Below are 61,234 nucleotides of genomic sequence, written 5' to 3'. Positions count from 1 at the left end.
GAGGAAACACCAATTTAATGACCATACACAAATGGAAATCAAAGATGCTGAAAACAAACCACAAAAGACAAAATATACCTTGCAGTTGGTAACGTTTTTGCAGCTTTTCAGGCCCTTCTTTACAAAAATGCACTGTAAGCCTATAAAAACAGGCATGGGCCAGTCAGATAAAAATTGCCACTTCATAATTACAAAATGTTATGATTTTAAGTATATGCAATTATTTCAACAGTGGTATCATAGTAGTATTGTACAATCCTTTCTGTATGAGTTATTTTTATGGGAGGCAATAATAACAACTAAAGGGAACAAGAAGGTTACAAATTTCCTGTGCAGCTATTAATGCCATATAATTACACTCTGCGTCATGCAGTTAAGTGTTACGCAAACAATAACATCAACAGAGAACAATTACAAAGCCAATGTAAACTTTACAGGAGGAAAGTACTCATACTGTAGGTTTGCTTCGGAGCCAAAAATAAGCAACATACCAAAAAAAAAAAAAGCAATTCAACATGAAAGCCAGTTCATTGACACCAAGGAAAAAAGAAGAACTAAAAAGGTCATATAAGCACAGCTTACAAAGATAATAAAAAGTACACCATGTATACAAGTAGAAAATGTTGAAAAAAAGAAATGTGTTGTACCTTGATAAAAAACACATAAAACCAAGACAATTTTAAAATTAGCTGTGCATGTAATATATTCAGCGCCATACATGCCAATGGCATGCTAACTTGCCTATCATCCATTCTTCGTAGCTCATGTTGTGAGAGCTACTTTCAAAATAGCTATCCACCAATAACTCAAATAAAAAGCCTTTTCCTCTTGACAAACTGAATTAGTATCCCAAGTATCCCACCCCACCACCTTGGTTTGGCTTGTTTATTTTAGGATTAACACTTGAAATACAAGTTGGCAAAAACATTAAGGCAAAGACAGCTCCTTTTGCTTAAACTGATCCACAGTTGAGGCACATTTTAACACTTTAGGCACGGTACCATTTAACCTTACAGTCTAACCCTAAATCAAGGAAATTAAAGCACCCTATTACTTCAGCATGGATCTCTTAGCTTAAGGATCTTAAAGCTTTTTTTCCACACAATACCTGATAGCATAAACAAATCTATGTGAAATGAGAATAGCTCAAAGGGAGATATTGACCTAGTTTCTACTTTGACTGAACTGAAAGAGCAAATAAAGGCACATGGCAGTCTCCTTCTGTTGTCTGATCTGCAGAGAATGCTACCAGCAGTCATTACTTTAACAGAACTATCTATTGTATGTGATTTACAGGGAGGATTGTCCTGCAGTATGGTTTCTTACGTGCAACATAGAGAAACTGCAGATTTTGCTGTATTACAGAGAAAGTAAGAGAGTGATTTATAAGCGTGACATAAAGTGAGGACATAGGATAGCTTGGGATTTCATTTTTGGTTTAGTGGTTTAGCTGACTGAATAAAACGTACAGTAAGAGCACATTCTGGTGATTTGGTGTTAACGCAAGTATGAAAGAGGTTTAAAATTGCCCTTTTTGCAGAAAGATCAAAAAGCTTGTTTGGGTTTCAACAAACCATGTCTGACAGAGTTGGACACAAGAGAGCTAAGAATTTAAATCCAAAAATGCAACATTTCAGAGCTGTGAAACAAACATTAAAGCTCAGTGAGGAATTAATGGTGACCCACTAGCACAGAAGGCAATTACAAAAAGTCCTAAATGAAGCAAAACCTGTGTACTTTGGGTACCTTCGTCACATTTAGTTGATTAACAAGAAACATTCCTAACGATGTGATGCATCAGCCTGAAACTTGCAAAACTGAGGACAGCAAATCACACTGACTGACTGATCAAACTGTATTTTCTCTTCATTAACAATGATTAAGTATCTCATCTGCAAAGAATAACCTTGACATTAAGAATGAGGATTATATCTAACTGAGTGTGGCTGAAGGTACACATTTTTGGTCCTTAGAAATGAGAAAAACAAAACAAACCAAAAAGCTTGCAATCCTCAGAGGATCTAATTTAGTACCTGTGGAAGGCGTACAAAAAAAATAGCTATTTTTCCAACACCTACATAGCAAATTACAGTTATGCAACCTCAAAAGCAATCCATATATAAATATAGTGGTGGACATACTGCAGAGGAATAGAGATGAATGAACTATGGATTATGTCTGTGCATCACTGTTCTCACAGTTGTGTCCGGCTTCACCACAGGTTGTGCAGTGAGATTGATACATAGTTGTTACAAAAAAAAATTATTCTTGAAATACTTTGGTGTATAGAGGTCATTACAATACAACTCACCAATATGACAACTGCGCCCTCGATTTAAAAGCATTTCTTACTCTTGACTGGTCCTGGAGTCACAGCACGCTCACACACAAAAACGTTGAAATTCCTTGATAGAAAAACTATATGGTTCACCTTCCAACAAATCCGTTTTAGTTTCTGTGAAATCCATTATAAGCTTTGACCATTTGTCTTTCCAAATGCTTATTTCACTACCTGCGGTGGCATAATGGCTGTCTTGTGCTGGGGTGTTTTACTTTCCGAAGTATCTAAAGCACCCTCCTTGCCTTTCTTCCTGGGTGGCTTTTTTATGGGAGTCTTCTTTGGCGTAGGATCCAACGTTGGGTCCCCTGCCCTTGAGCCGTTCAAGTCCTGCTTCTCCGGGCTCTTGGCTTCAGGGTTCCCAAGGTCGGTGGTGACGGGTGCCACCATCTTCTGGAGGCTGCTCGAAGTGGGCAGCAGGGGTTTGTTGGAGCCCTGCTGGCTCAATCCACTGGAGGGGGTCCTCTTGGCTTTCTGTGGAGGCGTGGGCTTCTCCCGGTTTCCCTTGGGTGTGGAGAGACCATTGGTTTTCGTCAGACCTGTCCCCTCATTCCTGTTGATGCTTTGGGTTTTCTCCTTAAGCTGAGCCGCCAGGAGCGTGGCAGCCTCAGAGTTCATATGAGGGTGGATGACCTTGGGGCTCTTGGGTGGCTCCTTGTGGGTCTCCTTTGGACTGTCAACACTCTTCTTTTCAGATGAGGAACTGTGGAAGCCACTTATCTTCTTCAGGGCATTCTGAACCACACCGTTGATGTGCTCCATGTGACTGGGACTGCTGTGCTCATCCCCAGACTTCTTAACCCGTATAGCTTTGTGTTTGCTGGGGGAGCCATTGACATCTGCCTCCTTCCCCTCCTGTTTCTTCTGTTGCTCACGGCTCTTCTCCTTCATTTTCTGCCGCTCCTCACTCTTGGCTGAGCCGTCGCTGGAGTTTCTCTTTTTCTCCTTTGGCACTGCGAGTGCCTTCATCCCCCCCCCTTGTCCCTGCTGCTCTGGCTGGGGGGACCCTGTAGTATTCCCGTGTATCCACGATACCTTGGGCTTAGTGGACGGGTCTGGTGGCCGTGGTTTGGGCTTGCCAGGTGAGGGTGGTGGCTTTCCATTGCGCTTGGCCTCTGATGTAGGGGTACCATCCCCATCCTTGCTGTTGCCATCATCCTCCTTGGACTGCTTGGAGAGGCGGGCGATGCGGGCATACAGGGCCGCAGTAGTGGACTCGGAGCCACTGGTGGAGCCTTCACTGTCAGAAGACTTGAGCAGCGGCTGCTCGCTGCCTTCTTGTTTCGTGACACTGGTGTCTTTAAGAGAGGTGTACTCCCCTGCATCCTCCTCATTAGGGATAGAGTCTAGCCTCTCTGTTGCTGGGCTGGGGCTGCGCTTCTCTCTGTTTTCGTTCACAGATTCTGTGGATCATTGGAGGATGGTATTAGTCAAGGACTATCTATCCAATTTTCTGATTTGAAGAACATTTTACTTTTTCAAACAAATATCAAGAAACTAAAATGTTGTATAATATTTTTAGAGAATATAAATATTTTTGTCAGTCAAAGCAACATATAACAGACTTGCAAATATAAAGTTGAATTCATAAGCAATAAATGTAAACCTCAAAATTGTGTAGACTACATGGCTTTTTAAATGTGAAACTTCACAAATGGAAGCATTTCAGTGTTTCCATTTTCTTCCCACCAGAAAAAACACATTTTATTTAAAGACTGATATCTGTACCACTTCATTCCCTAATTTGTATACACATACTTGAGACTGGAGCGACTCCAGAGCAACAGATCCTGTCGGTGTAACTCTAATTCAAAACCCTTTCATGATGGTTAAAGTAATTATTTTGTGCCTGGGGCTTTTTACTCAAAATCAATTGTTTCACACCCCTTAAACCATTCATGGGGAAAATGAAAACTAAACCAGACTACTAAGATAGCACTAAAAAAAACATCAATCACTCGACACACAAAAAAAAAAATCCCCCAAACAAAACCTGACTTGCACTGTCAGACTTTCAGAATAGAAACTGATGGAATGGGTGTTTTCCACCAAACTTCAAGGAGTTAGTCACTGTTTGGATTTGTGCCATATACTGACTTGACCATTCCATTTCCTGTTTATATTCTCCTTGTTCTGGAAGCAAAACCTGGACCTAGATGGCATATGATAAGGAAACTATCTCCATAATGAGATTTACAGAATCAGTTGAGTCATCGCATGATCACACAGGGGATTTTGACTTCTTCAGAAATGTGTGCGTGTGTATGTGAAAAAGCTCCTACATGCCAAAGACTCAATGATAGATTTATGTGCATCATTACAGATAACTAAACTGTTTGTTTATTCCTGCGATGACTCACCTTCATGGGGGACGCAGTAAACTGGCCCCTCGTCTCCGCTCTCAAAGGAGGAGAAAGACTCCTGGGACGACCAGGAGGAGAGGGGGGGCTGCTCGGTCGCCGAGGGGGGCTCGATGAAGCTGCAGTTGAAGGTGTTCTCTGGGTCGTGGTGGGCTACTGAGAACAGAAAACAAACGCAGAAGCCAAAAGGTCAGCCAGAGGGTATTGTACCACGTTACAAGAACAACAGTCTGTTCTCACTCACTTACAAGACATACGATATTCTCAGTCACCCCAAGACTACTGGCATTGGTTTGGGGGATCAAAAGATGACTCAAACACCTCGTGTTGTTGTTAAGTGAAGCAAAAGATAGTTATTCAGTATTTCTTAACCTCGCTTATAGCACGAATACTGAAAACAAGAAGAAACAGGTAGTGTGTATACCTGCTAGCCTGTAGAAAAGAAACTCAATTCCTAAAATGTCCATGAGCTGTTATAATTGAGCATCTGCATGGCAACACCAACGTAGTGTATAACTGATATACTAATTAAGTCTCAATCCTAAATTAAACAGTTGCAATGTTCGTCTTTTCTAGTATGTAGGTGCCAAACTTTGTTCATTCGTGGCTTCCACTGAATTCTCTCCCTGAACGATATGTAGGTCATGATTCCCTCTCTGTCTGCCTCTCTGTCTCTCAATCTTTCTCTTCCTTCCTCCCCTTCAGACATTGCAGCATTCTGCTGACCATTCAGTCTCAGGACAGCTGTGGTTTCTGAGGGATACTTGCGGTTGGTTATTCCCATCTGGCGTGAACAGCACAGTTCTGGGCGTTAACATTACCGACCACATCACATGCTCCTGTTTACATGCCTGATGACACATGGTTCCATCCGTTTGTTTAGACCTCAGATAAACGCTGTGTGGAAGAAATCCCCCAACTGTACCAGAAACCTGGCCAGGAACAAATCTTAGCTCCTTAGCTGTTGTTTGACCGTCATTTAAAATATGAGCTACTTTAAGAGATGTATGCAGACTTGGTGACTTGTAGAAGCGCTATCTGATAAAAGAAAAACACTCAGATTTCACACAGCTTTGTTAAAACTCTCACTGCACCTCCCGATGTTTGTGTCTGATATGCACGCACTTTGAAAATGCTACAAAGCAAAAGAATTAATAACACTGAAATACATGAGTAAACTAAACGTGTCTGGTTTATTTTACATCATAAATCTGTCTGATGTTTATTCTCTTGCTTCCTGTGTCCACCCGTCTGCCTCACACCATGTGACTTTCTGTTGTGCCTTTCTTGCTTTCAACATTTTCTCAAACAACAACTAGATTTAGTCACGGTCAGATCAGGAGTGAATCATAGAGGATGTGTGTGTGTGTGTGTGTGTGTGTGTGTGTGTGTGTACTGACATGTTTGTACAAAGCGATTCTCAAGGACCCCAATTAGTTCTTTCCTTGGGGCTGCTGAATTTAATCTAGTTTTAACATTATATATTTCAACTGGAAGTTACTACATCAGGTAGAAGATCTGTTTTAAAGTTTTGATGACATGCTAAGAAATAACCCTTATTTGGTTCATCTTTATCACTACACTGATCTATAACCACTGTTCCTTAAAAAGCATGCTCTACATCTATCCAAACCAAGTCATCTAAACCTCTGAACTTCATGTTTGAGTTTGGGAGTCTAATGTCTTTCTGTAACTCGTAGGGTGGATAATGTCAACACAGGTGCAACGTGTCTACAATAAGCAAGTACAGATGTGTGTAAAAGGGGGAAAAAAAGCCAAGAATAGCAAGTGTTTCGATATGCAGAGGGGACTTCCATCCAAGGGCACCCATTTATGTGATTATTTAAGGATATCCTGTTTACAAGAATAATGCCACTCTGCTCTTTCCACATGTATAGTTAATGTTGGACTGTTGTGGCTACAAAATGACTCTAAAGTCTAAGGCACTACTATACTGATTGGATTGACTGGTAAAAAGAAATTAGCTAAGTGTGGATGTGGTAGATTAATAACAAAAAATACTGTAAACAGAACCCAGCAAAATATTTATTCAGAGGTGTGGATGAAATTCACTGAAAGGAATAAATTAATTCATAAGAAAGGGTCTGTCTTCGCTTCTGTCCTTACTGTGCAGCTCATAGGCAGAGACTCTGAGTGACTATGGAATGTAGAGCAGCTAACCTATGCAAAGACTTCAGTTAAGTTAGTCAACAAGCTAACACATGGGAATTTTGCGACATTGCATGTATGCAGTGCTCAACAACTGCTGCCCTTGAAAGCTGCTCCCCCCAGACTGTGGGTCTAGTGGGGCGGATTGTTCTGCAGACTGGACGCCACTGTGATCCTTCCCTACATGGAGGCCAATGCACAACAGGCCATTATTGACACATCCCAGCTGCAGAGCTTCACCACCGCAGTTGCTGGGGGGGAATGCTCAGACCTGAGGCAGAGGTAGTTTAAAGGCTACAAAGCCGGGCTGGGACAAGAAGGTTGCTAGGTCAAATGCCTCGTCCAACTGTGGAAATCTGGGCATAGAATGGGGATTTTACTTTCCAATGATAAGAAGAAACAATATGTTTCAGCCTGAAATAGCTTTTGTATGGTTTATGGGATTGCATGCAGAGTATAAAACAAATACAGTACGCTGAGCGATGGCCAACTCAAAGCCTCATCAACCAATCATGGGTCACCACTATAGCAGAAGCACGTTGGTTCTCACTAGAATTAAAGCAGCCCTTTCCTCTGCTCTGTTTCAGGTTAATTAATGCACTTAAGAGTGACTTAAGGGTCTGAAAAGGTTCTCTTTGGGTAGCTCACAACCGCATGACTGTGGAGTTGAGTGGTGCTGCAAACACATTTGTAATCCCAGCCAACTTCCCCTTGATGAATAAAGATGAAAAAAGCAGGTGGTGTTACTCTCAGCCCTCACCGATGGGGAACCATTTGGACACAGAGGATGTAAGCAATGCTGGACAGACGTGTATCTGTGGGGCGTGGAGTAAATATGCGTAGAATGGAATGCCAAACTACAAGCAAACAGCCTTTGCTTTGCCAAGAGGCAAATAGGTGACAGTGTGTCCGTGTAGCTATTTCGACTAACTATGCTGACAGAGGGGTACATGTTGTCTTCCTTCCCTACTTCCCCCCGGTTTCTTTCTCATTTTGTCTTGCTGCATCTGTTGCCACTGACCCTGGTGTGGATAAATCACAGTTCTGACACGGACTGGGGTAAATTTGACCACTTCCTGTTTCCAGCCCCAATGGGCCCCCTCTGGAATGTGTGTGTGCAGGACTGTGTAGCCCCAGTCAGAGTTTGAGTTTCTAAATGTTGGCAGACCACACTTCTGTGGGTAGCCCAACAGAAAGCAGAGTGGCAACAATTTGGATAGGATGAACCAGGAAAGACAAAAGAGCGGTACTTGTAATAGGTATGTTTGGGGATGGAGGTCTATTCTCAGTTCATCCTCTGAAAATGTAGAAATCTTGACTGTAAAAGACTAGAAATAATTTTTTTTATTTCTTTGCTTGCAGTGTAAACACAAGCCAGTATCTTTATGTAAAAATGTGATATTACATTTGTTTAAAAAGATATTTGACTAGAGTGATGTCAGCTTTTATGGCTCTGGCACATGGCTTCACATGGTAAAGGTCTTCAAAAACAAGCATTTTAAAGTCCCACACTGTGGTGACAAAGGCAACTCTGTTCCAGTGATGTATTTTGATCAAGGCAGATTCTAGCTTAAATAATCAGCTGGATAACTGAGGAGGCACATGCTGCTCAGACTGGGAAAAGAAACCAGGTCATCATGTTTTAACCCCTTTCACAGCACACTGACTTCAGTAGAGCCCTTTTAAAGAAACAAATGACAGTGTTTTGTACATAGATGCGGTTTTGTAACGATGCTTAAGTTGAAGGACAGTTTGAAATCTGCAGATTCTAGATCTCAGCGTTCTGGATTCTGGATCTGCTAATGGGAGCGAGATGATTATCTGCTTATAAAATGCTTGAAGTTTAAAAGAAATTCTGACAGTAGAGTGTGTATTCTTTAAACTGTTAAATCTTTTTATGAACCCTGAATAAAAAACAGCCACGTTAAACTGTGTGTGCTGGGGTTTTAAAGATCAGCATATCTCCTCTGTCTACCATAAAAAAAAAAAGACTGGGGTCACAGACAGATCTGTCACAGGCCACGAGACCTCCGCATGGAGCAGCAGAGCTGCAGCGTCCACCCAAACAGTGCTGCCTTTGATAGCGCGTCACTCACCACCACCCGGGCCCCCCGACAACCACTGGCCTTCTTTTAATAACATGGCCTCCTCCTTAGCCCAAGAAAAATTTTCTTGGGGAAGAAGACGATGGAAATGAGTAAAGAAAATGGGAAGAAAAAAAGCCCCAGTTTAGGTTGTAATAATATGAACACATGGCATTTGAGGGTGCCAAGAATAATAAGGGGCTCTAAAACCAGTGCATTCCTTTCAAATGAAACCCCACACTCACCTGGCAGCCACCATACACTTTTCAACCCTATTCATCATCTAAGTAGTAGACTAAGGTAGCACTGAAGAAAAAAGTGCTCACTCCGACTGCCATTCATTGTCACCATTGTCTCTGCTGAAGACCTATAAAAGCACTAATAGCCAGTAAAACCGCAGTTTTCATGTTGTGTCACCACCATCATATGTCAAAATCTGAATACCATTTCTTAAATTCATGGCCTCCGCTAATTATGCATCTACAATTAATGAAGCTGACTTTAGCAGACTGTGTTGTCTAAGACCCAGAGAGAATGATTACATAAAATACAGCAGCTTCTGGCAGCATTGCAGCGGGATATGAGAAAGAGTTTTGGGGCTTACCGACTACTTTGGGCAGTTTCTGTCGCCTCAGTGGAATACGGGGAAGTTTAGTGCTGATTCGGCTAAATCGTCCACACAGGATCCGCTTGGCTTTTTTGCTGTTGGTAGAGTTGTCTTGGTTAGGATTGAAAAAGGATGACGCCACGGAAATCCAAATGAATCATTCAAAAGAGGCATATTAAACCTGGCCCTGTGCCTCTTTTGAGGGCTCAGGGGCTGCTCACATTGCTACTCCCACTGTAATGTCAATATATAAAAGCATTTAAAATACAATTTACATGCATTTATTCATTTAACAACCTGGTACCTGTGAGACAGAGTAAAAAGAAAATATTTTCCTCTATTTTCATAACCAAGGCAAGCCTCTTGCTAGGAACTTGAGCCCTCATCGTGGACCGTAAATGCGAAGACACCTATCTGTCACTCACTTGTGGTCGTCTTTGTGTCGACACAGGCAGCAGCAGCACAGCAGCGAGAGGAGGACAATCAGCAAAAAGGAGACCAGGGTTCCAGCCGCAATCACACCCATCCGCTGGTTGGGCTCTGAAAGACGAGATGCAGGGAATTCAGGGTGTGTCACATTGGCACAGCAGAACTCTGAATGCCAGTTTCAACAAATCTCTCTCTGTCATCACTAACAGTGGAGACCTTGACATATAGCAAATTATTATGATTTACTGTCCAAGTACATTCAAATGACTTGAAATGACTGTTTAGCTAGCTGTGTAAAATATTCATTAACGTGACCGGTAGCTATGATAATAATGATAGAGAACAATTGATTTGCAATCACAGCTTGACATGAAGCATCTCTGAGGAAATGAGATTGCAATTCACTCCACATTATTCACTAATAATCTTATCTCCCTGAAGACACGGGCTACTTACCCTTTCACTGCTTATTTCCTGCAAGCACTCTTCCTCCCCTAACCCCCTCTTTAGTGCACGCCCCTCACAATAACTCATCGATGATTTATTAGCACCCCTCCCTCTTCAAGTGGGATACACCCCAAAGATAATCAGCACTGTTATTGCATAAGTACTGTATGGACAGCATTTGGCACTTGCAAGGACAGATGACACCAGAAGAGAAGCAAACCATTAGTTCGGGGGTAAGTAGAGGTGGTCCTTGCACTGTCACATGAGGCTGAGATGGATTGTTGGACAGCTTGGGCATGACAGGTTGTCATTGCTCTGCCCTCACAGCTGGATAAAGAATGGAAAATGGTTTTGGAGGGGTGTAAGGTAGAAGTGACAAGGTCTTATGGTATCACTGACCAACCTGCCTCCACCCGTCATGTCTAATGGCCAAAATCCCCCCTACATTGCGTCCTTTACAACAACATTCTCCCTGCCTGCCTCCAATGATCTCCTCTTCCCAAACAGTCCACTTTGTCCTCTACTCTCCTTCCCTCTGACTCCCTTCCAAGTTCTCTTTTTTCTCTCATAATTTCTCCATCCCCCACTTTATTTCTTCCTTCCTCTCTCTCTTTCTCTCTTCCTCTCTCCTTCTCTCTCTCTCTCTCCGGCTGGACAGGAACAGAGCCAACAAACACAGCCATAAAAAGGACACCGGTCTGGGTCTGGAAACACTATCAAGGCCTCGCTACGTTAACTCTCCCACTACACACACTGACCTGAATAGACGTGTTTGTTGGTACTCCGTTTGTGCAGCCAACTATTAGACATTCAATACACAGGCAGCACTGGTGACATCTGGCTCTTTGGACAGTTCAGAGGGTTATATTTCTTTCTGTATGTGTAGTGCGAGTAGGAAATAACTGTTCTTTGTTGCTGAAAAGATGCAGCATATAGAAAAACTGGTGTTTCTGCTGTCCACAGAAAACCCCTTAAAAAGAGATTTTCTTACGGAGATAGCAAGCACCAGACACAGGATCACAGTTCTTGTCATGGCAAGAGCAGGTTTGGTTGCAGTTCACTCCGTACTGGCCAGGTTGACAGGTCATATTGCAGCTTGAGTGAAGACAGGAGAAAAAAACAACATCTGTTTAATGTTCATTCCAAGTGACAGATGCATAAAATAGCACACAGAAGGTGGATAAATGGGACCAGTTTTTTGTTCCAGGCAAACTTTTTCCTGTGATGGAAGTTTGTAGGAATTTCTTTTTTCTATTCCAAGACTGTTCTTTATCAGTATCTGTGAAAATATGCCTCGAAAAACAAGTCCACTCATTTAATTCCTAACAAATATAAGTTTGTGACACAAGTACTATGAAAGTAATATGAATGTCTGTGTACTTTAAAGCTGCCGAGAGCGTAAACATGAGTTTTTGGGGAAATGAGGTGTCTTATGACTTACTAGGTGCCATAAAACCCTGGGTCACACAGGCACTCTCCCGTGACAACATGACAGATGCCGTTAAAACAGTGACTGCAGTTGTTCTCACAGTTCTCGCCGTATGTGCCATTGGGGCAGCGCACCTCGCACCTATCACACACAAAAGGAATGCCAATGATTACAGTCATTATCAAGCTTGTGAGACATTATCGCAGTATGGAAAATTGTATGACAGTAGCTGCCATTATGTTTTTAACTTTGAAAATGATAAAGCTCTACTGGAAAGAAAGGCGTGACTGAACGACAAAATACAAACATGTTTTTTTTTGCATGTTTCTTTTGCACAGTGTATTCTTACCTGTCCCCAATCCAGCCAGGGTTGCAGTGAGAGCACTTGCCGTGAATGGGGTCGCAGTGGTGACCGTCTTTGCAAGTTGGACACACTTCCTGGCAGTTTTCGCCAAAGAAGCCTTTGGAGCAGAGCTGGTCACACCGTGTCCCATTCCAGCCTCTGTCGCAGGTGATGCAGCGTCCCTCCGTCACCTTACAGGGCTGCTGGCCCTTGCAGTGCCCACACCTGTGGGTCAGCCAAGGAAAACAGGAAAGGAAGTCTCATTTTTCTTGTTTACACACAAATTCTTCCATCTAATCTGATCTCATTGGATCATAAACATGATGAAAAGAAGATGTATTTTTCATGCTTTAAATTGTTGCTCTAATGATCATTTAAAGAGGGAGATAAACGACAATGAACTCTCACCGTGTTCTTTTTAGTTTATGGCAACTGTATCGTGTGAGAACGACACAGTCCATGGAAGGTAAAGCACTTAACCTGAATTGCTTTTACATGTTGGCTGATGATTGTGGGATAACGTGAATACCAACTCCCAAATCTCACTTTATTATTACACCATTAAGTAACATGGTCAGATATTTTAACGGTTATCAGCTGCAGCATATATTAAATCTTATTTCCTATCAAAACCACAAAACCGCACCATAATATGGATCAGACAAGGGAACTGAACATTAGACATCTGTAAAACTGCATGTTTCCTGAGTTGTTGAAATGGTACATTTGCTCTCGGCCAAGTTTTTTCCCCCACCTGTTCCTGCAGTTTTGACCATAGAACCCTGCAGGACACGGTTCCCTGCAGAACTTCCCACGGTACCCCGGTGTGCAAGTACACGAGCCGTCTGCCTGGTTGCACTTGCCGTGTACACACTGGCAGTATCGTTCACACCGTGGGCCCCACAGCCTCTCCCGACACTGGCAGCGTCCCGTGAACTGGTCGCATGGTGAATTATTACAGTTGCACTGGATTGCACAGTTCCTCCCTGTCCAGCCAGGATTGCACAGACATCGCCCTGTCATTGCATCGCAGACAGAGTTGATGCTGCAGTAGCAGTTGTTGTTGCACTGCGGCCCCCAAACGCCTGGGTGACATGTGCATTTGCCTGTCTCTTGGTCACACTTGCCCTTTTGGCATAAGCAAGCAGACTCGCAGTTAGGTCCCCAACGATTGTGGTTGCAGGTACACTCGCCGGTCAAGTCATCACATTGGCCGTTGGGGTAACAATTACATTTCCCCTTGCAGTCAGGGCCCCAGAACTGGGCAGGGCACTCTGTTAAAAAAACAGTGCAGTAATCAGGAAATGGGAATTCAAATATCAAATATCCTTAAACAAGAGTCTACAGCCATGGTACCAGCTATGTGAGGCTGTACTAAGGAACAATGGTGCTTTGAGCTAAATGCCAGCATGGTTACTCACACCAGCACTGTTAACATGCTGAGGTTTTTATGGTATAATGTTTACCATGGTCACCATCTTACTTCAGACATTCTGATTAGCACTAAACACAACATACAGCTACAGCTGTAAAAAAGCTGACCTGATAGTGGTGCACCTAAACGATTACAACTTATACTGAGGGGAGTATGAATGAATGTGCCAAATTTTACAGCAATTTCATTTATCTCAAAACTTCAAATGCCAGTTGGCTAACATCACTAGAGAGAAAGTCAGTGGATCACCAAAGTCATTGGGATTCGTCCTCTGATACTGATATCAGTAAAATATTTCATGGCAAAGTGGTGGACCAACATTCAAACCCCTACAGCCATGCCTCTGGCCTCTAACTAAAATGTGGTATTTTACACATGAAATATTTCTATGCATTTGACATTTAAACACTGCACACAAGAGGTGAAAAAATAAAGTGAAAATGAAAAATAACAAATCCCTTACTGGTGTCACAGCTTGCTCCAAAGTATCCATGCCGACAGCGACATTCATTGGGCCTGACGCACACCTCATTTTCCTTGCAGGTGAAGTTGCCTTCACAGAGAGCTTGGGTGAACAAGAATAGGCTGTATTACTCAACTGGCTTCCACAATGAGCTGTATGAAAAGTGCTGATAAATGTGGCCACTCTGTATGGTACATACGTGTCAGGCATTCATCTCCTAGCTGCCCCCATCCACTGCAGCACACGAATCCTGATGATCTGGAAAAGAAGTTATGGGATTCACAATGAGAGGGCAATGATGAAGAACCTGATTGAAATACAGTGAAACAAACACATATTGAGGCGGCAGCATCCACACCCAACTCATGCCCCTTTGATCTCACAGTTATTACTGATGTGGCTGATGTCAAGCGTATGCAGGGCATTGTACATAGCGCATACGCTTAGCACATGGTTGTTGAATAGGGGTCATTCCCATCTGTGTACAGAACATACGCTCAAAAGCACTAATTCCCTGGAGCTGCAAGGTTTCTTGGGCCCTTTAGGTTGACTACTGAATGCAAGTATTCAGAGACAATATTTTGCAGCCAAGTTTTAGGCCTGTCAGGAAAGGACGGATGCGTCTCCTCTTCCTCCCACGCCTGTGACCTCCGTGGGGCCCCTGCAACACGTCAGCTTCCTCTAAAGTGTTTGAAGATGGCAGTTTGCTTTCAGTCAATGAGCAGGGAGCAGTGCTGTTTTTTATCCTGCCAAAATAGGCGTGTGGTAGAGATCACAGGTCTGACCTCTGCATGCTTTCACTTGTTATGAATGGACAATGATTTTTAAATAAGAATTTTTACAATTTTACGTACATAATATGGCACGATGCTCAACTTTTTGTAACTCTGTTGATCCACATTTTGACAAAATCCAGTTAACATGTACTGACTTGACCCTTGTTGACCTTCAATACAGAACTTGTCCATGTCAGCACTCCACTGATGCACTATACTGTATTCACTATTGTGTAGAATTCATTTGGTGTTTTGAATTATAGCTGCACTCCTGTTTGCCTTTCATTATCACATGAAGAAAGAACCAACTGCCTCTTGCATTCAAGTCAGAAGAAATGAAAAGATAACAGGGAAAACAAGTGAGTTCACTGCAATGAATGTTGAATATTGGAGGGAGGGCAAAATGTCAAACTTGTAGTGCAATGGAGGCCACTGCTCTCTCTCTCTTTCTATAGATATATATATAAACTCTGCACTAAAATAAGCTGTATTTTTCAGCGAAAGAAAGATCTATGAAACAATGACACATCATCAGGTTTTCAGCTCTTGATTACTGAACATTTAATTATGGCTACACAGAAAAAATGCAGTGTGTGGCTTTTCAGTCATTTTTTAGTTTTGCTCCAAGAACTTTCTTTTATCTCTGTTTTTTTTTTTTGTAGTTTTCATTCTCATCTTTCCCAATGTCTGTAAAAGAAGTCAAGTTATGTCACAAGAAACAAAGAGATACTTCATCAAACTATAAGCATGTGATTTCTTATCACACGTCTTTTGTAGCGCAGTGGAGAATGATCCCTGGACTTCATTTGCTGTTTCTCGCCAACAACAATTTCAGAATCCATAGACATCAGTCCAACAAGCTTGGATGCTGCAGTCAGCAATTATGGACTTGTGAACCAGACATCCACGGGCTCAGCTACAATCCTAGAAGTCATCAAGAAATACTTTTTGGATACTTTAACCTTTGAGAAGGGGCTGTCTGGATTTTGAATGTGATTCTATGATTTTTCACATGATTAAGCATTATTCTGAAAGTCGATGAAAATACGTTTCTTTAAAATCTGCCTTTCCTCAAACTCTCCAAAGCTTGATTTTGTTCTATTTTTTTAAAAATGCAACATCAGGCAAAACGTGTAATCAAACGGTGCCACGAATGCTGTGGAGGCCAATGAGAGCGCCCCCTACAGAACATGGGGGGGGAAACACTCCTGTCCCAGATGCACACATCTGTATAGCTGCTTTCTTCAATGGACTCCTCCTCCTGCTACACAGCGGACTGAAACACGTTATATGAGGAAAAGAGAGAGGTCAACGTGAAATAATGTGTCGAATATATGATATATAAGATAATAAATGTTGATATGAAAGTAAAAGAAAAGTTTGGAGAATAAAGTCCCCGTAGAGTTTCAGTTTGCAGCGACTTCTTCGCTTTAGTGAGAACCGCTATTCGTGCATAAGGCAAACACTGCAGAAAATGTCAGCTTTATCAAGTTATTAATGTGTTGCGTTCTGTTTCAAACCCAGTTATTCTTCAGAAATGGAAAAAACGCTTGAAGAAAACACTCGACTTATTGTTAAGCAAGCCGCATCTTGAAGAAGAATGAGGCAAGAAATGTCAAGAGGAAAACTTCTAAACAAGCTGATTTGCATCAACAACCAGTTGAATAAGTCCTGTTTTCCTCTGCACTGATGCTTACCCGGGTGCTTTGCACACATTCCTGCCTTTAGGGTTGAGTTCTTGGCTGAAACTGGAGCAAAAGAAGAGACAAACCACCGCAGCAACAGCAAAAGAGTTCTTCACTTCCATTGTACAAGCAGCAGCATCCTTCTAGACGCCGTGTCTACTCCGCATTTCCCTTCTCCAAAAGTGTTGGTGACGGGGTTTCACTGGATTTTAAACTCTCCGATTTATTTCACACACGTAATCCGGATGAATTTGCATTATAAAATCTCAAATCCTTGTCCAGAAAGGCGATTTAAAAACCAGTACCAACACCTACGCCATGGAGGAACTCAGCAGCAAAAAAAAAAAAAAAAAGTGACCAGCAACAGCAATCCCAACAAAACAGCTGAAAAAAAAAAAAAAAAAAAAGTCATAAAATCAAAACTTGCAAACCACAGTATTCTCGATGAACGTTGTTCTCCTGCAGAGCGCCGTTTATTCCAGCAAAGTTTCTAAAAGAGGCCATCGTGCAAAGCTGATGGGTCCATAGTGGAATAAAAACAACTTTCTCCCCCCATCATAAAGTCCTCCGCGCGCCTGGAAACGTGTATATTGGTGGTAAATCTTGACAAAAGGTTGTGGCAAATTGGCTGCCTGTCGCTTTTCCCCTCTGAGGAGAAGCGCTTAATCCGTAACTTTTGTCCTCTCTTGCGCTCTCAGGAGTGGCAGGAGGGAAATTCCTGATTTGTTACTCTATCTTTGGCTTTGTGCGCCATGCGTGCGCCACCAAATTTACATAGGCCTGTGTGCAACAGGGTCTGTGTTAATGACCATGGGTACAAAAAAAAAACAATGGCGTGGGGCCTGATTTGTCATTTTAAACAGACAAAAAGTTAATGAGGGCGATTAGGACGAAACACGTTTTCTCTTTTATAGAAATGAATATAACCAATATTGTCAGTGTTATCATTAATAGCTACATGCTTCAAACATCTGCAAGCCATCATTCAGGATGTAGAATTATACATTTGTTCATATGATTTGTAGAACAGTAACCCACTTAAAACACTAATTTAAGGTAGTTTTTAATTGATGGTTGGGGAGAGTGTGCCTTTGTGTGTGTATGTCTGTGTGTGTGTGTGTGTGTGTGTGGGTGGGAGGGGGGTGGTGGTGGTGGGGGGGCGTTTGAAGGGGGCAGTGGAGTAATAACTACATGTTAGACAATGGCTCCCCCATCTGTTAACACGGACGAAGTAATTTTAGCATATGGCACCTCCTGCAATGAGCCCTAGCCCTTAACCACTGAAAGAGAAATGCCATGTTTTGTGCTCATTACACCACATGCATTATACCATCCAGTCCACTGCCTTTCTCTATCAGTGGATGCACAACACAGGTGCTTTTGGGTCTCACAACAGCACATCTCAAGGGATTGAGTTCTGGAGTTATTCATTTCTTTACATTAATCTTATAACATGTTTGTAATTCAACTCTTCTGGCGTCAGACTGACCCGCATGACAACAAAACCTGCTGCCAACATTCAAAACAGAGATTTGCTGTGACTCCAAATTGTTGAATGACGCTTCAGATTCAGAATATGTGACTGTAATTCATTAAAAATAAAAAATAAAGGTTTGTTGTTTAAATTGTGTAATTTGTGCGCACTATGAGTCTATTACTTAATTATTACTCAAGCATGAGATAATTTGTCTTGCAAATTACACTGAAAGGTAAAGTACCATGATGCTTATGTGGCTGCCATGTTATTTTCTGGTTAGTCATGTGGCTGACTTACATCTAAATCACATGAGCCAATCCCAAAGTGCTGAGGTGTTTTTCAGTGTAAGAAGGAAGTCTGACATTACTGTGTCGCACCAATCAGTGGTGTAAGAAGTATTAAGGTCCTTTGAGTAAAAGTAGCAATGCTACAGTGGATAAATCCTCAAAAAAAGTTTTACTCAAGTAAAAGTAAGTTACATACATGAAAACAGTTAAATATACTCAGTGCCCATCAAACAGTGTAAATTACATTACATTAATATTAGCACTCTTACTGTGACTGGATTATTAACCTGCTGTGTAAAACATATGTCTGTACTGTACATTATGTTATTGCTAGGCACACTGTACAGTGAATTCAGTCTTTACTCAGATAGTTATTCAATTACATATCAATCTAAGCTGATTGAGTATTCTGAATCTGCAAATAACTAGTAATTATAGCTGTTCAATAAACAGCCTACAGAATAGCAGTGCTAATATAAAGTAATAAAAAGTACCACATTTATTTATCTATTTATTCATTTATATTAAGTGAACAAATAAAAAAAAAACACACAACATCTCTCTAAGGACAGAATATTAGAATGATAAACCATAAAAATAAAAGTACTATATATTTGTACTGTAAAAGGCTGTAAAAGTTTGTCTAGAAGTGCAGCAGAGGTGTGTGCTGTGTTCCTGCTCAAGCGCGTCTGACGTGGGAAAAAGTTTGGAGATGATAAACAAAACTGTTGCGTCACAGGTTACCGACCAACCAGGTGATGCGCGTGTCGCCGTGTGGCTTCCTGAGAGTTCACAGTGCGCAGTAAACACCGACAGATGGTCTGCGTAACCTCACCGCTCCGCACACACCTTCCTCCTCCTCCACACTGATGTTTTATGTCAGAGCCGCGCCGGTCCTGACACGGACGGGGGCTGACATTCCCCTCAGACGGTTACTCTCCGGCCGAAGACTCCGGTCCACCGTCAGCTCCACCCCGGCGGACCAGGCGGAGCGGCGGGACGATGTCAGCAGCCGCGGCGGCGCTACACTTGACTCGGCACGGCCGGGGAGAGGGGAGAGAGACGGCACCACCACCACCACCACCACCGCCGCTGCTGCTGCTAATGAGATCTCCGTAGACTTCGACCAGACGCAGGAGGCTTACAGGAGCAAAGACTCATTAGAGCTGCTCAGAAGTTTGGTGGTTTTCAAACTCTGCTCCTATGACTTCCTGGTTGATAAGAATAAAGAGGTAATGAGGGGGCTGTCTGACCAAACCTGGCCATTAGCCATGAAGACTGTTTGTTAATGTGATGTTAGCTCAGGTCACACAGTGATGACAGTGTATTGAAAGGTTAGCATACTTGTTTACTCGTATGTGACATTTTGGAAAAGGGGGCTGTTACCATTAGCTACAGCAAGCACAGGTATGAGTACAAAAGGTAAAGAGGCCAGAGTGCTGTACACATGACGTGACTTGAAAGGCCTTAAGCTGTTTTCAAGCTAAACAAAATGTCAGTCAGCTGCAGTATGTGTCTAGTCTGAACCTCCAGGTCTAACCGCCTGCACCTCTGTGCAACACCCACTTCTTAAATTACAACCTGCTGCAAGAGAACGACTTTGCAGTCCATGTTTCCTAACCTTGGCTTGATGCCAGATGTCTCCATAATGTTAACGTTCACCCACGAATGTAAATATACAGTAGCCTATAGAATTGGACTGACTTGGGCTCATTAAAAGGAACTTTCTTACAGTAATGCGATAGACTCGCAGAGCAGCAGGTCTGTTCTTTCCACACTTATCACATCTTCATGTGATCAATGTAATCAATGGAAGGCTTGGCTGTGAATGTAAAGAAGTAGTCTAAAAAAATCAGAGTAATGCCAGATTACAGTGTAGCTGCAGTGTTTCATCATTTGTCCTTGTGCTAGTCTTACATGCCATATGTGGTTTATAGCTCGGGGGTTGAGAACATGATTTGAATTCCTTTGCTTATGAAAGATCAACCTGCTGCTTTTTGTCTTTTTTGTTTGTCAGTTAACAACCGTAGACACAACCTGGCTTTTCTGGGACGTTATGTTTCACTTAAAGTGGGCTAAATTACATAAAATACTTATGTATGGCTGTCAAAAATCAAAAACTGTTTATTGTGTCCTCTCCCTCTCTGCTCAGATAATGGATCTAGGTAAGAAGATCATGGGCCCGAAAGCCTTCAGCCAGTTCATGAAGATGACATTTTATGGCCAGTTTGTAGCTGGTGAGGACCACATGGCCATCAGGCCGCTGATCCAGAAGAATCAGGCCTTCGGCGTTGGCTCTGTCCTGGACTACAGTGTGGAAGAAGACATCAGCCAGGAGGAGGCCGAGCAGAAAGAGATGGAGTATGAAAGTTGTGGTATTACCATACATTTAAGCAGATGTTACATTTTAAAAATAATTTGATTTTTAGTATGTTTTTTAGTCAACATTGTCAATGTTTCAAGTGTTTTTTTTTAAAGATTTGTTGGGCAGACATTGACATGTTTAAACATTTTTTTTTAAACAGGGATCATTGGTGCATTGTGTATAAACCATGTAATGATATAAATCAGTTGAGTTACATTAGCTTCAAAATAGAGCTGCATAGATCTTGTCCTGTTTTAATACTCTACTGTAGACTGACCTCTGGACAGATTACATTACCTTGCTCAGTGTTTTGCTTGTGTTTGATGCCAAAAATGGTTTATTTTAGTCAGCCTCACAACCAGGAAGTAACCACTCCTTCCAACATGATTTGTTGACATTGGTCTCGTTGGCTGGAGAGAATCTCTCACTTGTTAGGAATCCTGTCACATGAGTAGGGAAAGGCAGAGGATATCTGATCTGTGTGCTAATGTAAACTGGATAACAGTGCAAACCTTATGCAAGCAGTCTCTCTAGGCAGCGGCAGCAGCAGTGGTACTTAAGTTGTAGATCTAGGCATTCATGCATTATGAGTAATTAGGACATCTCATAATCCAAAATAAAATGTGGAGTTTTTGGCCTATTTAGGAATTTCTTCACAGTCAGATCAGTGAATAAAAGCACTAAAGCAAATTGAAGTAAAAAAAGTCAAATGCACTTGTCAGAGTTACTTAGTATAAGTATAATACTCAGCCTGAAAAGACTGACCTTTTTTATCAGAGGGAACATGTCTAACTCTATAAAGGTCACACACACAGTGAATAAACAAGGCTGTTAGGCAGTTATTTATGTATCTGGTAAGATACAGATATAAGTCTGTTGATGTAGAGTGACAGCTGACTACAATGTCAACGTTTGCCAGACAGAATGTCCTCTATTATTGTTTTATTGTGTTATCACGTTCTGTAAGGTGATAAAGGTGCCAGGCAACAAGCCGGTCGCTGTGACTTTTTCGACCCTGCTTTTACATTAACTTAGAGTATGTCTTTTTCCATATCACTAGTAACAAGATACCACTGCACAGCTTTGATACACTACATCAAAAGGGGTATCAAACCTCAGCCTAGAAAGCTTTTGTTTGGAACATACACCTTCAAACCGTAAAGCAGGAGGACAAGGCGCATTAAGGCAGCTTGATCTCAGACAGCAGGTTTGACAGGCACTTCAGGGATCTGTCAAGATAGCAAAAACAACATTAGTCAGTTCCTTGCCACACAAAAAGAAGACATGAGGAAGAGAGGCAAGTACTGGTTTAATGTAGAGAGCATGATACCTTCAATACCAGGCTTCAGTCACGTACGTCATTTCAATTTTTAATATATATGCCCGATTTTACTGGCAAGATTTGATTAATGCAGGCTTTTTAGGACTGGCACTGACATTTTTGTAAGAAAGCTGCCAATAACCAATGAATTATGCCAGTAGTCAAATTCTATTAAAATATTCCCTTCCAATCCAAATGAATAACCAATAATCAGTACTTCTAACTAGAACCTGTATTGACCACAAGGGTCCTTACTCCATCTATTCAGTGCTATATAAAACTCTGCACTCAAGCTGAATTATTTTCATCAGAGATGAATCTGTCTGTTATTTTTACAATTAATTCAAGATTCATTTATTTGTCATTCTGCAACACAGTTGTAGCCTCCTTCATGCTCGACAAAACTAATATTTATGATGGTTTTGGAGGATGAATTAAGGAGTGTCGTAGCCTGAGCAAAGAAGCTGCTCTGTAGTTTGGTGGCTTGACAGCAGGTACTTCTGCATCGCTTGCCAGACGGCGGCAGGCTGATCCGGCTGTTGCTAGGGTAATTACTTGAACAACCCTAAAATATGTCAGGAACCAGTGAAAATGGCTATCACAAGTTCCTTGAGCCTAAGGTCACATCTTCTAGTGATGCTGTTTATCCAACCAATGGTCCAAGACCCCAGAACAATCAACCTACAATGATGTAAAAGCAGTAACAGCAACTCTTCACATTTTAAAAAGCATGTTTACTTGATTATCCGATTATCGAAATAGTCGAAAACTACTTTTCGGTTGATTGACTAATCAATTAATAAGTCAAAATCCAGATTTCTGCCATAGAAGTGCGCACCAAATGTCATGCATTGTTCAAAAACCTTTACTTTCAGGGCTTTTAATCCTATTGACATCCCTGATGTCCAGCACACTTCGTGTTTTGTCATCTGTTTGGTTACCCGAGCTCCCCAGCTCCCTGTGATGAGGGGGGAATAGGTCAACTGTGGTGTGATGCTACAACTGGCCTCTCTTGAGGGTCAGCAAGCTGACAGCAGGACAGTTCAGCATGTATGGGGTCACTAAACACAATGTCATTGCCACAAGGCCAAAATGTTTGAAAGAAAGAGTGCAAGTTCTGGAATTGAACCGAAAAATTCCAGACATTTGCTGTAATTCTGATGAAACTTGCGTGTTTAATGTTGCCCAAATACAGGGCAAATTAGCTTATTTTATCTTTTTGTGTTTCTTCTAATTTAGCTCATGTGTATCCGCTGCCGAGAAACAGAGCATAGGTAAGCTGCCTCGTTTTGTTCTCATTTGTGAATACATTATATGATGTAATTAGAAGTAATGGGCATGCAAATTTGTTTCCATCCTCAGGCGAGGACCACAGAGAGAAAAAATATAAAGCGCACAAACAGTTCGGGGACCGTCGTGGGGGAGTTACTGGAGCCCGCACCTATTTCTACGCTGATGAGGCCAAATGTGACCAACATATGGAGACCTTCATCAAATGCATCAAAGCATCTGGTAAGTAAACTGAATTCTAACTACATCAGTAATACAACATTACAGCACGCCTGTTTTTGTTAAAGTTCTAACTTAAAACTGTAAGTGTTGACTCATGTACTTTGATAGTTAATTTTTTATGTGGTCTGGTTCTGTAATCCACTCTAGTCATAACACGTAGCGTGCTTGCAGCCTTTCAGATGCATTTACCAGCATGTTAGTAGCTTTCCCTGTACATCATTTGATTTACTTTTAAACTAAGTACGTTCGACCACTAGGTGGGAGTTCAATGGACGGTTTCTCTGCCGTCAAAATGACCGCTCTAGGACGACCTCAGTTTCTGGTAGGCACTAAGGGGTGGCTAAAAGGTCGATGTGCAAACTTAGCCGATTCTGTTGCAGAAGGAGTGTGGTCGACTGATGTCACGCTGTTTTTTTAAGCTCCAGTTCTCAGAGGTCCTGGTGAAATGGCGGGGATTTTTCACGTTCCTGGCATCACAGCAGGGGAAAGATGGCTTGGAGGCCTTAGACCAGAAGCTGGAGCTTAAACAACTACAGGTGAAGTTTTTCCTCTTCTGTTCTCCTGTACACGTGTAATCTCTTCCAAACATTGCATCCATTATTGATCATCTTATCACTCCTATTTCATATTCAATATGAGGATATTACTGTGCCTTGCAGTACTTTGGATTTTTATGTCTTTCTAGGAATTCTTGACCAAACTGGGGGCTGAAGGTGACTTCTATGGCTGGTTTAGTGGAAGGAAAGAGGGATCTTGTGGGTAAGCATGAACACAGACTACTGAAATAGAAAGCAGATATCTCCAAAATATCTATAAAACAGTGTCTTTGCTGTAATCAGGGAAAGTATTTTAATTAATTAATTAACAATTTAGAGGAAAATAATAATTTAATCGAAAATGTATGATGAAAAGAACAAATAGTTTCTAATAGATTGCAGTGGCTGTTGCAGTGGTAATGCTTGACAAACTTTGGATTTCATTTAGTCACACCAGTAAATCACAAGGCAATAACCAATATTCCCCACTATGCAAAAAATTATTTTATCTTTATTAATTGAACACATGGACAGTGATGAACAAAACATTTGTTTGACTAATTATTTCTCATTTGGAAACATTTACTGTTGCAATTATTCAAATTATACAGTGACAATATACAGTGACATGGATTACAGTTTTTAAGTCAACTGTCTTGTGTTTTTATATTTTATATTACTACTATTTTAGAACAACTAAGTTCATCTTTAAGGGCATGCTTAGTTTCAGAGTGACTAAAATAATAATAAATAAAGACAAAGATACTTGTAATATTTCAGACTCACCAATATGCTGTTGCCAAAACACCGTACCTTTCCATCTTCTGTCTTGAACCAGAACCATTGACATGCTTGACTGGAACAGCCTAATAGATGACCGGACAAAGATATCTGACCTGCTGGTTGTCCCAAATGTAAAGGTGAGTAGCATAAAACAGAAAAAGTGAGAGAAATGCCCTGTAATGAAAAAGCAGGAAAAACACAATATCACAGAAGCATTAGATATAATTCCAGTGCCAAATTCACTGGATACAGTCATTGAGTCGCTATTTGCTTTTCCATATTTGAAGTGCATGCAATCTACAGCAGGCAGGATATTAAGTATTAGCAGCACCTGATCTGAACTGATTGTGAATTGTAAATGATTCATTCTCTGCAGACCCCTCACACCCCGCACATAAACTCTTCAAACTCCTCCCGTCTGGTAGGCTCATGTACTGGTTTTGTACCTAAATGTATTAATGTGTTAATGTGCTAGTTCCCTCTTATGTGAACAAACTTGTGACAAATGCAAAGACAAAGACTTCAGAAAAAACAAGCAGGAACTAAAAAGTTGAACATAATCTGACTGATCTAAAAGATTTTACTAATCGATTCCTTGCTGTCAAGCCAAAAAGCAAGTTTGAGCAAGTTGCCCTCGACATATCTGTTGACCTCGGACTAAAGACAGCTGAAGGGTGGGTAAAGTGAGAGGCGCTAATAGGTGTCATGCTGTGTGATATTCGGCTCATTAGCATCTCATGCACGCTCTCCTGGGTTGCTTGCCCAGTTAGGTAAGCTGGAGCCTCTGCTGGAGACGTTCACTAAAGAGGAGGAGAAGCAAATGAAGAGGATGCTGCAACGCATGGACGTCTTAGTCAAGGTAATCTCACATAAACTACAAAGACTGATCACTGTACGCAGATACACACACACACACACACACACACACACACACACACACACACACACACACACACACACACACACACACACACTCAGTAATAGTTGTTAAGCCCTTATTAACCAAATGTGGCATGTCTATCAACACAGTGACATGTTTATTGGTTAACGTGCCACAGCAGTGCAGTGGTAATTTATAGCAAGCTGTGCCGTCTTAGTTGCCATGACATTTTACTTGTGTAGCATGTTACATTTCTGCTTATACAGTTCACAGAGGAATAGATATTTTTCAGTCAGTACAAATGTGTTGCTAACCGTCGTGTAAAAGCATTCCATGGTGCCATTTTTAATATGACCAAGGCCACTGCAGTGCTGTTAACCACTGTGAGGATAAGCACAAAAACAAATCTAGGGTATTACTTGTATTCACAGCCACAAGTAATCACATTCATTTAGTTGAAGAACGTTTCATTATTTTTTAATTCAACTGTAGCATAATAAACACTGTGAGGCTATATTATATTATGTTTATTGCTTTTTATCTTATTATTCCAGCATGCCGTGGAGAATGGTGTTCGCTTGATGGTGGACGCAGAGCAAACCTACTTCCAGCCGGCTATCAGCAGACTGACATTAGAGATGCAGAGGCTCTACAACAGAGAAAAGCCTGTCATCTTTAACACCTACCAATGCTACCTCAAGGTCAGAATCCACAATTGGCCAAAGATGACGAGATGCAAGATCAAAAGTGTAGATTATGTATAAGCACTCAAAGCAGGCAGACAATACAGTTATAGTTAAAGCAAATAACGTGACGTGACAAATTGCATACCTCCAAAGTTCAACCTGTGAAGAGATTACTGTGAGTCAGCCGAGTTGAAGATGAAACAGCGATATGGCAAGAAGAGAGTGATATTGGAAGGTGCTAATATTTCAAATGAGAAGCTATTTAAGGTGTTTTTTTTCCCTGTTTAAAGGGACTTTCAGTGGGAGTGCTTCCTCATCAGAATCAAGGGTCTAAGGACAAAGGGGGTTGTACACTTTGCAGATTATCAAGTGATTTGTGATTTTGTGCTACAGTAAATGAATAAAATTTGACTTGGTTTGACTTGAATGACTGTTATAGATCTAACTAGAGCCCAAGGATGTTACAGCACAATACAGTCAGTAAAAATGGGAAATGCGATATTCTGCTGAGCTCAATATTCAAAGATTTTGCAAATTTATTTAAGCATTTGATTTTGATGATTCTTTGCTAAATTGTTAAATTTCTTTTCTGCAGGACGCTTATGACAACGTAACTATGGACGTAGAATTGTCTCGACGTGAGGGCTGGCATTTCGCTGCCAAGCTGGTGCGTGGGGCCTACATGTATCAGGAGAGAGAGAGGGCCGAAGAGCTTGGTTATGAGGACCCTATTAACCCAAATTATGAGTCTACCAATAGAATGTACCACAGGTAAGAGCCTTGGCTTGTTTCTTTGATTATGAACTGTTGATGCTCAAATCTGCACCTGCAGAAGTTTGATCGTTTTTTTTAGCTAAGCCAGGCTCTCACTTCCTCATATCCACATTGAGAGGATGACTGCTATTACTATAACCCAGGAAAAACCTCAGGAAATGACTTTTTTTTGCCACTCAAAATTTCCCATGAGGTTCAAAGATTTAAACTGGCCACCTTCTGGGCACAAATCCACTGCGATGGACAGCACAGGGAATTAATTTTTTGGGAAGTGGTTCTTCAATTGGAGTTTCTGGGTTCAACATCTTGTGTCAGCAGGCTTCCACCCTGTTGACTTGTGCAAGTTACAGGAGCTCCAGGGATGCTGTGTTGTAACAGTTTTCTGACATTCCTAGATTAAGGCGAGCTCAAAGAAATCACCCAGTTGAGATCAATATGTTTTGCACAAAACGAGGAAAGGCTACCCTCAAGCATTCGATTAGATTCTGTGGTAAACATCAACATAGGGCATACACAGTGTTTGGCTGATGGGCTGCAGCGCTGCAGGAGGTGAGGTTCAAAATATGCACATGGTGAGATACAGTACATGCATACTACCACAGCTATAATAGCAGGAAAGCAGGGTGAAAATGTCCCCCCTGAATGGACCTGTTCCGATTTCTGGTAAAAATGTTCTGTGTTTAGGGCCATTTTTACTGTTTAGGTGTGTAAAGATATTCCTACACCACACAATATATCTTACATGCTAATGAGAAAGAGTTGTTTGGATGAGTTATGCAACACTGTGAGCCACAATATGCATGGAATATATTACATATTATAGACTTTGATATTTTATAGTGAATCATTTAGTAGAAAACAATTGTGGTAATTCCCACTTCACAGGCAAATTGTACCAGACAATAACTTTCCTTCCTTGTGTGTGTGTGTATGTGTATGTGTCTGCATCTGTGTTAGGTGTTTGGACTATGTGCTAGATGAGATTGCCCTCAACCTAAATGCCAATGTAATGGTGGCTTCCCATAATGAGGACACAGTGAAATACACCTTAAGGAGGTCTGATTTCTCTTCAGTTCAAACGCACTATTGAAAACCTATGATTCTTTTTGCAGCTTTGCATCTGTTATTTATGTACGTCTTCCTCTCTCTCATTCAGAATGAATGAGCTGGGTCTCTTACCCACAGACAACAAGGTGTACTTCGGTCAGCTGCTGGGCATGTGCGATCAGATCAGCTTCCCATTGGGTGAGAAAAACACACATAAGCACTCTCGCTTACGCAACTAACACTCGGAGTGGGCACTGATCTTCGCGGCCCTACATAAGGATGATTTGACAGCTTAAGTTCAGCCTCTGCAGGATTCATATTCGACGCCCTCGCACACCACTTGGACGGCAGGAAATGCACACGTAGAAGTCAGTCTGCATCCCATAATGTGACATATGAACTGAGACACCTTGGTATTGACAAGCTGTCTTAACAAAGCGCCGCTGCTGGCTCTCACCACTTTGTTCGTCAGTCAAAGACAGACACAGTGGCGGCAGGCAGTTGTCTGTCAATGCAAGGCTGCAGTTGAAACCTTGACTGGTATTGATGCAAACAGACACGCAAGGCTAGAGCGGTGAGTGCTGTGTATTTGGATATTGAAACAATAGAGGAGTGTTTCATGAATTAAACCATATTGGGGTTGAGATCTTTACTGTCGGTCACTTACTGCAACCATTTTTTAAAAGGTGCTATATTTAGTTTTTGTCATTTTGTTTTCCAGTAAGCTGCGGCTCAGGATATTTTTTTCAGGACTTTGCTTTATCTTAGCATGTTTTGATATTTTGCTTGAAATTGTGGATTAGTTAAAATGACGTTTATTTAAACAAATTTGAAGTGTAAGCCCTGGAACAGTCACAGTACGTAAGCCTGACTGGCTGACAACAGCAGCTCTTTTAATTCAAATGCAGCAAATTGAGAGTGTCTGTTCAAATGTAGCAAAGCTGCCTGATTAGTGGGAATGTAGCAATCACTCAGTGAGGGAAGCCAGTCGAAATGACGTCCTGTTGTGATGTGTTCTCTGGAATTTGTCAAAAATAACCCGTTAAAATAAGGTTCTACTGAAATTGCACCAACTGAAATTATAGCTAGTCAATCAAAAATCACATTTTAGCAATGAAATTCTTTTGATGATATTTGAACATTGATAGAGAAATATTCTAATTCACCTACATTTTCCATCATCATCTATATCATGCTACAAAGCCCCCTTTGTCTTTTGTTTTCCCCCCATCCCATCCATTTCAACCCCAGGCCAGGCAGGCTTCCCCGTCTATAAGTACGTCCCCTATGGGCCGGTGGATGAGGTGATGCCCTACCTGTCTCGGAGAGCCCAGGAGAATCGAGGCTTCATGAGGGGTGCCCAAAAGGAGAGGGAGCTGCTATGGCAGGAGCTGAAACGTAGACTGGCCTCCGGGGAGCTTCTCTACAGACCAGTATACTGAAAACACAGAAAAAGATACAAAGAGGGGAGTGTGTCAACGTGTCAGGTGTCTTTTTTTAAAAATCTTTTCCTGCTTGACGCCTGCTGCTGTGCTTGTCTGCTTTGGCTCTCCCTCAGTACAGCCTTGAATGTACATCTCCTGTTCTTCCCTGTCCTGGAGTTGCTGATGGACTGTTTCGGTGTGCCACTCTTTTTTTCTCCGTTTCCACTGCTTTTCTTCATTCTGTTCCAAGCTGATGTAACCCACCTTCACCCCATCCTCTCTTTTGTGTCCCGCCCATGTTCTCTCTATTTCTTTTCCTTATCTGCCTCTGCATCCATAAGCATCCCTCATTTTGTCTTCTCGTTGTCTATAGAGCTCTGGTATCCATCAAGTAGGCATCTTTACTGCTCCAAAAGGACTCCCTAAAATGTCAACGATACTAGGGAGGGCGTCTCTTTTTATCGCCCTATTAATCTTGGAGAGGGACAACAATAATAAAAATAACAGGCTTGATTTAAATGGTAGTAAAGGAAACATCAATATTACCCTCCTATATTATGTTTTTTTTTACTCTTGGACAGCCACACAGTCCCCCGAGGAGGCCTCTCTGTACTGTATATTTGTGTGTGCTGTGTTTGAAGTTGTATTGCAGGTTTGAAAATGATGCCTGTTTATGAATCAATGAGAAAGTATAAACTGTTTCCTTGCAGCACATCCCTCTTCTTCTAAGAGTGCAGTGCTTTTGTTATTGTATTTACTGGGGGAAGCTATATTCTTGGTCACTGAGGTGTTACAAGAGAGCATACAGTGTTCAGTATTCAGTGGGTGAAGCTCCTTTTAATATAAATGCCTGCAAGTCTGGCAGGTTGTTTTTTTTGAATGACACAAGTGAATGTGCCCGGGAATAATAGGTTTGAGGGTTGCCTTTTGGTCTCATTGCATTTTGATGTATTAACACTTTGCAATGTGTATTTTTGACGGTGTAAATATGTTTGAAGCAGGTAATTTCATTTGTTGGTTTTACATGTCTCACTTTATGCCTTTATACCTGTGAAACTGCTCCTATAAATAAAAATGCACTGTACGAAGAGCAAAAGTCTGCTCCAACATTTTGTTAGAAGGACGACTGGATGTTATTGACTGCAGTATTGTAGCTGCGAGCTATTTGTAGAGCTTGGGCTGTTTTGGGTTTAAATTCTGTGACATCTTCCGCTTAGTTATTGATACACAATTAGTATTTGAGTCAGAGAGTAACCAAGCTTCATGATAATAATGGCCTTGTCATTTTACGAGAGCAGTCAGTGCTCTGTAGACCATCATTTAATTACCCATGATGCTACGCTCAATACAGATCACAGAAATTGGATGCATTAATCATTACTCAAAAGAAACTTTAGTGGCTGTTAAGTTTTACTGAGGCAAAGCGCCACAGAGCTGTCACTGCTGCTGTATTCTATCGGTTTAATTAAGAATCAAGTCTACTTTTGATGAAAGATGTGCCTTTGGGTATACATTTGCCAACAAATCCCTTTTCACAGGGCGCTGGAGCTTTCCTGGTTAGCTTCAGCTGCATAGATGATTTAGAGGACACATTATAGTGTGAAAAACTCTATACAAGTTCCAAGTCAGTCAAAACCAGCATGGGCTCAGTATATTCTTTGGGACTTATCAACACTTCTCCCTACAGTAAAGCACACGAGCATATAATAGAGTCAGCCAGGGCTAATTTACTTTACGTAATGAATGTTGACTTTGCATCATGCAGAATCTGAAAGATGGCATACGTAACCGATTTTTTTAGGTTCCTCGGCCATTGGTTCTACATGGTCTGGCGTCTTGGATTGTTAGGCTGTGCCCTTGGCTTTGTGATTTTAATGGGACCACACAGCTTTCCGATCCCTTTCAAAGCACAGCCACATATGCTGTGGCAGGCTCTGGTTTGAAAACTTACCGAGCATTGTTTTTCCAGGTTTAGAAATTTGAAAAGATTTGGTTTTTCTGCAGCACAATGGATGGATTGGCTTGCTGCTGCATTCCAGCAGGCATTTAATCTCTAATCAGAGTTTGTGCGCCAATAGATGAGCTGACAGTGAGGACTGTGATGGCTTTGAGCCGCCCAGGAGTATTGTGCATTTTTATCTTTTGACAACAAACTGAAAGATTACTGGCTCACAGCGTGCAAATCAGAAAAGTGGGCCCATGCACATTCATTTCAACAGCTGTAATCATACCCTCAGTAATGAGATGATGTTAAATGCATGATGTTTTGCAATGTACTGCAAAAGTACTGATTCATTTTCTTGCAAAAGTTGAAAGGGAGTTTTCATCCGTCAGCACAAAGTTATCTATGTAACCCCATCTCAACATTTACATCAATGATTTGATCTTCTTACATCACCAATATTTTAGTTGGAACCACACAGGAGTGTACTCCAAAATATGACTGTAGCCATGGAAGTAGTAGTCACTTAACAGCTGCCTACTGACTGGCCTTTGGCTGCAATTTCACTTCAACCACCAAAATCCAGCTTTTTCAGTTACTATGACTTCTGCAGTAGATTGTGCTTCCTGACACTGCATCATTATCACAACATCGTCTCCACATGGCCGGTCAGAATGGTACAACTCAGTGTATTGGCATCAGTGCGAATGCTGCAAGACATGTTGTAAATATTTGAGAACAATAACTGAGGCTTCCTTGGGTCAAATGCCTAACTAGGAAAAAGTTGTTACCCTTCAGCAAGACACTGACCTTTCCCTTATAAAATAGTTGTTAACACCTTAAGTCCACAGGAAATCCCAAGTAATTATCAAAGAACTTAGGCACTAGAAACTAAGTGCTAATTAATGAATATGCCACTTAATAGTGGGTGATTAATTAGAAATACTGTTGTCTATATTCTATAAAGAGTTAAGGAAAGTTAGCATTGCAAGACTCCAGGAAGAAGCAGTTCCCACCCTTTTTAAACAAAATAGCAACAGCTTTAGATCTATCCATTGCATTATTCCTCTAATGATATATTAAATGAGAACAGACCACTAGAGAGTAAGTGTAAATAATTTTGAAAAACAGAACAAAAGTTGTCAGCAATAAAATTTAAATTCAAGGCAGGCTGCAGGAATGGATGACACTACTACTACACTACACTAGTACTACCACACTGCAGACTAAGCAGGAACATTCAGTCACCCCTTCAAAAGGTTGTTTAAGCATTTAAGGAAGTCTAGAATAGTATTTGCTCATGTAGGTTAGTTTTATTTCAGTGTTTTTTGTGTAGAAGGGGTGTTGTCAGTGTTAGCTACTGTAGCCTGAAGCTGAAGACGCTCTGACTGCTTTGAAGAATGAAGAATGTGACCTTTGACCGAGGATTAGCTCTTTATTAATGATGTTTCAGGCTATTAAACTTGTAAAAGCAATTGATGTGTGATGATAATCTCGTAGAACACAATAAATGAGCATTATTAGTTTCCTGTGATCCAGAAATAGTGCAAGCAGTATTAAAAGAAAAATGGATGCAGGGATGGACAAATCATGCGCCTGTGGAAAACAGCTTTGACAACGAGCTAATTTCCAGTCTGGCATACATTAAAAACATCATGGTGGACAACTGTGGGTTTCAGCAGAGTTTTATTTGAATGTGAATGTCTCCAGCTGCTCATCTACATAATGTGAAACTATTGCAGGCTTGCTTCACATCACCACCTGTCCTTCCAAGTTTTATTCATGAACAAGCAACCACAAGCAAACTGACTTGTCAAACCGTGTCGGGTAAATCACTACTTGTTAGTTCTGGTTAATAGTGCAGTAGATCTACAGTTAGTGATGTACCATGACCTGACAGTCAGAAGCACAGTCAGAACTGGCTTTTTTTTTTTTTTTCTGCAGTTCTTTTGACTGTCACGTGGCTTTTTTTCCCCATCACTTAGCTTTTCATTATGATCAGAAATGAAGGGAATATGTGTTATTCATCACAGCTACTAAGTGACACATGTGATGAATCATTGAGCTAAGTTGACCCCAGAGCCTGGATCCAGTCGTGCACAGAAGGAATCCCCCTGGCCGCAGTAAGCTCTGATGTGAACCAGTGAGTAAACAAATGAGTCGTAAACACAACAGATGGGACAGGCGATGACTAATCTCATCAGCCCAAATAGAGTGACAGAACCTTACACAAATTATCAAAAGGCGGGAAGGGGAGTGTGTGTGTGTGTGTGTGGGGGGGGGCACTGTCAAGAGTGCATGACGAAAAACACTTTTATTCCACACCAAAAGCGACACATCGTGCTGCCTCCTTCGGTGTCATCAGTGTGCTACCAAACAAATCACTGGAATCAACTGCCAAATCTCTTAAGTGGATGTTTGTGGCAGAGCGTTGTCACTTTTCACAGTTTTTGTGACAGGGAGGGCTAAAATAAAATGCAAATGACATATCACACGGCTCACACGTCTGGGAAAATGATTGTGTTTTATGTTGCGTTATATTGTGTATCATGTTTTTTCTTCCAGTCAGTCTGTCATCACCAACAGGGTTTGTGTTTTTTTTGTAATCTCATTTGGAGGCGAGGTAAGCTGTCCAGGAAGAATTAAAAAGCACAATGGCCATGGCAGCGGTCTCCCAATCCTCCTCCTCAAAGTTACCAGTAAAGGTGGATGACACAAAATGAGTCTTGATTTCTTACTGTCTGCGGTTTCTTCCCCCAACACCTAAACCTTTTGTTCTGCGCCAATGAATGGCACCCATGTATTATAGATCATTAAACCGCTTTCATCTCCTCTCTTTGAGATGCATGCTGTTTTCCTTTTGAAAGCGATAAGCACTATGCAGCACGAATGAGCCACGACGGGATAAAAAGAAAAAAAACAGAGGACGGGAGATTTTTCTCTGTGTGTGCGTATATGTGTTGGGAGGGAAGGGGGGGGGGGGGGGGGGGGGGGGTGGATTGTTGAAGAGGAAACTGCTTAGAGAATGCCACCAGTGTGGAAAGGAGCAGAGCAAATGATCCGTCACAGCCGCCGGGCATACAACTGCATTACAATACTTACCCCAAAGGCCTAGATTTCCCACCTTTGCCCCCACACATTCGAACACCTGAAGGTGTCCATGCATGTGCACATGTGAACCTACAGGAGCGCCGTGGACGCATACATGCATACAGCCACAGATGCGTGCACTAATAGCATAGACTAGGTTCACATAAACGCACCTGCACCCACCCACACACACAGACACACACAAACACACCCACACGCATACACAGTCTTCCTCCCATCACTTCTCATATACATCAGTCTTGGGTGAGAGATGATTTGGAGCGGCTCAATGTTTTGATCATTAGTTTGGACTCATGGAGTGCTGCAGCGGTGAAAAATGAGACAGCTATCTCATGGCCACCTGTGCTTTTAATAAGAAAAAGAACAATTCCCCATCACAGGATGGATTGGCTACCTGATGCCTGAGGAAGAAAACCATGTTGGTGTGTGTGTGTGCTTGGTTGAGTGTTTATTTGTGCCTGCATGCGCATACATCTGAATTCAATTTTGCCCATATGTGTCTGTGGATATATTGTATGAACACAATAGAGCCGGATAAAGGTAACACATAAATCTTCTTGGAGCACAAAGATCATGCAGTAGATATGTGTGAATTTATCAAGCGCAAGCCTCTATTTCTTTTCCACACTTCTTCCAGGTGTTACAGCTGAGAAAACATTCTTACCCCTTGGTGAGAAATGTCTGATAATTGGCACAATGTTCCGCCTTAATTGTAATTCAGTGGCTGCAAGAAAGTCTTACATTTATCAATTCAGCATTCTTGCTTAGTCTAGCATGGAGAACAAAAGTGTGGCTGGTTGCCTGCTGGTTTATGAGAACACTGAATATAACTAAAGCGGTAATTCGTTCAGTTTTGCCAATAACAATTAAAACAAAAAACAAGGTGAATGGTGTGTCACAGATTAAATAGCCCAATCCTGATCATGAACAGAAATCAGTTTGTTAAAATCATGATACAAATACTCTTCCAATGAGTGTGAATCCAATTGGACAAATCAGCACCTTAAGATTTACAACCAAAGTGAAAGCTCAGGATGAGGGAATACTGGAATAAGCGTCTGTGATCCTTTATTAAGTGTTTTTGTTGAATAAACCTAATAATTTCTTAGCCATTGTTTTTTTTTTGCCATGTCACATATGACATTGTATCAAGTGCTTTTTTTTTTTTTTTTTTTTTCTTCAATGAATGTAAGCAGGATTTTGCATGATTAACATTATTGTATTACGATGGGGTGATGATGTCAAAGACTACTATCATCATGAGAGCAATCAATCCAATTATGTTAATCGACCTGGCAGTTGCAAAAAGACGGCATCTTTGTTTTTGGCCACATTACTGTATATTCATCATGATCAACTGACCTTATTTGCTAGAGAACAGTTACGTTGAGATTGTCCTTACCTGAAAAACAACACCACTGGTTTGTTCTAATGTTTAAAATGGCGCATGGTTATATCAGTGTGAGAATGTAACTCACAAACTCTCACAGAAACAAAGGCAGATGTTGGTTATTAATTGCCTAAACATAAATCAAGCCTGAACTAGAGAGATGGCAGGTCAGAAAACACTCACATGTCACTTCTGAGAACTGTTTACAAAGATCTTTCTAAAAATGACCCTTTTATGAAAAATGCCAATTCCTTATACTTTTTATACACACTGAAACCCCCACACACACACACTACGCATACTTGTGTGAGATTTGTCCATTTGCTTATGCCTACATGCGCGCCTGTGGCTTTCTGTTCATTTATTTGACTGTGTGTGACAGGATGTGTGTGTGTGTTCCTATAGAAAGCAGCATGCTACCAGGCAAACGCGGCATGGTGCTCCTTGGTTTGGGGATCCAATTGTCATGCTAGAACAGTAGGAGGAAAATTTAGCCGACCAGCGATGCTGAGATGAAAGCAGAGAGAGCAGAGCAGCCAGGCTGGTTTTCTTGCTGCTCCGCCCTGAACAGACAAATGGTGATCGACCAGATTGGTGTTTGGATTTGCGGGAGATATTTTTGAGGTGCATTTGTGAAGGCAGCGGAATAAAACCAAAATAAAGCATGTGAAACTGAACCTCGTGGTTCTGACCCACTTCCAAAATGTGCCTATTTGCCTCTCTTTTACTTTCTCTTGGCATTTATATCAGCTTCATATGCATTTTAGTCTTCAAATGCCTGAACCAGGCACATCACAAAGAAAAATATTATCTCACCAAACCTCAACAGACAACCGGCCTTGCGCATAGTTTTGTTTCCATTTGTCCAGGCATCAAGATAGCTTTTGTGATTTATTCCTCCACCCCGGCATGATTGAGGTTAATGGAATTCCATTTGTGCTTTTCAAACATCTGAATCAGGATCAGCTTTGTTTGCCAAATGTGTGTACACAGACAAGGGACTGGGCTGGTTTTTCCTCAGAAACAGACGTTCAGAAAAACAAGTCTGAACAAAGTTTACATAATTGTTATTCCAGCACCTTTGCACTTGCATTTGCACATAATGGTTGAATGTTTCTGCTTAAGTTTAATGTGTATGTTTACATCACATTATATACAGGAGATAGGCGGATAGAACAGGATGTATATAGTGCACACAGTGTGCTTCGATTTGTATTTGAAAATGATTGCATGATAAATTGTTAAAAAACTGCAAAAATAGTCTTTAGAATAAATAGGTACAGTTGAAGTTTGCTGTCACAGGGTTATTCTGACACTGTATGATAGAGTGAACATGCTCTATAATACACACAGTGCACAGTTAGGTGATAATTCTTAGTGAGTGTCAACTTTAACATGCAAGAAATCTATTGATTATAGACGCTTTAAGTTCAGTTTTCTTGGAATTCACACACTATTTTATAGATGACGAATACAAATTCTGAATCATTCCTGATCTGCTTTCTTTTCACATATTCTTGCATTTTTCCCTTCTCTTGTGACATATGGATGCTTAAATAGCTTTTAAAAGGAATTAAAACACACCTGTATTGAGCTCTTCTGTACAGAACACAATGAATAAATGAAATCAAACGGGTGTCTTGAATTAATGGAACAAATCTGACACGAGACTTCAATCACAGATATGCTTTCCCGTTGTGGAAAGAAGAGACATGCTGTAGATGATGTACAGTAGATACACTGAATGGAGTTGAGAAGAAGAGCAATTGGAGGTGAGCTGAGAGCCATGTCAGCAGTATTAACTCATTTGATCCCTCTCCAAACAGGATATGAATAATTGCTTGTTTTATTTCAGGATGATGAGTCAGAGAGCACCTCCCCGTTCTTACACAACCCGAGGGCTGCACGTGAGACGGCAGCCTATAAGAGCACAGATTTTTTTGGATAAGAGAGCCAAGTCTGGCACATCTTCATTGATTTCTGCCTCTCCCTTGTGCTTGTGTAGGCTCCGACTCTGAGAGCTACAGAAAGAGGGCGTGTGAAGGGGAAAGAAATGGACATCTCATCCGCTCTCCTTTAGCATTTTGGACACCCACATCTTCATTGAAGCTGCGATCACGGTGCCTATATGAGGAAACTGAGCCCACATGTTTTTGCCTCGCCAAATGCTTAGCAGAGGAGAGCCTCTGGATGAAAGCCCAAGTGGGTGAAAAAGCACGTTATCCCAGTGACAAACACCAGGGGGCAATAGTAGTCTTCATGGCCCCTCATTGAACCTCGACCCAGCTGTGTGTGTGTGTGTATGTGTGTGTATGTGTGTATGTGTGTGTGTGTGCGAGCGTGAGAGCAGCATCTTCTCCTCCACAATCCTCGGTCCTAAAAAGCCCTTTTAAAAGGCTGTATGAAAATTCATCGTGCTTTCAAACTGACCTATTTTGGGAGATTGGTTGCTTGGCTTCTCTGAATTTTTCTCCTATATTCTCTCTTATCGTGATGAGGATTTTGAGAAGACAGAAGAAATATTGGCAAGTTGCCGGGGCAGATTTAAACACATGGAAGGACCAGCAATCGTTTGAGACCATTGGTGCTAAAAATAGAACCATAATAACCAATACGTCTCTTATTTTCCATAAATTACCTAAAGAACATATGGCAGCTACGCACCCATACACACAGAGGAACACTTTCTTCCTCTTTCTTATTTTCCTTCATTTCTGCCATTTCATAAAGCTTCTTGGAAGTCCAAACATGCCACCATCGCTGGGTGAGAGCACTCCATTTCCAGAGACATGCACCGTAGTAAACACAGTAATCCCCTCCTCCATGTTTTAAGGATTAATATCATCTTTATTCATAAGCATAGCAGGAAGACTGCTGTCGCGCTTGTGAAGGGACAGGCTATGTACACACACACACACACACAAACACACAAACACTGGCATGCGCAAATAACCATTAAGTGTCATGCGGTCCAGCTCGAACACGCATGTCCCGGTCTTGTTTCGTGATGACATGATTTGTGGGTGGCAGATTGATTTGGTCCAGCGAGGGAGAGAAACAATCAGATCAAAGAGGACGAGGAAGTGAGAGAGAATAAGCAAGAGGCGGGGAGAGGGAGAGAGAGCTCTTCCACTTTGACTTGATGGATTTAACTCTCATTCAAAGGGACAGACTTATGACACATGGGAGAGAGATTCGCTTTTCCTTCCTTTTATCTACGGAAGTACTACAGTGTCTCTTCTCCACGTTCAAAACACCAAAACACAGTCACACACACACACACACACACACACACACACAGCATCACTCTCTATTGTCCTCTCTCTTTCTACTCTACACACACACACACACACACACACAAACACACACTCATCCGGCACTCATCTTTCCTCTCTCCTCTGCTCTCCCTCTATCTTCCCTTCTTTTCTTTCAGATATGGCTCCAGCTAACCAGCCCCGGGCTCGGGGGTTGCATTAGCGAGGTCCTTGGTCCACGGTCCCCATCACCGAGCTGGTGCAAGGGTTTCACAGCACCGCTATCTGTGTGATTGCCTGTGTGATAAACGAATAAAGCTGTTAGGAGAGGATGAGGAGGAGGGGAGAGTATCGTTATAACAGCCTTTAGGGGGGCCCAAGTTCGGCTCTTGAGGGCAAGATTGTGCACCTCTGATTTCCCTGCATACTCTGTACCCACACTGATAAGACACAGGCAAAGTGCAGGGGGCTTCTAGATGTGTGTTTGGGAGGTATCTTTGTGGCATTTTGTGCATGACTGTGTGCGGGCACGGTGCGCGTTTGTTAGTTTGTGTGTTTTTGCGTGGTCCCAGGCGAGGATTACCTTAGCACTCATTACCACTCATGGTGAAGATCATCATTACAGCCTTGCCTGCCCCACATGGCTCCTCCACCTTCCTCCAGTAACTCACTGCTAATACCCACACTGCTCTGAGACACACTCTAGGCTGCAGCGAGCAGCAAAGGATACATACTGCACACATAAACTGAGCCTGGCTAGCAGGGATGCTTTGCTACCATCAGGGGGGGAAAAAAAAAGCAAGATAACACAAAGTATTAGATGCAAGTGAAAAACATTCATCCACAGAAAGCACACGTCTCGAAAGCAGGCAGATGTATGCTGCTGTTGGTATTGTTTCGTCTGAGTGAAAGCTGCTTACAAGCTGCTCCAGCGGTTTACAAATCTGTCTCTGGAAAACAATTTCACTTTCAGACCTCCCTCATGCCCATTGTTCTCCGTCTTCTGTGTCCATGTGGGCATTACGGCCAGCTCACCCCTTGATCTCACTCTCTGCATCGAATGCATTGTTCCCCCATGGAAGCTTCACAGTAGATCTATCACTTTGTGATGTAAATGCTGCGTGCGCTAGATGGACTGCACGTGTATATTAATAATGGTAATGTGTATTCAGCTATGTTATTGTTTTTTTTATTCCATTTCTTGCAAGGTGGTAATGTAAACATTGCAGCAGATGATTCAAAGGTTTAAAGGCAAAACGTCAGATGAAGATATGTGTGTACAACTCCACTCTGCAGCAGTCCAAATGCATTAAAGCATGAGTGTTTTTCAGTGTTTATGAGGCTACAGTGTGCGTATCATCATCCAGTTTTGACAATGACTAATGCAACTGTTGAGATCTGCTTTTTGTTTTTATTTTGGGCCACGCTACGATTTCTAAGGCTCAAAAAAATATCCTTACTATTTACTTTTTGAAATTATGAATTATTTGCCACACATTGGCAAAGCACGGTTTTTGTCACATCAACAAAGTGAACCGTTTCCACCTTTTTTTTCACTATTTGTCAAAAAGTAATTTGAAAATGCTGAAAGCTGTCATCTTGTCCTTCTTGCACGTTAAAGCACAGTCTTTAAAAGTGCAACCACGTTATCATTGACGAGTCACACCAAAATCACATTTCACCTACATTGTAATGCTGACTGAGGAAAAGCGGTGGGATGTGGATAATGTCAAACAGTCGAAGTTCTGATTATCTTGCAGAGAAATACAAGACCCAGCTGCCCACACAAGCAAGACAGAGGAATACTACCAATGCTTTTCATGTGCTTTGAACATAATTTAATGAGAACATGAGCGGTTAAACATACTGTTCTTAAAGTCTGGCCCGTAGCCAATGAAACTTTTAGACCTCCTCATGCTGTAATGCACAGAATCTGATGGATGAACTTCAATCACTCAAACAATAACATCACATGCTCCAGGGTATACTTTCTTGGAGCTGATCCTGCTCTCCTTTTCAGTGCAGAAAAACAAAAAGAAAAAAAAGCCGTCTCGGGTCTTTAAATGCTGATTTGCTGTGCTATGTAGCACATAAGAATAGAAAAGAACCCAAAGGGCACAAAGAAGGCAGCAACAATGGTTATTATCTTAGTTCATTTGACAATGACATATAGAAACAATCGTAGAAGGAATGTGTTTAAGCACTGTTCTGGTTGTTCCCCCTCCCTCCCTCCCTTTTGTAGTTCACCATGACAAAGAATTTCTCCTGATGCTGGTGCAGCTCCGGTGGGAAGGAGCGATGAGGTGTGGCTGAGGTGTGCGAGTCTATTTCTAAATGTAAACACAGGCATTCACGACCACTGAGTCGTATCTGTCCCTCTGTGTGCGGATCTGCCTCGCTCTCTTTTCTTCCACACACAGCCCAAAAATATTCACCGCCACGCACGCTCACACATAAATTCATCTCGTTTCTCTATCCCATCATCCCAATTCACGCTCCCTTTCAGTTGTTTAATCACTGCAGAGGATTGTGGGACACAGAGCTGAAAAAAAAAATAAAAAAACAGATATTGAGAGAGCAGATATTGGCTGGGCAGTAGTCGACGCAGATTCCTGTCTCAGCAGTCACAACCCCTGCCGACCTTGAGGTGTTGTTAGAGGGAGATATAGAAAACTGTCTGCCTGTCTGCCTCAGCAAGTGTCCCCTTTACTCTCTTTTTTTATACACACACACACACACTTCCTCTCACCAACTTCTTTTTCAATTTCCCCGTTAGCTTACATAAAAGTATACAGTGTTTTCTTTGGTTTGACCACCTCTTATGTCGTCGCTCCCTCTCGCTCCTCCTGTCACACACTCGTAAACACACACTCGACTAATCTCATCAATTGTAACACCTAGCGGAAATGAGCCCCTCCCTGCCATTACCAGCTTCCAAATGTACCAGAATCTATTACATGCACATGTTTCTTGATTAGAAATTAGACACGTCTTTCGCTTCTCTCTATTGTCAGTTGATATACATAAATGTGATTCAACCTATGTCCATTTCAGGCAGGTAGTTCCTGCTCTGTTCACCTGGCGCCTGTTTCATGAAGCAGATGCATTAAGTTTTCTGATTAACTTTGGTCCAGATTTGACAGGGGTCCCTGGTTTTGCTGGGCATAAATAGTGTTTCAGGTTCAAGCCAGGAATTTTTTTTCAGACACCTCAATAAGCCTGCTTCTCGATACAAGCTCTGGTGTCTGACACGTCTGGATGTATAATTAGAAGTGGGTACTGAGGATGGATCTCATTTATTCCAATGACAGAGCGTATGCCCAGAAAGTGTTTCTCTGTTGTGCTTGCACAAAAGTATGGTGCTTCCATTAATTCACAGGTGTCACCATATTTAAAGGTTTCAATGGGACCTTTTGCATTTGCTTGTTGGTGCCTGTGAATATAGAGATGTTTCTTCCACAACTTACAGTTTAAGCTTTGTTTTGTTGCTAATTGCATAGGTGGGATTTAATGTTTAATGTTTTAGTAGCACTTCTACGACATCCTACACACAGCATGCTTTAAATTCACACATACGCTATCTTTATATTTTTAACTCCTTTTCATCCTCATACAGTACATTGCATGAAATTATATTAATTTCTTAAATTATGTTCACTCCAACTTCTTCATACTATATATATGTGGTGGTATATTTCTATGATTTTCTTTGATTTTCCTCATCCATACTTATTTTCTTTCTTTTAAGTGGAACACACTCAATAACACCTTTATCAAACATACATGTTCACATTTAAACTGTCAGTTTGCTTTTGAGTGTTTGAAAAAAAAGCAGAAGTTGATAATATCCAGTTTACCAGTGCCTCGGTTTCAGGCACTAGAGCTAGAATATTGAACAGCTCGATCAGCATGATAGATGTACGGACATTCATGTCAAAAAAATTAATATAAGCTGTGACCAAAACAGATAGAAAAATGTCCTTATTACAGATGATGCCTTACTGAATCTGTTGCGGTTTTAGCAACTGAAAGCAGAACTTACACTATGAAATGATGTAGCTTACTAATTAAAAGCCAATGTCCTTGCAAAGACCAAAAAAATGCCTGAAGCATTCATGAAATCCAGCATTGGTGAAATGTTAACAACGGGTTTAAAATGTATAACTAAGCTGTGGCATGAAGGAGTAACCTGACAAAAATATACAAGGCTTAAAAGGTCATCTATTGCCTTGGCTTCAGTGGAGTAGAAGCACTTGGGCTGAGGAACTGTCTGAGGTGGAGAGAGAGAGAGAGAGAGAGAAAGGGATTAACCGTCTCCTCCAAGTGAGCGGGATACTGTATGTGTGTGTCTGCATGAATACGTGCGCATGTGTGTTAAGGGACGGCATATCAGTATCCCACTCACTTCCTCTGTGCATGTGGGATGCAGCTGGTAGGTGGAAGGTGGTCTGGCATTTAAGCGTTTGACACCATCACATCATCAGTTGTGTGTGAGTGAGTGTCAGGAGTGTGTGTGTGTGTGTGTGTGTGTGTGTGTGTGTGTGTAAGTGTGGGCGGGAGGAGGAGGGAGAGGGTGTGTTTGGATGTGTGAGGACTGGTGGTGGTGGTGGGAGGGTTTTCACCATAAAGCCACAAAGCAGATGGTCCAGATGTGAGTGGGTGTTCTCCGTCTCAGCAAGGCCAGATTTATCCAGCAGCCAGGGATTCATCTCCATCTCACTCTCCATTGAGGATTCCACAGCTTACTAGCCTATTACAAGCCTCAGGCTAAACTGTGAACATTTGTATGTATACAGCACAACTGATGCACTGCCAGGCCATATATTGTGGCAAAGTTTAGCTTGGTGAAGTTACAGGATTTTGATTCTATGAGGTGTCAGAGCGATGCATCATCATCTCGCATTGCTCATCACACAGTGGAGGAGAAGGGTTAGTGTAGGATGGGAAAAAAAAAAAAAAAAGGTTTGTCAGATTGTAGCTATATCTAAAAAGAGGTGTTGAACGTCGAGGTGTGATGCTGCTGAAAGCGTATGAACCTTTCTTTCATATCATCTCATAAACTACAATCGCTGCTACAGTGGAGCTATTTCAACATTGTTCCTTCATGTCACAAAAGCTTTTCTTGTTTTCGTGAACACCCTTGACTCTGCAAAGAAAACCCACGACATTATTAAATGCATGAACCAATTACTTTACTAATCAATTATTCAATTTCCCCCTGAATTAACCATCATGCAATCAGCATACATGAGCACATATGAGTTAGTCAATCGCTGTTGATCCAGGAGCGGCTACCAAGTCCTTCCTCCAGACACCAATCTGCCCATCTCAGTAGTTAAATGAGATGGGAGTAATGTTGTAGATGCATCGTCTGATGTTCCTGCCTACAGGAAAGCCTGGGGCCAATTTTCATCATTACTTCCATGTTCTTAAAGTACTCTACTGTGGCCTGTTCTTGACACATGAGTAGCATTTTCAGTATATCAGATATGCCCCTGCGATCAGTTTTAACCGTCAGAAATAAAGATACAGCCCTTGCTCACCTGACTTGAGCTAAAATCAAAGTGTAGCAGACTAACTGTGAATGAATGGCTTCTTCCATTCATCTATGTAAAGTGACATATTTTTATTTACCATATTTGAGTGGGCCACTGCTCATTGCACATGTACTATTTGTGCAACTGGCTGTCTTGGCTCCACTGATCAACAGTTGGTGGCAATAACGAATGCCAAGGAAGAAGAAAGAGGAAAAGTAGGAGACTCTAGCCAGTGCCGGTCAGCAAAAAAATGGCTTTGCAAATGTTTTATGAGGAAGCAAAAGCATTTAGAATACACACAATATGTTTGGGTAAAAAACACTGAGTGTAAACATAACTGTTTGTTTACAAGAAAATGCCACATGGTGTTTTTGTGGTATGGTACACAGAATATATACTTTTTTAATTATTCAAAGATTTTAAGGACAAAATAATGAAACTGATCTGTTAATTGGAAGATTTGTGTATTCCTTTGCTTTGGTTTCAATACATTATGTAAATGCAAATGCAATGCTGCTTGTAATTTAGCAAATTGATTTCAATTAGGCTGTGTATAACTTAACTCTCCAACTCTATTCTTTGTCATAGTTTTTTACCTCTATACATATATCTATTTTATATTGTATATAGTTTTTAAATGTTGTTTTTTTTGCTCAAGTTAAATGTGTGTTTACTTTGTTGTCCTTGTCTCCGTTTTTGTCTATTTATGTGTAAATGCACGAGAGCAGTGGAAAACACAAGTCGAATTCCTTATGTATTCATGTACTTGGCCAATAAAAGCTGATGCTGATGTTTATATAATATTCACATTTCAGAATATGAGAAATACACCCATGTTTTAACTGGAAATTAGTTGGCTGCCTCAGTAGGATGACGAGCCAACAACGTGTGCTTTCTGGCTTGAGAGAAAGCTGAATTATCTAGGTGGAGCTACTCTTCCCAACCACAATAGAGGCTGCAAAGTGAGTTTTGGAAGCTATCAATGTTGAATATAATTGTAATCTCATTAAGAAATTGAGTCATTGCTACTGATCGGCAATCGGCTGCACCCAGAAAAATATTGTTTTTCATTTCTTTAGAAAGAATTTTTTCCTTTTTCTATGAGGCAAGCAAAATCTTCCGGCCTCTTTAATTGACCCAATGAATGTGATCAAATCCATCTATATTGCAGCCATATTACAAGATAATAACCAAACTGATTAACCCACTAAATTGCACTTTGACACACACTGATTTATATCAGATGGTGGTAGATTATATGTGGCCACTGCCGCAATATTCCTCTGCTCTATCAAAGCTTCACCCTGTGGTCATTCCTCGCTTTCCTTCCTTTCAACATTGGTCTCATTATAATTATCAGCCTCCTTCCTCAATTTATTTTCCCGTATTTTTCATCTCTCTTTTCTTTATATCTTTCCTTCCTCCCTCTATAACCCTCAGCGCATAACACCACTCTTCCTCTGCTCCTTTCTCGAACAAACTCCCTCAATCTTTCTGTCTAATAAGAATCAGTGCGACCAGGCAGAGGGGCTCCGTGGTTCAAAGGACATTTTGAAATTTGTTTATTTCAAACGGATTAACACCCAGTGCCCCACCTCCCAGTCATCAACTCTGGCCAGCCAATGAAGTAGCTGATTGACAAATTGACAAAAAGAAAGAAACTGCGTACACACAAACACTTAATAGATCTCGATCCAACCACTGAAAGGCCTGATGCACTGAAATGAGTACAACATGAAAGGTCACACACGTCTGCAGAACATCAAACGACTTGTTTATTTTACAGATTCGTCCATCTTTATCATCCCTCCATAATTTCCAAAATATACGTCTGAAATAGTGAATGCAATCTGGATTGCTTTATACTGCACAGAGGGACACTGAGAGGAGGTAGGTCAAGGCGGCGGAATATTGAAAAAGTCAATGCACGTGAAAGGGGTCAAAAACGATCAAACATCATCCAACCCTGCAGAGCAGTTTGGCATTCAGTCAGCATTCAGCAACGACGCTGTTTTGATTCAGTCTCACCATTTTCATCAATCTTGTCTCCATCCTCAGTAGGCTGCTGTTTTAAGTGAAAAAGCTCTTGCTAGACCACCTGAGCGCTACCCGCAGTACAAGCCTGCACACGTTAGCGACAAGCTGGTGAAAAGCAGAAAGGAGAGTGACTGCTGGATGTTTAAATAACCCATACTGGAGATGTTTTTGCATTATTAACTGTACAATAACATGATGATGTCTCACTGCTGTAACCTGAAGTGACCAAAAGAATCAGTTAATGCCAGATCAATTGCCAGTAGCTGAAAACACAAAATTTGTTGATGGTCAATGCTTAGCACATACATTCATTGTAAAAGTCCAATGCAAATTAGTTGCATAATGTAATTAGATGACTGTTTAATTTTGCATTTATTATGGTATTATGGTGAAATTTGACAAAGAAATCAACATAATAGTAATATGTGAATGATATGATGTGATCTAACTATTGATCTGTGATCTTACTTTATGAACTACAGCTTCTATGCCTTCTAATCCACTTTCTGTGCCTTTGTCAGTACCGCTTATCAACAAAGGAGCTAAGAGTGACTGAGAGCATCAACAGGAAGTACAGAACGAGTGCCTCTACATGCAAGGGGCTTTGAAGTTATGATTAAAAAGATAAGTCTCAGTCCTTCAAATTGACAAAATAAATCAGAAGAGATCCTTCCTTTGTTTCATGTCGACCAAAGAGTCCCGGTCACTGTGTGGACGGCAGCTAGTACACAACACAGGATTGGACAGTTTGTTCAATGTTGCTACAAGACAAGACACAAAACAAGCAAGCAGGTTATGTACCACGTTTTCTGGCAGCCATATTACAGGCCCAAAGCTCTTGTGAAACCACATCTGTGAACAGCTGGTTGTGTTACTAAAAATATGGCTTGGCTCGCAACTGAACCGAGTACTCACTTCCGCACTTTGCTTTGCTTTTTTTTTTGGGAGCTGTTCATTTCACAATTAATGCATTAGATAAATGTGTCCTTCTTCAGCTACATGTAACAACATCCTGTTGCGAGCAAATCTGATTAGTTTTCAGCTAGTCGTGGAGGCTGCTCCCTTGCTGGCAATGACAACGTGGTGATTACTAGAAACAAGCTAAATAGATTTTAGCAACAAGCGAATTGTTTCTTTGGAGCGGAGCCGACAGGTGAATCTGTGTTTGATGATGGAGCATCACAGACAAAACCTTTCTGTGAGAATTTCTTCTGTTCAGCTCTCACATTTATCAAGTGCACCCTCTGGCAACCTCACTCATTTACCTATTCATTACATTGCCATTCAATCACCCCTTTATTGTCCATTGTAAACTCTACACTGACAGTGTCTCTTGTGGCTGTAATGTCTCATATGTTCAGCATTCTCTTTAAAGTCACAATAAAATGTCATTTTGAGAGAATGTTGCTATTTTTATTTGATATCCATGCAAGGAGGGTTTATTGCAAAGTGTAAACCGATGGAATAGCTAGAAGGGAAAGGAGGTTATATGTGAAGGGAGAGTTGTAGCAGCAGAAATGTGTGATGGTTTTATTAGTTGTACATGCACCTGATGCAAAATGAGAAAGCAACTAAATATTTTGTGGTTTGGAGCAGGTGAAGCAACAAGATCGTTGTTTGTTTTATTGTAGTGGGACCTTAAATTGCACGCTTGCATCAGCATATACAATACTGTGATATAAACATGAAAATAGTCACACATAATGGCTGTATCGAAAAAACAAGTGGAGCAACTCGTCATGGTTGGTTTACATCTGCAGCACACCAAATTGTCGCTATATTGAATTTACTGCTCTTGTGACTAAACCTATCAACTACTGCAGGAGTTCATTTAGCAATTTACTGTTTACATATTGAAGGGTGGAGAAAATCAATGATGCACTAATTTCACAGACTCCGTTTTTTTTATTGTTTTTGAGGCATTTTTATTTTCATTTGAAAAGGCAAATCCTTCCACACTCCCAACACACAAATCTCTTTGGGGCAATCTTCTGATGAATAATTAGCCTCTAATTGTAATTGATAAACACATCTGCCCAAATTGATTTCATTTCCAGACCAGTGTATTCAATGAACGTAGCATCAAATTAACCAAATCCATGCTTATGTGCAATAAAATGTCATGGCACATTTGCAGGCAGTTAACACTTCAGATTGTGCTCACAGGCTCATCACATCTCTGTCAAAACAAGCAGGTGGTAGTGTTTCGGCTCGTAATGAGCGTTTCTTCTATATGGATGGCTGGGAGCTACATACCGGCCCTTTGCACCTGAACTAGCCTCTTGTAAGTGCTTTAGCAGGGGAGCTATGACACTAACACTCATTATCTGTCTATACTGTGTTGCACTTATAACCACCATCACACGTGTGACTACCCAGGCTGTACGGGTGCAGTGGAGAACAGGGAATGTGTGGACGCCGAGCACGCCAACAGAGTAGACAGCTTGCCAGAGATGAGCAATGAAGATGCAAAGGGTCCATCTGTTGGGAGCATAAGTTGGAATTTTTAATTTGTCAGGCGGAAAGTAAATTCTAATTTTCCTCACGGTTTTTGGCACCATGATCTTCATTAATGACATGGACAGAAGCTCGCCAGATATACCAGTGTGTGACACTAAGAAAAGTGTCAAATATGGAATCGTTGTTGTCATTTCGTGATTCAACATTAATATTCATATCATATATCTCGAGCAGAACACATGTCAGCATTGGATGCTAACATAGCTGATTACCAGTTTGAGCAGCACAGTTGAGTCATTGGACGGATAGTGTTGGCATGTCTGTCTTCCAGTGTACATGTGTATCTCCACACGTGTGTGATCACCGGAGTGATGATTAATGGCATTTATATCATTTCCAGGGTGCCAAATTGTTCCCACTAGCTCCTAAGCAGACAGAGGTTAGTGCAATTTAACCTCTGCTCATTCTTTTCCCCTTTGGACAAAATCCAGTCTCGGAGAGACTGATTATGCTAAGAAACATGCATAAATCATACTTTGTCAATTGTTGGGCCAATTCATTATGTTTTGCACTCCACTTGGCTTAGCAATTACACTGATTCACAAAGGCAAGTACAATGCACAATGGGTCTGTTTAGCCTCAATGTTGTCCGTGCAGGTGCCAATTACTGTATCTGGTAGTTTTAATGCTTCCTCTGGTTAACACAGGGTGTATGCGTGTCTGCAAAAGCCCATACTTACATATGTGGATCATACAGAATCATATGTAGGTGGATGTTTTTACACTGGTATTTGTGTGTTTTCCAATCATAAACACTGATAGGGCATCCCTACGTCACACTAATGTCACAACACACCTTGCCTCCCACACATACCCCTCCTCCACTGGAAAGGACCAACGAGAGCCGAGATTCCACATCGAGCCAATTAAGCTGATGGGTAGGTGCTGCGCTGGCACGAGCATATGTTTACGATCTCATTATAAACACACTTCCATGTCCCTGATAGGGGCCGCCTCATCATTATTCCGCACCGAGAGTAATTCCCAGGTCCTTAATTTGGCAACGCACTGAAAACAGCTAGCCCGCCAGGAGTGGAAAAGTAAATTGAGATTGTCAGTATCTGTGACTCAGAGGTGGTGGTAGCAGGTCGCAATGGTGGTGGCGGTGGCGGGAGGCGGGGGGATTGAGTTAGGCAGCATTGTGGGAATAGCTCGCTGACCAGCCATTGCTAATTAAAGATGCTTTAAAGGTGTGAAATGCTGAGGTTCTCACACTGCAAGGTGACAATGAAGCTGCATACGGATGAGGAAACTACCATCCCTTCACCATAATTTCGCTTCTCTCTCAATCTGCATACTTGGTGTGTTCCCTGTTATTATTTTGCTAAAATATGGCTGTCAACACGTCACTATTGCCCTACATCACATGCTGAGATTCTGCCAGAGGTAGTGTGCCAATATTTGGAAAAATAATGGCTGTCTGGAATATACTAAGGACGTGGTTCAACATGAGAGGTGGGTTATGCAGCAGGAATGGTTTGAAAAGTTTCTGTGGATGTTTGGATACTTTTCCCTGATGTAGGAACCTGTCACAACTGGATTTCTACTACAAGTAAACAACATAAATCAAAATGACCACTGTCTCTACTCTTTGAAGGCGCATATACAAACTTTTAACATCACCCTCTCAAGGCTGCAGAATGTGGCTGAAGATCTATCTTTTACTCAAAATATATGTGGGGTGGAGCTTCACTTTATACAACACTAGTGTTCTCTGTCAATGCATTTGCCATGTCTAAGGGTAAAGTTACTTTTGCTTCCACAAGCTCTTACTGTGTTGTGTCTGTGAAATTCCAAATTCACACAATACACAAGGCTGTGAGTTGAAAATAAAAATGAATATCAAGATAATCACCTCAAACTTTAAAGTCCAACGAAAACATGTCATGGTAACAGCTGTGAGTCTGTCTCTCGCTAGTGGTGTCCTGTGGCCTCCCCACTCCTGTGTCTTCTGTCTGTCTGTACACACACACACACACACACACACACACACACACACACACTCTCTCTCTCTCACACATGTGTCTGGCCTGGATCCTGCATACCCACACACCTGCTTACAATCAGCACATCAGCTCGCAGCTTCTCCAACTCAGCTTTTCTCCTACTCATTGCCAGATTGTTGTTTCTACCACTGTGGTAGCTGCTCTCAGGCCCAGTTGGTTTTTTGGAATCATTGCGATAGTTTTCCTGTGTCCTGGCTACTTGAATTAAAGCTTGTTTTCTCCTGTGCTCCAGGATCCCAGCCTTACCAGCCTGCTAGATTGCCTGCCCGTTAACCCACTCCCCCCTTGCTTTCTCCTCTCCTCTCCTCTCCTCTCTGCCATCACCAGCACCCCATCTCATCTGAAGTACCCAGCGTCAAATGTTCATCTGCTCAAACTTCATCTTTCTCCTGGTCTGTGTTCTGCACCTGGGTCTACCTTTGAACTGAAAACAATATTAAGCAGACATGTAGTAGAGAAAACAACAATTGAAAAGAGAAAAAATGAATAGCATTAAAACATCAAGAGCAACAACAACAAAAAAGAATGAAAAACTTTAATCTTGAGGAAGCAAAACTGTTCCAAATTTGTTGCCAAGTTTAAAATGATCTTTAATTTCACTTTGAAAAGACTAAGACAGATTGCCGTTTTAAGATCAAGAGGCAGGGTATTTTACAGTTTAGTCGTGGTACAACAACTACGCTTCTTTTGTATTTAATTTTGCATGATTTCTCTTTCTTTTTTGACAACAGAACCGCACATGATGCAAAGTCTGACCTTTTTCATTATGATATATTCTTTCCAAATAATGATAAATTGTTATATTAATTAGCTACTCAGCAATAGCATTAAGGTTTTAAATATTTCAGACATTCAGAGCAATGAACTCTGGCCAGCACAGCAACCTGTGAAATTTAAAGAAATGCCAAAATGGAGGCCCTGTGTCTCTCTCCATCTCGCACATTAAATACTTAATCTGGGTTGAATGTTAGGTTGTGTGCAAGGACTCGAATTGCATGCAGCATACAGGGTGCAGTACTGTACTTCGCGTGCAGAAAGCTTACACATTATTTTCAGCTTACAGTCATCTGTAACTGCCACAGCAGGCTTCTCACCTGTATGGACAACTCGCAGCGGGGATGTTCCTGTGAATGAAGCATGACTAGAACTGATACATGCTTTCATGCTCTGGTGCACAGTGAACAAGAGGCCTGCACACTCACGCACAACAACATTCTGTTGGCGATGAAGCACGCACACTGGTCCTCACAGTGTGCGCACAACAGGTGAACAGAAAAGTGTCAGGCAATCAAGAAGGCATCCGGTGTAAATGGATATACAGGGGCAAGAGAGAAATACTTAGAGTAATTGCATCAAAACAAATGCATGCGTGCGCAGTTGTGTATGAGCTAGATAGGGAGAGGAGGGTTGAATTTTAGAGCACTGTATATGCAGCTAACAGGGTTAATAAAGATCAAATATAGAATGAGTCATGAATATTCATGAGCATGCAGCACACTGGAATCCTGTGAAGCGTGAACATAACACAGGCAGGAGAATACATCACTGTAAACACATCCACATGATTTATGCACATGCTTTCATTGGCTTAGATTGGCTTTTCCTCGTGGAAGAAGGAGGAGAGACAAACTCATACAACTTGGAGGTAGTAAAAAAAAAAAAGTACTGGGATGTTTGAAGGTAAAAGTTTGCCTATACAATAGGAGTGTCTTAGAATTAACCTGAAAATGAGCCATGTCCAGCGCTGTGACAGTCAGCATTAAACCACTCCAGGGTGAAGTGACTGAGTTTAATCTTGCTACTTTACTCAAACCCATTGCTTTGAAGTGAGGGGAATATTTGAGTGCAGTGGAACAGGACCAAATGTTCACCCCACAATCCACAAAGGTTCCATTGCCACCCAACAGCAGGCATTCATACCGTCACCTTGATTGGCTCAATAGGCCGTGAAAACCAGCCAATGGAGGTTCATGTGCAGTCCTACCTTTCCAAGCATCAGCAGTCAGCCAGCCATCCGGTTGCTAAGTGAAAGTGAATCTCCATCAATAATGATTAGTCAGTGCTGAACACTCTGTCTCACCCTTCCTCTCCAGCTATATGGATATAGATGGTTGTTTCTTTTCCACCAATATACAACATAATTACTTCTGGTAAACTATCAAGTGGAGAAAAGAAAGTTGAGCATTAGCCTACTTCACTGGAGCCTTGGATACCCGTTAATGCTAGGAGCAGGATCATGTACTGAGTGCGTATAGTTTTTGGAATGAACACGAAAACAGCTAATTAGCTGTAGCTGTGTTTTCTATTACCTTCTGCCCTGCATGTAAAATGCAGCTTTATTTCTCAGCATGTTTTTAGTCACTCTGGCTGCCCAAATTTTACAAACCTCCTGAGAATACAAATGTTGTTTCTAGTCGTTTTTCCAGAATTAAATCTCACCTTCGCGAGCCTCCGAGTGATGCAATTCCCTAAAGAGTTGCTGGCAGGCGAGCAGATAGCAGCCTCTGTGCTCTCAGCTCATTGCCCACCAGCAGCTGAGCGGGAGTTGCATACAAGGCTCACAGCATGGGAGCAGCAAATAACATGCCTGTATGCTGAGCTCACTGTCTGCGATTGTCAAGGTGAATGGACAGGAGAAAATTAGCCTCATCGCACCCACTGAGCTAGTTATAGACCTCCCATTACGGACGCAGAATGCTTTGGTCCATACATTAAAAGCTTCAGAAAGAGCTGTGTAAGTTAAGCTGGGGAAAGGCAGCAAGGCAATTTCCAAGCCAACAGCCCTGTCAAAGCATATTAGGCATCTGATTGCCACTTTCATTTTTGTCATTTAGCCATGGTACACAACTACTTTTTTCACCCACTTAACTTTGCACAAATCACATTTATGCTGCGCAATGTTATACATATGCATGTACTGTCTATGATTCTGCTGGAAGGGAAACCAATTTCCCCACTACACCGTAACTAAAAGTGTTTGGAGAAAATAGAAAATGGATTGCATTAATGTGCAGTGCACACTGCGTGGCAGAATGGATATTGAATCATTCCTGTGGTCCCCCACGAGCACAGAGAGGAAAAAATGAAAGCAGTCAAGAAGTAAGTGTAATGGCACCCGTGAGGACTACCTCAAATGCCCACATGTGTAACCCCCACCCCTGTACTGCGACATGATGCAGTGGTCAGTGGTGGGAAATCATATGCGATGATCATTCCAAAGATCAGTGATGGATTATCAGTTTTCCCTCTATGTGAGTCCAGCTCTCTCTATCTGCTTCCGAGTGCGTGTGTGTTTACTGAATGCAATTTCTGATATGGGCCCCTTCTGGTGACTCAGAGGCCAGAGGTCCCTGGAGAGAGTGCATCTTTTAATTCCTCTAAACAAATAGATAGCGGGTTAGCCAAAGCGCCTCTGTGGTGGCACAAGACCAACAACACACAGCTGCCTGGCTGGCTGCAGCCAATCCGCCTCCAAGACATGCTCAGGAGGATAGAGATCAGAGAGAGAATCAGAAAGAGACAGACAGAGAGAATGTGTGCGAGAGAACACTGAGTGCTGCGAAGGGAGAGAGAGGGAGGCCGACAGACAGGGAGGAGGATGTATGTGAGAAAAAAAGAGGTTGCAGAGCAGCATAGACAGAAGCAGGCGAACCTGAAGGACACAGGAAAATGATGCAAGGTGGGAGCGTGTTTATGCGTGAGAGACAGATCAAGCCGATATATACCTGCATCTAAAATTGAAATTCATCCAGTGTAGAACACAAGATCCGTCTTATTTCTATTCCTGACGGGTGAAAATAGACAGATTTAGATGAATAAACCTACTTTTCATCATATAAAAGTCCCAGCACATTCCATTTCTAATACCTTCCATAATCATGACCTCAGAGTCCATTTTTCTTTTTCAGAAAATATTCTTAAATATTTCCAGGTTATATGCTACTTTATACTTAGTTCAATTTCAGAGGGAGATATTTTACTTTAGTGCTTTTGTCAACTATAGTTACTAGCTAATTTGCAGATAGGATTAATTACTTAACAATGATTAATTACTTGGCACCCCCATTTTCAGGTGTGACCTGCCTAAATACTAAAACAAATAGACTACCTTTGACGATTAAACCCTTGTGTTGAATTTGAAAAGAAAGTTTTAAAGGAGTTTTATTTCACTGTTGGACTGCCAGTTGACTTTGAAGGTGGGTGACGTATTTTTATGTGTGTAAAAATGACCACAATTACTAGAAAAACAAGATATGCATAGTGCTTGGGTGGTAAAAGGTGAAAATGCTGCTTATGTAACGCATCATAAAATGTAAATCAACATAATACTATGATATATAACTCTGAGAAAGATAGATTATGCATAACGTGCGTTTTAAAGCTTTAGTACATTTTACTTATACTGGAGTAAAATCCTTAAGTAAAGAATCTTAAGACTTTTTCCACTGCTACACATCAACCCACTTTGGTTTCCATAAATCTACACCATCTACATCAAATCATCACCCACACGTAAGCTACGCGTGCATGCTAAAAACACTATGTCAAGTCAATTTTATTTATTCAGCCCAAAAGTACAAACCATGCATATCCCTCAAAGAGCTTTACGATCTGTAAAGACCTTCCATTTGGATAAGGAAAAACCCCTCCAAAATACCCACATAATGTCATGCTGATTGCACAATACAGGGGCAATGCTAAGCTGCATGATGTCAAACTGTTGCCAAAACAGCCCAATCCAGTCTGTATTCACTGTATGTTGATGCATTGAGCTGAGTCATGGACTGTGGACTGCAGCTTTATCATTGCTTAAACAGATGGAGTCGACATCTCTTTGCATCTCGCTGGGTAGGTCACCAAGCTCACCAAAACAGTTTTAATTAACCCAGATCTCTGTAGGGTGAGTTTCTCCTAATCCTTATGTGCTCGCAGCTGGGCACCACCACCCACTTGTGTTGGTGTTACGCAACTCCTCCTGCCAGCCAGGAAATGCTACGCAAACACACGCACACACATACACACACACACACCTCATCTGCCCTCCCCTCAGGTTGTTTAAAAAGGATCTGCTGTAAAACATGTTATATTGGTAAAATATAGTTGCTGGCAAAGTACTGTAACATAATTTTCTAGTTCTATTTTGTGATCTAGTGCTGTGTTTTCCTTGTTACTGGGGAAAATGAATCACAAAGTAATGTCACGTCAAAAACCTGCGTGTATTTATAATTTAATTCAATGGGAAAAAAAGTTTTCCTTAACATCAATAGTAAACATAAGGCTTTGGTGTCATTGCCTCAGTATCAAGAAGAAAAGTCTTCTTCCCAGTGTTTTTACACAGGATGAAATCCACCAGAGAAGCAGCATAAATCATCATTTATTTATTCCTCAGAAGCCCAGAATGCAATGCAAGAAATCTTTCAAGCCGTTCTCAAAGTGCAGCAAGCAGGTCAATGGCGGCCCATTTTGTGCAGCCCCTGAATGTGACATGAAATGCATTGATGATATTTTAATCATCCCCGGTCCATTTCACAAGGTTGAGAATGACAACCGGTTACATGGCAACTAGTGGCACAATGTTAGTGCTGTTAGCTAAAGTTAGCGATGGTGGGGATCGAGCTAGACAGCGAGACTATTGCGACCAGAGGAATCGGCACCATGAATCTCAAGTAAGAGAAGTTATGTTGTTGTGACAAATTCATAATGTTGTGACTTGTCACTCCTGCTACTAATGATAATAATAATGCTAATAACAGCCAAAAGTGAAAATCTCTCTTTTTTGGTTGCTAGAGAGGTTTTGTGGCATCTTAATGTTTATTAATCAAAATGGTTGGTTTTGGAATTATTTTGTTTTATGTGTGCATTCTTTAATCATATGCTGTCTCCCTAAATTGCCACTGTGCCATAAAAACATTGAGAACTCCTGCTTTTAAGCAAAACCAATTTTTACTCTCTAGTTAACAACAACAATTTCAACATTTCATGTCTTTTTTGAGTTATTGTATATTCTAGGAAATATTGGAAATTATTAACTGTTGTTAGGTGGGCAGGTGAAGAACATAGTGGTGAGACACCAAGGTTGAGTATTTGCATATTATGTAGTATGGTTTGAGTGAAACCCTGTTAACCACAAAACTGTTTATAAAGTATTTTTGTTGCTTTACTGTGTCTCCACAAATTTGCCACGAAAGCCAAGAACTTACTGTGTCTGGCAAACAATTTCTTTTTATCTGATGTATTTTGTGAACTGCAAAGCTATGTTTTTTGGAGTAACAAAAAAATTTAATGGACTTGTTAATGAATGAATTTTCAAGTTAATGACTTAAACTGTTGCAAAAATTGCAACGCTTGACACACAAACTCACAAAACTGAATTTTTTATTCAACTTAAATGGCTGCGTGGACATCAGCTCTATATAAGCACTTCCACTACTAAGATTGATTTCTCTCAGCTGTGCATAATTATAGCCACAACGTCTTTGCAAGATGCTTTAACTCAGGGACAAATGTAAAAGCCACCTTGTGACCCATAGCACAGTGTGGTCTTGTTTTTCTCATCTAAGACAGGGTTGCTGTTTCTAGCTGTACAGGGTGCAGGTCAGCCTGAAGACAAGAGAGCAGGCTTGTCGTAGTCTGAAGTGGTTTTCTGACGGCCCAGTGAATCAACCCACTTTGTACCTTAACACTAGTATGAGGACTTCTTATTCAATTTCCTCTCAGTCTGCCAAAAAGACCTTTTTTCACCGCAGACATTTTGATGTATCATAGCAGGAAAACCACAGGTGTAACTAATAACTTGACAATTGCTTTGTTCCATTTTGTCCCATCGGTGAGCAAATAGAAGGGACGTGGTAGTTGCACTGTTGAATGCAATGTAGCTGTTATTAATATTACCACGTAAACCTGTGTTTCAAAATGTCTGCTGTAACAATTCTGGTAAATTGAGTGTTGTCCACTCTAATCGTGATGCCTGTACGATGAGCTAAAAAGTAAGACATTTTTAGATAATAGCTCTTTCAACTAACAGAGCATTTACATATTGATGATATGAATGGAATACACTTTCCCGAAAGACAGGATATGTTATTGTCTGTGGTGGCCTGAGACGTGCCATCTGGCAGGTTACAGCCAAGGTGTGATGCATGTCCCATGTAACACTTCCAGTGACCTGTTATATGCAACATTTATTCTAGAGCATGGTCTAAGTGATGGTTCAGGAGTCAGAGAAAACAGGGTTGATGGGAACATGACAGCTGGTAAAAACAAGCAGCAGCAGCAGCAGCAGCAGCAGCTCTGTCTGATGGTATCAATGAGGAGACAGGGCAGGTGGTGCAACTTCAAAGCAGCTTAGATAGATGGGAGATATTGTCTAGTGAAAGATGCGATGCTTTGATACGAATCAGTACAGCGATATTGACATCAAAGTGACGTACGTGATGTGAACCGTGCATGATCTTATTATCGATGCATGGAAACAGATCCCTGGCAGTTAAATTGTAACACATCCATTTCTTTAATTACACATGGACAGTGCACACAGCTTGTAAGATCTTTTGTTTTTTCATCAGCTTTCATCTTTCCTATTTCCCTAATGTGGGCAGGGTGCCAATTGACATTCAGGATGCATTTTCTCACTTTATTTCAGCGATGCATTACATTAACATGGTTTGGGTTTGCTGTTCTATTTTGCAGGCACATTTAAATGGTTATTTTCACCACTCGGCTCAGAATCGGTGCTCATCCACAGGCACAGAGGACTGTGCTGCAGCTTTGAGTAACCATCTAAATGACACAGCAGCTTAATTCACTCAAGTTTGTGAGCCATATTCAATATGTCTCACCGTGTTTAAGCACAACAGGAAGTGCTTTGAAAAACCCCTGTGAGTGTTGAACACTGACAACCACTGTGAACACTTTGCTGCTTTTGCTAAGCCCATAAACAAACTACAGCCCTCCCCCTATGTCACTCCCTCAAGGGAAGCCATTTTAGTTAATCCTTGTTCCATAGACTTTGGTGGAGAGGGTTCCAAAAATTAATTTAACTACTTTTAAGCCCCCTATTGCAACAATCCATGGTTCCTTTTCTCACAATAAATCATCCCTGAAATCATCAATTTCTGCAATGTGCATATCTGATAGCAAGTCAGGAGGCTTGACACCTATACTCTCTCCCTTTAAAAAGAGAAGCAGTCACATTTTCTTCATTAGACCACGACCATAGATGGGATAGCAGTCTTTTAATCTGGTGGTTTGGTACTTTAATCTGCCTCACATATGGTCCTCTGGATAAATCAGACAAGCTCCACTCTGCAATACTGCCCCACTGGACTTATCAACATATCTCTCCCTCAGCACTAATAGCTTTAGCTGCAATAAGCCAGAGTCAACTCTCATCCACTGTTTTTACACTGTTGTCATTTAGCATCTAGGGAAATTGAGCATACAGTAGTTCCCACTTCAGGTTATGTGTATGTTTGTGTATTTGTGTGCATCTGTGTGTGTTTGGCATGAAAGAATTTGTAAATAGACACCCGCTCCTCTACGCTGTCAGGATAATTTTCAGCTGTTAGCTTACTACTTCTGGACTCAGTGTTAATCTTTTGTGAAAACAACAAGACTTCCCCTGCTCAGCATCAGCTTGAGCGATCTAACCTGTCAAGTGTTTTGCTAGTAACACACAGGATAAACAATGCAAATCTGTGTCCTGTGCTTTGTAGATTCAGCCAGCTACCCAGAACTTCTCTTTGACTGTTCTTTGGTAGGTGACTGGAAATGTCACAGTTGAATCTAGCTGGCATCTAGTTTCCACCAAAATGTATTTGCTACTGCAAATTAATCATCAGATCCTTCAGAACCATTTTTTTCTTTAATCATCATTCCCACAGATGATCCGCCCACTTCATCCTGACATGAGACAGCAGTTTCTTGGTTGAAAAACAGGTGGTGCAATGAGTGCTGCAAGCAGGACAAACGATTAGCCAGGCAGCACCAAGGCAGATACTAATGCAGCTGTCAAGCTGTGCAGTTGCCAGACCTTTGAATCCACGTACTCCACTGAGTCAATGACTACACAGACGGCATGTCTTCTCAATATTGTCTGACATCATAGTTTGTTTTAAAACCCTGCAAAACCAGTATAGTGGCATGAGTATGACTTAAAAATTATGACGTTAAAGTCAGGCAAATATTTTGGTTAAGGAAAAGAAAATCTAATCCACCTTTCCCATGGAAATCCGTATGAGTTGAAGCAATGTCAGACTGAAGGTAGAAATGGAATGTAACGAGTTCTCTCTGATATCAGTCTATGTACCTTCAAAATCCCACTGACATGTAGAAATAAAAATAACTAAAATCCAGCCTTGGAACATAACCTATGTAAGTGAAGTTTATTTAGTATAGCACTTTTAAAAGAGCAAAGTAACAAATTGCCTCACAGGAGTAAAAGGTAGATGCAATAATACAAACTACTAAAGACCTAAGAGACCTATTGGTGATGTATGAAACTATAGACTGGTGCCTGACCCTACAGGGCTCTACGTGTAAAAACAACAACCTTAAATTTTGAAACTTGAAAATGAATCCTGAACTTGATGGGAAGCCAGTGTAAAGAGGATAGTATGAGTGTGATGTGAGTTGATCTGTCGGATCTAGTTAACAACCTTGCAGTAGCGTTCTGGACCAGTTGTGGGTGGACCAGTTGGGAAGTGAAAGAAGGAATAAGTCACAGTTTTCTGGGAGTTACTTTGTCCAAAATGTTGGAACACTGAAAGTTGTGGACTAGAC

The 61,234-nt window shown here is 41.4% G+C and overlaps 2 protein-coding genes across 2 annotated transcripts; one reads left to right on the top strand and one right to left on the bottom strand.

The window, feature by feature from the left end:
- Positions 1–1,830: 1,830 nt before the first annotated feature.
- scarf2 (scavenger receptor class F, member 2) lies at positions 1,831–17,232 on the bottom strand. The gene is made up of 11 exons (XM_070834421.1): positions 16,578–17,232; positions 14,304–14,362; positions 14,105–14,206; positions 12,961–13,480; positions 12,213–12,431; positions 11,876–12,004; positions 11,426–11,529; positions 9,984–10,098; positions 9,556–9,653; positions 4,699–4,854; positions 1,831–3,741 (listed from the first exon to the last, which is right to left on the bottom strand). The coding sequence occupies exons 1-11, from the start codon at positions 16,685–16,687 to the stop codon at positions 2,501–2,503; spliced, it is 2,853 nt and encodes a 950-aa protein (XP_070690522.1). The 5' UTR covers positions 16,688–17,232; the 3' UTR covers positions 1,831–2,500.
- A 1,921-nt stretch (positions 17,233–19,153) lies between these two features.
- prodhb (proline dehydrogenase (oxidase) 1b) lies at positions 19,154–30,739 on the top strand. The gene is made up of 14 exons (XM_070834501.1): positions 19,154–19,561; positions 20,482–20,690; positions 23,255–23,289; positions 23,378–23,527; positions 23,785–23,849; positions 23,947–24,063; positions 24,213–24,286; positions 24,902–24,983; positions 25,613–25,705; positions 26,281–26,427; positions 27,008–27,183; positions 28,144–28,242; positions 28,343–28,431; positions 29,485–30,739. The coding sequence occupies exons 1-14, from the start codon at positions 19,199–19,201 to the stop codon at positions 29,673–29,675; spliced, it is 1,890 nt and encodes a 629-aa protein (XP_070690602.1). The 5' UTR covers positions 19,154–19,198; the 3' UTR covers positions 29,676–30,739.
- Positions 30,740–61,234: the final 30,495 nt, after the last annotated feature.

This window comes from Pempheris klunzingeri, chromosome 7 (genome assembly GCF_042242105.1).
Source record: "Pempheris klunzingeri isolate RE-2024b chromosome 7, fPemKlu1.hap1, whole genome shotgun sequence".
Lineage (NCBI taxonomy): Eukaryota > Metazoa > Chordata > Actinopteri > Acropomatiformes > Pempheridae > Pempheris > Pempheris klunzingeri.
The sequence above is the reverse complement of the archived record's forward strand: the minus strand, read 5'-3'. Positions and strand labels throughout refer to the sequence as shown.

What these genes read in the sequence shown, in the direction of transcription:
- scarf2 (XM_070834421.1), bottom strand. Translation starts at nt 16,687, where the DNA reads ATGGAAGTGAAGAACTCTTTTGCTGTTGCTGCGGTGGTTTGTCTCTTC. An exon ending in GGTCAAAACTGCAGGAACAG is followed by an intron (nt 12,432 to 12,960) that starts GTGGGGGAAAAA and finishes GCTGACCCACAG; the next exon opens with GTGTGGGCACTGCAAGGGCC. An exon ending in GAAACTGCCCAAAGTAGTCG is followed by an intron (nt 4,855 to 9,555) that starts GTAAGCCCCAAA and finishes TTCTGTTCTCAG; the next exon opens with TAGCCCACCACGACCCAGAG.
- prodhb (XM_070834501.1), top strand. Translation starts at nt 19,199, where the DNA reads ATGTTTTATGTCAGAGCCGCGCCGGTCCTGACACGGACGGGGGCTGAC. An exon ending in AGGAAAGAGGGATCTTGTGG is followed by an intron (nt 24,287 to 24,901) that starts GTAAGCATGAAC and finishes GTCTTGAACCAG; the next exon opens with AACCATTGACATGCTTGACT. An exon ending in GTGAAATACACCTTAAGGAG is followed by an intron (nt 28,243 to 28,342) that starts GTCTGATTTCTC and finishes TCTCTCATTCAG; the next exon opens with AATGAATGAGCTGGGTCTCT.